Below are 72089 nucleotides of genomic sequence, written 5' to 3'. Positions count from 1 at the left end.
AACTGTTGCACCACTGTGTTGTATACTTGAAACCAACATAAGATTGTTGTTGTATACCAACTATACTTCCCCTGCAAAAAAAGGTAACAGGGATTGTCTATGGCCCAATGTAACTAAAGAGGACCTTAAGCAACCAATGGGGACATTTTGTCTCTCTCAACAGACTAAACCTTTGTCTTCCTTTGTAACCTTGCCTCATTTCTTAAGGATTACTTATTCCAGTGCTTCTCAACGCTGTCTATACATTAGGATCATCTGAAGAATTTAATGGTCAGTCTCTATGCTCAGTCTCTAGCCCTACTATTTCTGGGAGTCTCTAGCCCTACTATTTCTGCTGCTATTCCAGGTATCAGTATGGAAACTCCCCAAATGATATGAATATGCATTCAGAGTTGAGAACTATGTTCTCTGTCCTTTTTACTTCTTTCCTTCCTCTATTTTTGGTTTGAACCTACCATTTTCAAACCTCTTTTAATAGCAGAACTATTTCTATGGAATCCTAATAAATAATACAAATTAAAGGAATAAATAGTGTACTGGTTAATTTTGCATCAACTTGAGTGGGCCAAAAGTACCCAGATAAAACATTTTTTTTTAGTGTGTCTGTGAGGATGTTTCTGGATGAGATAAGCATTTGAATTGATGGACTCAGTAGATTGCCATCCCCAGTTGGTTGGGCATCATCCCATTACATTAATGGCCCAAATAGAAGGAACAGTGAAAGAAGGAAGAATTTGTCCCTTTTTCCCTCTGCCTTACTGATTGAACTAGGGCTTCTTATTTTCTTCTGCTTTGGGAGTGGGATTAACATAATTGGACCCCCTGGTTCTCAGGTCTTTAAACTCAGATTGAATTAAACTGCTGATTTTTCTCAGTCTCCAGTTTACAGAGGGCATATTGTGGGAATTGTTAGCCTCCATAATCACATAAGTCATTCCTTAAAATAAGTCTATAAGTATATAGATAAGACAGATAATTGACAGATAATCTATTGGTCCTGTTTCTCTGTAGACTTACTGAATTTCTTTAGGCAAATTTAAGTCTCCATTGTTTGCAAAATCCTAGTATCAACTCCTTGGAGCTCTAGGAATGCAGAGTAGAATTTAAAAACTACTTTCTCTGGCCTTGGAGTATCATCCAGAAGCATTTAAGCATTTACCAAAAATAGTAGAACAATAGTGACCGCCCATGCACTCATTATACATTCACCTATGGGTCAGGCTCTGAGCTAAGTGCGAATAAAAAAAAATAAGAAAAAGTTCTAGTCTCAAAGTAGCTCCTGGTATAATGTAGAAGATAGGAAAATAGATAATCACAATTCAGTGTCCATTCTTTTAACACTTATTTGGTGAGTGCCTAAAGTTTTGGCCCTTTCTAGGTGCTGGGGATGTAGCAGTAAACAAAGCAGACAAAAGCCCTGTCCTCCCTGATTTTACATTCTAACCAGGGAAAACAGATATTACCAAAATAAATAAGTAAAAATTATACTATGTTAGAGGGGATAGGAAGTATTAAAGAAGTTATCATTTTAAGGATATCCTATAATTTTAGGGTATGATGGGAAAACACAGGAGGGGCAATTTGAAAATAATTTTATTTGACTTAATAAAAGCAATTTTGTGGAGTCATGGAGTCAGGAAGAAAACTGCACAAGGTTAAGGAATAAAGGGAAAATAGGAGAACATTGAGGTATAGTCCAAACTTTCAATTAATTTGATTATAAAACAGGAAAGAAGAGATGCTCACAAGAAGGATTTTTTTTTTTAAGTGGGAGATTCTTGATCATGATCATAATTACAAGAAAAGGGTCAATAGAGAGAATGATGTTCAAAATGCTGTGGGAAAAACGAGATCATCTATAAAAAGACCACTATGTGGAAGGAGGTGGGATATATTTGGTAGGAAGTTACTAGCCTTGGGTGAAATAACACAGTCAAGATCTGCTAATATTTATTAAAACTTAACCATCTATCAGGGTGTTCTAAGTACTTTATATGTAATAATTCATTTAATATTCTCAGGAAACTTATACTATTATTATCCCCATTTTATAAATGAGGAAGCTGGGGCAAAGGAAGTTAAATAAATTGCCCAAGTTACACAATGAAATGCAAAGTAAAGCTTCACACCCAGACATCTGGCCTCAGTGTCTTCAGTCTCAATCCCTATCTTATACTGGTGTGAAAGGAGAGGAGAAGTGGGAGTCAAAGAATTTGAGTGATAACTTGAAGTTTTACAGAGATGGAGGTGTCAAATCTGACCACTTCTATTCAACATTGTACAGAAAGTTATGGCCAATTCAACAAGGCAAGAAAAGAAGTCAAGTACATCCAAATTCAAAAGAAATCTAATTGTATTTATTCACTGAAAATATAATATCTATGTTAAAAATCCTATGTAATCTACAAAGAAGTTATTAGCATTAATAAGTGAGTTCAGCAAAGTAGTAGGATGCAAGATCAATATGCAAAAATCATTTGTGTTTCTATATTCTAGAAACAAATAATCCAAAACTGAAATAAAAATGTCACTTACAATAGCATCAAAAACATGAAGTACCTAGAAATACATAGGATTCTGGGGAAAACATGGTGGAGTGGCAAGGCAGAAAGCTCCTTCCAAAAACACATTAAAGAAGAAAATCAAGCAAACATAACTAAACCTGAAAATTACCTGAAAACTGCAGAACTGACTATATCTGGGGAAGAAGAGAACACCTCACAGGAAAAGGGAAAGTGGCAAAGCTGAGTCCAGCAGGACCCAAGACTTCCCCACACACAAGCACACAAATAGGAGGAAGAAAAACAGAGCAGGGAGGGAATAGAAGCCCAGGATTGCTGAACACCTGGCCCTGGAGATCTGCTCCAGGAGCATGAACCAACACTACATGGTGCTCTGGTGATTAGTGGGGCTGGACAACAGAGACAGGTGGAATATGTCGGGAAGCTGAGATTCCAGCTGCTTGTGAAAAACAGGCACAATCTACTGGCACCCCTGAGACAAAAGCAAAGCAGGCAGTTTGAAAGACTTCCCAGCAGTGGGAAGGGCACCAGAGGGGCAAGGGATACACAGAGCTCTCTGCTCAGGAGAAAGGGCAGAGGACAATACCTCCCCAGACCACACTTGGCCCAACAGGTTGGGAAATCTTGGGAGCCCTAAATGCTCCATCTCCATCACTGGCAATGCAGCCCAAGACTCTGCCTGTGGTGTGTGGCCTCCAGAGAGCCCACTTGGCCTGGCAGTAGTGTCAGACTTTGCTGCTGGATAGGCAGAGGGAGACCCTCCCAGATTTCTCCACCCTGTTTTGGCCCAGCCAGAGAACTGCCTGTGGAAGCCAGGCCCAGGAGCTCCTTACTCCTGGCAGTCACCAGTCCTGCCTACCTGCAGACAATGCCATTACTGCAGACCAGGCAGAGGGCAGCTCTGCCCACAGCAACTCCAGTGGTGGAGCACTGAGATTTCTCCCTGAATATGTGACCAGTTGACAGTCCATTTGGCCTGGAAGTTGTGTCCAACTTTGCTGTCAGGTAGGCAGAGGGAGACCCTCCCAGCTTTCTCAGCCCCAGCTAGGGAACTGCATGCAGGAGCCAGCCCTGAGAGCTCCCTCTTCCTTGCAGGGGCCAGTCCCTCCCTCCTGTGGCCCCCACACTGCTGCAAAACAGGAGAGGGTGGCCACCCCACAGCAACTCCAGCAGACACTTCTGCACTGAACACAAAGGTATGGCCAAAGCAAACAACCTGCCTGAAATCAGATCACTACAAGCCAGACAAAAAGGCGCCTCACACACCACATGTCAACAGCTGGGGCTCCTGCACTGGAAAGTGAATTGTCTTGAGCTTCTGGGCACTAGGGAGCCCCTCACCCATAAATCTATTACTCCATAGGAAACACTGAAAAAAATGAGAAGGCAGAGGAATTTGTTCCAAACAAAACTACAAAACAAAACACCACAAAGAGGGCTGAATGAAACTGAAATCACTTATCTTCTTGATAAAGACTGCAAAGTAAAAGTCATGCACATGCTTATGGATCTACAGAAAAGTATTCAAGCTCTCAAGGAGGACCTCAACAAAAGACAGAAGACCTGCAAAAGAGTCACTCAGAGCTAAAGAATACAGTATCTGAAATGACGTTATCAATGGAGGGATTTAATAGCAGACTTTCACAGATTGAAGAAGTTGTAAATGAGTTGGAAATTAGGGGGAAAGAAAACAATGAAGCCAAAAAACAGAGAAAAAAGGATCTCTAGGGATGAAAGAATAATAAGAGTTGTGTGGCCAATCCAAGCAGAACAATATTCACATAAAGAGGTACCAGAAGGAGAAGAGGGAGACAAAGGGATAGAAAACCTCTTTGAGGAAATAATTGTTGAAAACTTCCCCATCTGGGAAAGGAAATAGATACTCAGGTCATGGAAGCACAGAGAGCCCCTAACAAAAGGAACCCCAGGAAGACAACACCAAGACATAATAATTAAAATGGCAAAGATCAAGGATTTGGAGGCAGTGTTGAAAGTCAAGAGAGAAAAAAGATTACTTATAAAGGAAATCCCATCTGGCTATCAGCAGACTTCTCAGCAGAAACATTACAGGTCAGAAGGGAGAGGCATCATATAGTTAATTAATGTAATGAAGCAGAAGGAATTCCAACCAAGACTACTCTACCCAGCAAGATTAACATTTAAATTTGAAGCAGGGATTAAACAATTTTCAGATAAACAAAATGTCAAGGAATTCACCACCACTAAGCTACCCTACAGGATATGTTAAAGGGACTGCCATAGATGGAAATTCTCCTAAGACTAAACAGTTGTCACCAGTGAAAATAAATCCACAGTAAAGCTAGCAGACCAATTCATTACCAAGCAAGTATGAAAACAAATTAACTACTCACAAAATCACTCAGGGATACACAAAAAGTGCAGAATATAACACCTAATACATAAAGTGTGGAGGAGGAAAAGAAGAGGGGGGAAAAGTACTTCTAGAATGTGTTTGAAATACAGTAATCAGTAACTTAAGAAAGACTGTAGTATAGTAAGGAAGCTATACTTGAACCTCTGGTAACCACAAATCTAAAGCCTACAATAGACACAAAGAAAGAAAGAAAGGGAGGGAGGGAGGAAGAAAGGAAGATCTAATTACAACACTAAAGAAATACATCAAATAATAAGAGTACAAGAGAGGGAAAAAAAGAGAGATAAAAACAATCAGAAGACAATAAAATGGCAGTAAGTACATATCTATCAATAATCACTCAAATGTAAATAGACTGAATGCTCTAAACAAAAGATACAGAATGGCAAATGTATAAAAAACAAGACTCATCTATATGCTGCCTACAAGAGACTCATTTCAGACCCAAACACACACAGACTAAAAGTGAATGATGGAAAAAAATAGTTCATGCAAACAATAAGGGGGAAAAAGCAGGGGTAGCAGTATTTGTATCAGACAAAACACATTTCAAACCAAAGAAAGTAACAAGAGACAAAGAAGGACATTACATAATTATAAAGGGGACAGTCCAACAAGAGGATATAACCATTATAAATATCTATGCACTCAATATAGATGCTGAAAAAGCATTTGAAAAAATTGAACATCCATTCATGATAAAAACTCACAACAAAATGGGCACAGAGGGCAAGTACCTCAACATAATAAAGGGCACATATGACAAACCCACAGCCAACATCATATTTAATAGCAAAAAGCTGAAAGTTTTCCTCTAAGATCAGGAACAAGACAAGGATGCCCACTCTTACCACTTTTATTCAACATAGTACTGGAGGTCCTAGCCATGGCAATCAGACAACACAAAGAGATAAAAGGCATCCAACCAGTTTGCAGATGACGTGATATAATACATAGAAAACCCTGAAGACTCCACCAAAAAACTATTAGAATAACTAAATTCAGCAAAGTTGCAGGATACGAAATTAATACACATAAATCTGTTGAATGCCTATATACTAGCAATGAACTAGCAGAAAGAGAAATCAGGGAAAACAACTCCAGTTAAAACAGCATCAAACAAAAAAAAACACCTAGGAATAAACCTAACGGAGGTGAAAGACCTGTACTCTGAAAACTGTAAGACACTCATGAGAAAAATTAAAGAAGACACCAATAAATGGAAATTTCTCCCATGACCATGGATAGGAAGAATTAATATTGTCAAAATGGGCATCCTGCCCAAAGCAATTACAGATTCAGTGTAATCCTTGTTGGAATACCAACAGCATTCTTCAAGATGCTCCACATCGCTAATCATCAGGGAAATGCAAATCAAAACCACAGTGAGATATTACCTCACACCAGTTAGGATGGTCACTATCCAAAAGACATCAAATAACAAATGCTGGTGAGGATATGGAGAAAAGTGAAACCCCCTACACTGTTGGTGGAATGTAAATTGGTGCTACCGTTGTGGAAAGCAATATGAACTTTCTTCAAAAAACTAAAAATAAAATACCACTTGAGCCAGTAATTCCACTCCTAGGGATTTACCCAAAGAAAACAAGATCCCTGATTCGAAAAGACATAGGCACTCCTATGTTTATTACTGCACTATTTACAATAGCCATGATATGGAAGCAACTAAAGTGCTCATCAGTGGATGAATGGATAAAGAAGATGTGGTACTAATACATGATGGAATATTATTCAGCCATAAAAAGAAAAGAAATCCTCCCACTTGCAACAACATAGGTGGAAATAGAGGATATTACACTCAGTGAAATAAGACTTTCTCAGGTGGAGATAGACAAATGCCAAATGATTTCACTTATTTTGCGGAGTATAAAAACAAAGCAAAACAGAGGGAACAAAATAGCAATAGACACATAGACAACAAGAAGGGACTAGTGGTTACCAAGGTGGAGAGGTTGGAAAGCATTGAGGAGAAGGGGGAAGAGAATTAAGGGGCACAATAATTTGCAATCACAATAAAGGTTGGTCATGGGGATGGTAGTACAACACAGAGAATACAGTTAATGATTCTGTAGCATCTTACTATGTTGATGGACAGTGACTTCACTGGAGGGGGTGAGAACTTGATAAAATGGGTAAATGTGGAATCACTGTGTTGAGTATTTGAAACCAACAAAAGACTATATGTATCAATGATACTTTAATTTTAAAAAAAGATGACAGTTATTCGAAAAAAAACATTTGGCAAAAGATGTGTACACTAACTACAAAACACAGCTGAAGGACAGAAGGCCTAAGTAGAAAGCTAAACTATCTTTATGGATTGAAAGACTCAATTATTGGATGTCAACTCTTTCTAAATTGATATAGATTCAATGTAATCTCAAAACAAGCTCAATATCATTTGTCATTAAGGAAATGCAAATTAAAATCATAATGATATATATTCATCTATTAGAATGGATATACTTGAAAAGACTGACCATATCAGGGCTGGTAAGGATGAGGAGGAACTGAAACTTGTATACTGCTGGTGGAAGTGTAAAATGGTACGACAATTTTGGAAAACACTTTGGAAATTTCTTACAAGTTAAACATTCACCTACCAAATAATTCAGCCATCTCACTCCTAGGAGTTACCCAAGAGAAATGAAAACATCTGTCTTCACAAAGACTTATATTTAAATGTTTACTGAAGCTTTATTTGTTAATAGCCACAAGCAGGAAACAACCCAAATGTCCATCAAGTGAATGAAGGAACAAAAAGTAGTATATCCATTTAAAGGGATATTACTTACCAATAAAATGAAATGAACTATAATAAACACGTTGGATGAGCTTTAACATAATTATGCAGAGTGAAAGAAGCCAGACTCAAAGGTATATACACTGTTTAATTCCATTTATATAAAATTCTAGAATATTCCAAACTACTCTATTGTAAAGGAAAGCAGAGATGGGAGAGGGAGGAGGGGGTACACAGAAGCATAAGGAAACCTTTGGGGGTGATGGATATGTTCATTATCTTGACTGTGATGATGATTTCTTGGGTTAAACTTGTCAAATTGCACACTTTGAGTACTTTATGTCTATTACACTTCAACAAAGCTAATTACATTTTTTTCTTAAAAGAAATATAAAGAGTTCTGCCCCTCGGCTTTTTTAACTTAATTTGCCTTGTTGATTGTTTCTTTTCATACACCAAGTTTTCTCATTCTTTTTATAGCTGACCTAGGATTCTATTAAATACATGCACTACAATTGACTTTTATAATTTCCACTATTGATGTCAATTTACAAACAATGCATTGAAAAACCTTGCACAAACTCAATGTTTTCTTCATATACAAGCATATTTATATGATATACTCCTAGAAGTAAAATTGCTAGGTCAAAAGGAAATACATTTGCAATTCTGATTGCTACTGCCAAAATAACCAGTTTCAAAGCAGGGAACAAACCACTCTAGATATTTTAAACAGGAAGGCACTTTTGTAGGGAATTTGGTGCTTACAAAGTCACTGGAAGGGCTGAAGGAGCAGGGTCTACGAATCCAGGTTGAGCCTTCCAGAGTGAATCCATGATAGAGAACTGATTCACTAGAGGAGCCACTACCTCTGTGGTTGCGGTGGAGCCATTCAGGAAGCCAGGGGCTACCGTCTCGACCTCTCACTCCTGGGAAATTGGAGAAAGATCTCATACCACATCCTAGGGATTAATATGTCAATTTGAGAAGCTGCATCCATCACCACTAGAACTTCTCCATATCCAGGAATTTGGGGGATGGACATTTCATCTCTGCTGTGTGGAAACATATTTCTCTCAACCTCACAACATTCACGAACCATAAGAAGAGGGCCTTTGTCTCACTTCTTTTTTCAAATCATGTGAAGAACATGTAATTAGTTTCCAGAACTGATGCTGCACAAAAAAATCTGGGGAACTCATTTCTTTTCCAACCTCTCCAGCTAGAAAGGCAACCTGGTGGTTGAGAAGGTTAAATCCAAAATACAAAGCACACTGTCTTCAGTGGTTATTCCAGTTTATGCCTCTACCAGCACAAATACTTGTTCTCCAATTCTTACCAATATCTAGGATACAAGAGTGTTCTATAAAGTAAAAAAAAAACTTTCTTGACCAAATAGGTTAAAAAATTTAATATATCAGTATAGTTTTTTTTGTAGTTCTCTTAATAATGAACTTTGAGTAATTTGCATCCTTTTCTGTGAAAACTGTTCATAGCTTTGGATGTTTTTCCTTTTGGACTTTCTTACTGGATTCTAGGAATTCTTTTTATATTAAGCAATGCATTACATGATTTATACATTTTTCCAAATTTTTCATTTTTCTTTACCTTGCTTACACTGGCTCTTGCCATGAAGAATTTACTTTATATAGTGATATAAGGTATCACTGTTATAAATGTATAGTGAAAAATTTTTTGTTTCTGGATTTAATATCAAATTTAGAAAAGCCTTCACCACCCTAAAGTCTTTTAAGATTCTCCAGTGACTTATTCAAGTATTTTAAGCCTTTTAGTTTTTAAATCATTTAAAACTAGATTTATTTTGGTATAATGAGGCATGAATCCAACTTATTTTTTCCTGCAAATAGCTACCCAGGTGTCCTAACACCTTTTCATCAGTAAGCCATATTCTCCCCAATGAACTGTTTTTATCCTGTACTAAATCCCTGTATCTGCATTTATTATTTATTTATTTATTTTTAAATTGTGTATTTACTCTATTACACACCCAACAAAATTAACAACAATCCCTGACCATCATCTGTTACCAGTCCATATTCTTATTTCCAAGAGACTCAAAAATATATTTTACACTTGGTTTTGAAACAGGATAATAAAGGTTAATTTTAAGTGATAACATTTATTTTACCTGCATTTATTTTTGACCTTTCTATTTTGTTCTAATGATCTGTCAAATGCCATACCAAAGTGTTCTAGTTATTGGAGTTTTCTATTTTAGTATTCCTAAGGCTAGTCTACCTCATTGCTTTTTCAGAGCTTTCCCAGATATTCTGCTTGCTTTTCACAGGAACTTTGGCATCAGCTCTCTAGTTTCAGAAAATGCTGGTCTATTTATTGAAGTCGCATTAAGCTTATACATTAACATACAAAGAACTGGCATGTATATGTTGTTTTCCTATCCAAGAATGTGATATGCATTTCCATGTGTTTGAGCTTTCTTTTAAGGAGAAATATAAAGTTTTCTTTTTGTGGTTTTCCCTATTGTTTACCCCTAAGTATTCTTTCCTCCTCTGTTATTTTAAAAGGAGTCTTGTATTCCATTATATCTTCTAACTAGCTGCTGTATATAAAGGAAAGCTTTTAATTTCTGTGACTAATTTTACACCCAGTGACTTGATTTGTTTTAGGATACTTTCAATTCACCCTCTTAAACTTTGCACTATCTTCCACAAATTCTAATTTTACCTTCTCCTCCATTTTTAATGTCTCTAAATTCTCTTACATCTACTAGATAATTCTCCACTAGGTTTTTAAGTTCCTTGAGATCATGAATTACAGTAGTATATTTTGTGTATCTTTCAGAGCACCAAGTAAATGCTCTGCATGACTTACGACTAATCCTTATTATGCAAATGGAAACACTGAATCTGCCTGATTCATTTATTAATGCCACTTTTGTCAGGTCCCACTCACAAATGAAACAAAACTGATTTTCTTTTAAAAAGACATTAATCAGTTCTATCCAGTCATAGCATCTAAATCTTTCTCTCACTATATAAATATATATATATATATATATATATTTTTTTTTTTTTTTTTCCTGGCAACAAAGTGGGCCTTTTAACTTATAAGATTTTTTTCTTGGATTTAAGTATGAAATACAGGTAAAAATTAAGAATTTTAGCCTCAGGTTTGCTTAAACATTTTTGGTGATATACATTGTCCACAGCAGTTTTCCTAAAGCTATGTATACTTTTGTTTAAAATCTACACACATTAGGTATAAAGGGGGTGTGGATGACCATTAAAGCTTAAAATCAAGTATATCCAAACCAAACATGTTTACATGAATGAAACAGATTAGATTCTACAAATAATACAAGAAAACGGTCTTCTTACTTTATAGTTAGGCATCTTATGTTAAAATATCTCCGAATGACACCAGTTACCTATAAGGAAGGATAAATAACTCATGTGCTCATCTTAAAAATACTACATCAAATCAGAAGTTCCACTTGATAAAGCAAATATTTTTAAAGGTGATAAAAAATCTAACTTCTAAATTAAACTTTCATAAGGTAAAGTAAGCTAGGAACAAGTGTGTGATACAGTAAAATAAGATGAAAATTCAGTAAAGACAAAAAGCTCTTAAAACTACCCCCTTCTCTCCCAAATGGATGAATACATGTAGATTTTCCTCACAAGACACTACACCCCAGCCTAATTCTAAAGCTTTTCTCAAAACTCACAAGGAGGTTCTTTCACTACTTCAATAACTAATTCTTCCTTCTACCTATATCCCTTGGATCTTAATATAACGACAGCATACATACCATACTCTCAACTCTCAAAAAATGAGGCGTATATTTTCAAATACGCTATTTTAAGATCACCATCAAAGACCATCAGAGGTAGGTAATGGAGATTGGGAGTTCTAAGCAATGAGTTCATAACACCGGGACATGAATCCTGACCACAATACTCAAGTGAAATAAGTGCAATTACTTATAAATGTCCATCTACAAGGTTAATCAGTGTAAGTGACAACCTGAGATGACTCAAGGTTGTTTTACATTTCGCCTCTTTTTCTTCCCCATTCAATTTAATTCTCAGTTGGGGTATCCCATCTGGCACTTGCAGAGGTTCCTTTTAGAATTTCTTGGTGAGTATGTACATTAAAATGGCATAAAAATTCACTTGAGTTAATACAGTAAGCACAATGATTTGCTTTGAATATCTTCTTAAATGTATGAATTAATTATAAGTAAACTGGCAATGCAATTCTTGACTGCAACCAAAAACCTTAAAAGTGCAAAAATGATCTTGGAAAACTGAAAAAGCTGAAAACTTCATAAACATTAAAAAAAAATTTCTATCAGAGGTTAAAAATTTGGAGACTCTTAACTTCTACCCTGTTTGCAACATTAGGGAAAAAATGGTGAACAGCTCAAGTTCTCTAGTTCAAGTGTTTCCAAAAGGTAAGAGGCAGTACCCTAATCAGCTTCAGAAATAGAGAACAAAGATGGTAAGGGAATTCAAGGACAGCATTAGCAAAAATTGTGGCATATGAAAAATTTAGAATTCATCACACAAATGAAAGCTTCTGTGTTAATTTACTGATCACAGAGAAAGGAAGAATTTGGGAGTGGAGTGGGGTGCTGACTCTGAAACAAAGATATTAGTTAACCTTAGTAACTAATGATCCTTTAAAAAAATTTTTCTATTAAGGTATGATTGATATACACTCTTATGAAGGTTTCACATGAAAAAACAATGTGGTTACTAAATTTACCCATATTATCAAGTCCCCACCCATACCTCAATGCAGTCACTTTCCATCAGTGTAGTAAGATGCCACAGATCCACTATGTGCCTTCTCTGTGCTACACTGTTCTCCCCGTGATCCCCCACACCATGTGTACTAAACATACTACCCCTCAGTCCCCTTCTCCCTCCCTCCCTACCCGCCCTCCCACACCCCTCCCCTTTGGTAACCACTAGTTCATTCGTGGAGTCTCTAAGTCTACTGCCATTTTGTTCCTTCAGTTTTGCTTTAATGATCCTTTTTCAATATATTTTTCAAATGGCTATTTTGGATTCTTTTCTTTTAATATTCTCAATCACAAATCTTGCCAGTTTTTCTCTAATTAAACCTACCCATGTTCCTAGGATTCACTATCAAAAGAAAAGGAACATAATTGAATGAAGCTCTCAATGAACACCACACCCTTAGCTCTTAACTCCTGCATTTAAGGAAATTCCCCTCATTTAGAACATTACATACATTGTGATTACTTTGTAAATAATTCTATATCCAGTTAATGATTTTGATTGGAAGAGACAGCTGTACAGCTTTAGTCCTGGAAGAGCTGTGAAATAAATATTGAGGAATTAGGACTGTCAAATGTCAATGCCAAGGCAACATATTAAAGACAAGTACTCAGTGAATTAACAATGCCATACCTGACCATCTTCAATAAAGTTCACCCAAAATTATGTCAATCATAAATTCTGCCAGAACTCCTGGCCTTAAAATCTTTGAAGAAGAAGAGTAACTACTCATGCCACTTGTTCATTAAAGAATATTTTCAGGTTTAAAAATATCAATTTGGGATTCAATATTAGGGTAGAGGGAGCTTATACTATATAGCTTTTGACAGGTGAATTTTGTCCCCAGGAGATAGCCAAAAGTCCTCAGGGCATTTTGTTCTTGCTATATAACTTTGCCTTTGCAGGGCTTTTACATTTTGAAGAACTGTCAGTATATCACCAAAATTATTCACCTTTTGTGAATTAGTGTAGATAAATTAATGCAGATGAATAGAAGTTACTTCTTGACAACTGACTTATGAAATATTTTTCAAAAACTGATGACTTCATTCTATTTTCTCCTCAAAAAGGCCAAGAAGGGACCTGATAATTTGAGTTAATTCTAACAATATACTGTAATCTAAAAAATATCCTTAAAACTGGAAAGATTATCAGAACATTCAGATATTCTCTGAGCTATCTTTCTGGGCTAGATCTTCAATTTCAGGTAGAAAAAAGATCCATACACCCGAACAGGAAAGTGTATTTAGAAAACACACAAATTATGTTCACTCTCCAAAAAGCATACTATGACTCAGGAATGGATTGTGTCCTGGGTTACTGTCTGGATACAGGCAACATCTGTCAAAAGCAAACAAAACAATTGCTTTTTAAAATGCATTTTCTAGGTTAAAAAAAAAAAAAAGACCAGCTGTCTAAATAACCAAAAAGCATCTGTTTCTTCACTGCTTCCACAAAAAATTTCAAAAGTTAGGCCTAAGGATCACTTAATTGTTCCTTGAAGCTAGAAAACAAGTTTTTCTGTTTTAATCTGTCTTGAAAACATATTATTTGCAAGAATCAAAATAATTCTGTCCAGCTTTACTTCAAATTCACTGTCAATTTCAACTACTATCATTTTATTTATCTTACCCCGTTTGGTATTGGGGTACATTATCAGATCGAATACAGAATGTGAACATGTGTGCTTGGTTGGCCTCTTATCCACAGATAACCTGCTTACATCCTGGACCATGGGTAATGGTCATCAGTTCCCCATCTCCAAGCTCTAATTATTTAAAGGAAGGCTGGTTCCCCTGCTTTACGTCCACTGGGCACCCAGCAAGCAGTCAATAAATGAGTGAAACTGATAGAACATTAATAATGAGCAGAAAGTGTTTCAAATTTTTCAGAAAGACCATCTGGCAACAATTATAAAATCATGTAAACTCATGCTTAAATAACTCTCTGAATTATTTTTATGAGAAGTCAAATATGAATAAGTTATTTGTTCTGGGGCATCCACACTTAACTTTGTGTCATGGCACTCTCATGCTAAGCTATTGGTGCTTGACAGTAAAGAGAAGTACTTCTAAGTAATTCTTGGCAACTTTGTGACACTCTGAGTAGGAAAATATGCCAAAGAATTACAAAGGCATCATGGAGGTTGAACTTGCACTCCTCTTTCCACAGTGTATAGAAACCAGTAATTTTTCTCAGAATGCTTCAGTTAACTTTAAGCTTAATTTATGATAAACATAAAACATCTTACCATGTAATTCTAGTTCAAGAACTATCACCACTAATTTAACTTTATGATTCTGGTTTGTTTTTTGGTAAATAGATCAGTTAATTAAGGAAGGAATTCGACACAGGGTAGAAGTTGCTTTCAGGAACCAAAAATTTATAAAAGCCAAATATAAACATTTATATGTAATACCAAATTCTTAACAAGTGTTACCTAATATGTTGCATAGCTACTCAGAATTGTAAAAGACTTCACCCTGTACTCCTTCCCTATCACCTATATTCCTTTTCCTTCTTCCTTTAAAAATGTATACTGAACAAATAATCTGCTGAAGTTAACTCCCAAATTTTATGCATTAATCAGTCAACAGCAGGCCAAAAGTAATGTACTTTGTAAGTACATTAATTGTATGTGTTTGTAAATGAACTGTATGCCTTTCTAATTTCACAAGCCGACAGGAGACTGTGACTCTAAGATAAGTACTAGCTTGCATTTCAGTTATATGATTCTAATGGAACCCCCAATTGACCAGATTCCTTTTGGGAAGTTTTCATAGAGTCAGAGCTAATTTAAAAAGGCAAACACCCCAAAGAGATGTGGGAGAAAATAGTCAAAGTCTGTGTATAGTGACGTTAAGAGCTCCTAGATGTGTTGGTAAGGGAAAAGCAGCAAATTACAAAACTTATGCATAGTAAGGCACAATTTATGCAAAAATTTAAAGCTCACAAAACTGTATTTCTGTAAGTAAATATATATGGGTATAAATGCATAGCGAAAAGGTAATTGAAGAGTATATACTACAGAGCAATAATCACCATTTGGGAAGAGGTACCCAAGGGGCACTTTCACAGAATCTATACTTTTTATTCTTTGCCCTAGGATATATTCTTAGATAATACAAATTGAAGAACTTTTGTATTTCTAGAAAGTACTACATATGATCATTTCCTTAAAATAGCTTCTACTTATGATAGTTTAGCAAATACACATGGTCTATCTTTCAACATTATCATACTCTATCCTCACCTTTCTCATTGCTCTATAGAGGTTGTTACTTAGAGAAAATCATATTAGCATTTTCTTGAGTGTTTGAGAATGAAGAGATACTAGGAAGTATGGAAATCAAGGTGAGAACTGATACAGTGGGAACAAATTTAAGTAGTAGGCCGATCTTTTGGTTTTAATGTGATGCATTTAAAATATGTGCAGGCTTCTAAAGAGGACAAGTGCTTTAAGAATAAGATTCCTGCTGGGTGTGCCATGTAACTCAAACTAGCCAAGTTCATTTATCTACTACACAGAAAAAAGATGACATAAATTCTAGAGAGCACAAGCAGTGCTAAAGGTCTATCAAATTATAGGATATTTATTAGAAGTGAAGAATTCTTGCTTGAAATTGGAAACTCAGGAGTATATCTAAATGTTTTTCATTACATGTGGTTAATATTAAAATACTTAGAAAATTTGCTCAGAATTGTGATTAATTTGTTTTCTTCAAAAGGGGAAAGCCATCAAAGTCAGGCAAATATGCACAGCATGAATTTTGTTCCACAACACCAAATAGATAACTGTTTTACTTGATTAAAAATTATAGAACAGCAACACAGCAGAATCACAATTATGAAATCAAGTAAATGTACATGTTCAATGAATCCCAGCTCTCAATTGTTAAAATCCAGGTAATGCATTTTGTAATTTAGGAAAGAATACTCAAGGATCTTCTCAGTCTCTCTATATATATTTAGACGTTATTGTAAGGCTCCTGTATGGTCACTACTATGTACATCCTTTTCTAGAAGATCTCAACATCTTAAATGGTCATACATTACATATTCCTTCTTTCTTATACTGTATCTATAAAGAAAATGGTGAGAACTGTAATGGCAAATAGAAATCAAAAGATAAATTTCAAAAGTTAAAGGCACATATCGAACCACCTCTAGATATAATGTAAGTGGTTATTCAAAGGTAAATTATATTACTTGGAGATAACATAAGATCAATGATCTATATTCCTGGGTAGTACTTATAATATAGAAAACAGCAAATTATGTATTAAAATAAATAAATTTTATCAATTCATTTTTTTGAATGTTCTAAGTATTTGGCACAATGCAAAACTTAACGTTTATAGAAACTATTTGATAAAAGTAACATTTTTAAAAAAAGATTTAAAAAATGTCAGGTTGTAGAGTTCCACATCTACCTGACTTCCATTCTACTCCTTACTACCTTCCTCCCTATTTTTCAAACTGTATCTTTTCTTACTGAAAAACTGAAAGAGAAATATTATTCTTCTACCTTACTTGAATGCCAAATAAAAAGCAATCACTAATAAAATACAGTTAATACTTTTTTAAAAAGATTTCATTTTAGCTCTAACAGCCATAATTTTAGGGTATTTTCAGGAGATAGCCCCAGAACAAAACAAATTCAGACTCATATTTCATACAACGTGATGCTTTTTCTTTTGAGATTATTGTTTACCCCAAAATTGCTGCAATGTACATTTTTAAAAACCACAGTCTTCCTCTATGGTCACAAAGCAAAACAATAACAGCCATCACCAGTACAGAAACAATGATTGTATACTTTCAACATAATATTCAGATTTCTTAAATAACTATCTTAAACCAATTTTTAACTATATCTACTAAGTGTATACACTTACTAGTTGAAAAATATATTGGTTCTACCTACCTACCACTTCTAATACACAACACGATAACAAGTGTCTTCTTCCTATTAGCACAATTATAAGGACAGGAACACAAAATGTGAATTAAGGGGATGAAGAAAGTTAGAAAAATTTCCTCAGTCTTGTTTTATCATTCCTTTACCTTTCATTTGTAGACACACTGCAGCTGATTATTCCTCTTTCATTACCCACCCTGTTGCTGCCTAAAGACCTTTTTGGACATGAGAGCAAGGGCAGGTATATCATATTACCTATTGGTTCTTTTGAAATTAGCTTAAATTAATGGTTAAAAAAAGAAGAATGAAATGCTTGAGGTTAAGAGAAATACTCCCATGAGTAATTTTCTGGAAACTCCGAAAAGAGGTTCCTATCTTGACTTTGTATCATGAATACAGGGTCAAAATTCGAGAGTACAACTCTCCAATTATCAGGCTTTATCAGTTTGTTTTTTTGGAATAAAGTTCAATTTAATCTCTAATTAGTTTAAAAGATATTTATCATTCTAGTGGAGAAGAGTCTGTTTCCCATCTACATCCACAGCAGTAAAAATGGTAAGGCTTAATTACCTCTGAAAGACCCAGAAGAGCCAAACAATTTTTCCTGTATCTGTCCTCATGATCTTCCCTGCCTCCCCGCACCTGCTGCATAAACACAAACTTCACAGGAAACCCAGAGACAAGAGTATAGTAGTCCTCTGACAAAGGAAGACAATTTTAGCTTACCTCCAACTTTTCCCACCCCACCCTCCCAAACACACACAACAGAGAGGTCAGTGTGTTCTCTGGCAAGGATAAAAATTGAAGGAGGCTCAAAGAACACTTAACACTGAGTTAAAATTCTAACATTGTAACATCAAGTTGTCAATTCATTCAACTTTAACCCATTTGGGAAAATTTAAGCTATTAACTTAAATATACAGTAGTACTTCTTCAGTAGCTATAACCTCTTTATAACCTCTTAATTGTTCACGCTAACAACTTCTATTGCATACTACTGCTTCCTTTAAGAAGTAAATCCAGGACCATTCCACTTTATCTTAGACTTAACATTTACTAGTTTTCCAAGAATGACAGAAATGAAAAAATATATATATTAGGACAAGAACAATTATGTTAATTTCCACAATTTTTGTTCCATGGGCAGTGCCTGATACCATTTAAATTAACAAATTTAAGTTCAATCCTATGCTTAAGAAAAAAAAACTAATGAGAGACTAATTTACAAAGTATACAAGAATATAATTTTATAATAAATCTTTCCAGTGTTTACATTACACGAAATGTTTCCCTTCATAAAAACTCAGAAGGACAGCTCTTATAAAATGAAACAAACTTTCTATGTTCATCTCTGGTAAGCAATGAACAATTACAATTTGCTCAAAAAGGATCTAAAAGTGCTGCCTTAGGAGCATACACTACCACTAACATGCTGTATGAATGAAGTCTTGGTGAGTGTCAACTGGGACCTTTTCCTCTCCTCACACTAGTGAACCCATCTCACATAAAGCTTAAGAGAAAACTAAAGCCACTGCAAAAGTGAAACTCAATATGCTCCAAATATGTCTAAGGTAACCATTCAAAAGGAAAATTGGCAGAAGTCATCTCTTTAATCAAACAAACAAAAAACCCAAAAAAACAAAACAAAAAATCCAAACCAAAAGGCAAATGCTGTTGTTCAATCATCTGATGGACTTAGAGGCAAAAAATGTGACAACAGCAATAATTCAAGTACAGTGTATATGAAAATTTAAACACACCACTTTCAAGTTAAGACAAAAGTGAAGGAGAACTATGATCTTTATATGAGAGTCAAAAAGCTTAGGCATTATCACCAAATGTTAATTCATTTTAGTCATCAATGAGACTACCGTAGATATTTTTGCACCTTGTGCTTGTAAAAGCAGATAAAATATTTAATATGTCATTTACAATGTATTTTACTAGCTCAGCATACAGGATGTATATAGATTATATCAAAGTAGTAGACAGTTAGGGGCCTGTGCAAACCCTGCAAAAATAGTCCTTCAGGTATCTGCTAATTAAAAGAAAAACACCACTTGCTGTTTAGAAGTGATACAATTCAAACTACCACAAAATACAAAGGGCTGCAAAATGTATACCATTCCAACAACATATATAAGTTATTAAATAAAGATCTGATTTAAAAGAATATAAATGAAGCCTTTAAGTAGGACTTTTCTACATGCATATTATTCCTTATTAAAGAAAAAAAATATGTAAAAAGGCCATTGGTAATTGCTTTGTTAACATTTGTAGAAAATGCCAATTCTCTGGTCACAAATTCCACTAAGTTTAGCACTTAAGGTCTCTGCAGTGTTATAAACATTAATTTAAAATACTGTTAATTCTATAATTCCATTGGTAAAATAATGTGACTTGGAATATGGCAGTCTTCATGTTGAGGGCAATGATCCACAGTCTGATATTTTAAATTTCTTAGAAGTGAACAGTTATCCAGAAGAACAGCACCCTCCGCCACCAGCCTGGGCTTGAGGTTCATCATCAATAATCTGTACGCCTCGCCTTGCAGCTCCTGGTTGACTGGAGCCATTACCTTTTGCCCTTTCATCCACTTGTGCTGTTTCTATCATCCCTAAGAAAGAGAAACAGAGAAACTATTTAGAACAAAAATCTTTTGAGTTTTCTCCTTCTGTAATTTCAGTATGCCAACATGATAGCTATTTCTGACTTTCAACCAACAAGGAAATTAAATATAATAAACATTTTGTCAGCTTACTAAATAGCTTTTGCTGCAAGTATAAAAAATGTAAATAGCATATTAATTATTAACAGCATAGTATAGCAAATAGTGTATTTGTCCTGTTATATAATGGCCACAGTGACATCAATAGAGGGAAAAAAAGGTTTTGGTTTGAACAAAGAACTATTGATGAGCAAAATCCTTAAGATTATCCAAATACACTTAAAAATTTTATCAAAGCCCAGTATTTCCATTCCTAGGAATTTACCTCAAGAAAACAAAATCCCTGATTCAAAAAGACATATGCACCCTTATGTTTATTGTTGCACCATCTGCAGTAGCCAAGATATGGTAGCAACTTAAGTGTCCATCAATAGATGAACGGATAAATAAGAGGTGGTACTATACACAATGGAATATTATTCAACCATAAAAAGAAAAGAAACCCTGCTATTTGCAACAACATGGATGGCTCTAGAGGGCATTATGCTCAGTAAAATAAGCCAGGCAGAGAAAGACAAATACCACATGGCTTCACTTATTTGTGGAGTATAAAAACAAAGCACAACAGAAGGAACAAAATAGCAGTAGATTCACACACACTAAGAAGGGACTAATGGTTACCTAAGGGGGAGGGGGAAGGGATAAAGGGGCACAATAATTCACAAGCACAGTATCTGGTGGTCATGAGGTCAGTAATACAGCACAGAGAATATAGTTAATGATTCTGTAACATCTTACTATGTTGACAGATAGTGACTGCACTAGAGGGGGTGAAGATTTAATAATATGGGTAACTGCTGAACCACTGTATTGTATATTTGAAACCAATATAAGATTATATCAATGATACTTTAATAAAAAATAATTATGTCAAAGTTCAAATTGTTCCAATTAACGTGAAATTTCATGTACAAGATTTATTCTTCAACTAGTAATATACTCTTTTTAAGCAAGTGATATTTGAAAGAATGAAAGAGTCTAAGATGAAAGAGGACTCTACCTGATTTAAAGATAGAGCATAAAGTTACTCTAACGAAGAAAATGAGATACTGATAAAAGGAGAAATACAGAGATCAATGGGAACAGAGTCCAGATACAGAACCCATATTGTCACTTTATTTTTGACACATATGCCAAGATTATACAGTGAGGAAAGAAAAAATTTTCAAGAAACTGAAACTGGACACTTACATGTATCTATACATCAATGTACATGAAAATTAACAAAAAATTAATTATAGACCCAAATGTAAAGCACAAAACATAAAATTTTTAGAAGAAAACAGGAGGAAATCTATGTAGGAGACAATTTTTGTGACTTTGAGTTAGGCAAAGATTTCTCATGTAAAACACAAACATGAACCATAAAGAAAAACTGATAAACTGGACCTAATAAAAATTTAGAATTTCTGCTCTTTGAGAGAGACAGTGAAGAAAAATGAAAATACAAGATACAGATTAGGAGTAATTATTTGCAAAATACATATCTGAAAACAAGAGGAAAGAAAAGATGGAATTCTTTAAAAAAGGATTCTTAAACTTGGATCCAGAGATTTTCTTCAACAATGGTTTTCTCTAGTGAGGTGTGCAGGACAATTCACTGAGATCAAACTAGAAAACATTAGAAATCCTAGTTTCTACTTGTTTTTCCTTCACCTTTCAAAATTTCTATTTTTTATGTTTCATAATGTACAAATTACAATAGTACTTATGTATGTTCTATAATTTTTAAATGACTATATGAGGAATACCCAAACTTTTTTTAATAAAGATGTGAGGTTTGTAACATTTCTAAGCCACTGATCTAGAACCTTGACAAAGTATGGGCAGCATAATCCATACTTGGGAGCCTGTTAGAAATGAGAGGCCCACACCAGACCCACTATGTCAAAATATGCATTTTTAGAAAGATCCCCAGGTGACTTATATGAACAGCAGTAGTTGTCAAATTTTAGGATGCATCAGAAAGACATGGAGCGATTGTTAAAACACAGAATCTGAGCACCACCTCCAGAGACATTCTCAAGTGATACTGATCCTGCTGATCAGGGGACCTAACAGAGAACTACTGCTCTTGAAAAATTATGAGTGAATTTCAGGTGCTTTTCATAAAACTGAAATTTACTCCAAAGTTTGTATATATGTACATTTTTCTAGAAAGAAAAACCATTGTTTGATCAAATTCACAAAAGAGTCTGCAGTTTGACAAAATCTTTTCAATCCATCGTTCTGTAGACTAAGGTTTTCCTAAGTATGATATATATCCTATTGGTGGCTAGAGAACTGACTTTCAGTTTGTATATATAAACAGTCTCCTTTCTTTTAAAAAAACTTTTTTATGTGGAAAATTTCAAACACATATTCAAGTAGAAAGAATTAAGACAATGAAAAATCCCATGTCCATCACACAATTTCATCCATACTAAGCAAACATCCCTACCATATTTTGAATAAAATTCTGGACACATAATTTTACTCATGAATCATTTTAATGATCTCTAAAAGGTAACTTTTAAAAAAAAAATAAGAACTTTGTTTTAAAGTATAACCACAACACTACAGTCACACTTTTAAAAAACCTACATTTTTAAAAATAGAGAATAATTCAATTTTTTTGAAGTAAAAAGAAATAACTTTACCCATTTTTCCCAGCAGCCATGCCCTGCCTCTGGCAACCACCAATTTGCTCTCTGTATCTATAAGGTTACTTTTTCTCTTCTGTTTTAGAGTCCATGTATAAGAGAGACCATACAGTATTTGTCTTTTCTCTGCCTTACTCCACTCGGCATAATGCCCTCAAGGTCTGTCAATGTTGTTGAAAATGGCAAGATTTCATTATTTATTATGGCTGAAAAATATTCCATTGTGTATATGTGGATATTATATAATAATATAATATCCCATTACACACACACACACACACACACACACATCAGTTTATCATTTCATCCTTCAATGGGCTCTTAGGTTGTTTTGGTATCTTGGCCCATAAAATAACACTACAATGAACATGGGGGTGCATGTGCCTTTTCAAGTTAGGGTTTTATTTTCTTTGGATAAGTTCCCAGAATTGGAACTGCTGAATCCTATGGTAGTTCTATTTTTAATTTTTTGAGGAACCTACATACTGGCTTGTAGTAGCTGTAACAACTTACTTTCCTTCCAACAATGCACAAGCACTCCCTTTTTTCCACATCCTCACCAACACTTGTTATTTCTTGTATATTTTTTTAAATTGAAGTATGGGTGATATATAATCATATATTAGTTTCAAGTATACAACACAGTAAGTAGTTCAACAGTTACCCACATTATTCAATCCTCACCCCAACCAGCAGTGCACTTATTATCAGCCAATATAGAAAGATGTTATAAAACGACTGGCTATATTCTCCATGTGGCACTCACTACCCTCCTGTAACCAATTTATACTATGATTGAGAATTTTTCCTCCCCTTTATCACCCTCACCTTCCCCACACTTGTGCTCCAACGCCTCCACCATGGTAACCACCAGTCACTTCTCAGTGTCTTTGTGTCTACTGTTATTTTATTCATTTCACTTTGTTTTGTTTCTAGATTCCACATATAAGTGAAATCATATGGTATTTGTCTTTATCCACCTGGCTTATTTCATTTAGCATCATACCCTCTAGGTTCATCCATGTCATCACAGATGGCACAATTTCTTTTTTATGACTGAATAATATTCCATTGTGTATGTGTACCACCTCTCCTTTATCCATTCACCTACTGATAGACAATTTGGTTGCTTCCATACCTTAGCTACTGTAAATAAACAGGGGTATATATATCTTTTTGAATCAGAGATTGGTTTCTTCAGGTAAATTCCTAGGAGTGGGGTTACTGGGTCATATGGTATTTCTATTTTTAGTCTCCTGAGGAACAACCATACTGCTTTCCACAGTGGCTGTAACCAATTTACATTCCCACCAATAGTGCAGGAGGGTTCCCTTTTCTTCACATCCTCACCAATACTTGTTATTTCTTGTCTTTTGGGTACTGGCCATTCTAATTGGTGTGAGGTGATATCTCATTGTGGTTTTGATTGGCATTTCCCTGATGATTAGCGATGTGATACATCTTTTCATGTGCCTGTTGGCCATCTGTATTTCTTTTTTGGAAAAATCTCTGTTCAGATCCTTTCTGTTCATTTCTTTTTTTACTCTGCCTTTGCAGTTTGATGGCTTTCTTTAGTGAAGCTTCTATTCCTTTCTCTTTTCTGTATATACTGGTAAGGTTTTGTTTTATGATTACCACGAGGCTTACATAAAACAACCTCTATCTATAATGGTCTACTTTAAGCTGTTAACATCTTAAGTTTGATCCCATTATAAAAATCAACATGACTACTCTCCCTGAACCCTATTTTTTAATTTTGATGTCACATTTTACACCTTTTTATATTGTGTATCCCTTAACTAATTATCATGACCATTGTTATTTTTACTACTTCTGTATTTTTTCACATGAGCTTTATAAATGACTAATCCACTACCTTTACTATACATTTACCTTTCTGGTGAGATTTTTCCTTTCATATGTGGAATTATTAATCAGTGCCCTTTCTTTTCAGCTTAAAAAAGTCCCTTTAACATTTCTTGTAAGGCTGGTATAGTAGTGATTTCATTCCCACCAACAGTGTAGGAGGGTTCCCCTTTCTTTGCATCCTCACCAGCATTTGTTGTTCCTTTCTTTTGGATGGTGGCCATCCTGACTGGTGTGAGGTGATAGCTCATTGTGGTTTTAATTTCCATCTCCCTGATAATTAGCAATGTGCAGCATCTTTTCATGTGCCTGTTGGCCATCTGAATTTCTTCTTTGGAGAACTGTCTGTTCATATCCTCAGCCCATTTTTTAATTGGGTTATTTATTTTTTGGGTATAGAAGCATGTGAGTTCTTCATATATTTTGGATGTTAACCCCTTGTCGGATATGTTGTTTATAAATATACTCTTCCATGCTGTAGGATGCCTTCTTGTTCTGCTGATGGTATCCTTTGCTGTATAGTAGCTTTTTAGCTTGATTTGGTTCCATTTGTTCATTTTTGCATTTGTTTCCCTTGCCGGAGGATATGTGATCAGGAAAAAGTTGCTCATGTTTATATTCAAGAGAGTTTTGCCTATGTTTTCTTCTAAGCATTTTATGGTTTCATGACTTACATTCGGGTCTTTGATCCATTTTGAGTTTACTTTTGTAAAGTATGGAGTTAGGCAATAATCCAATTTCAATTCTCTAGCATGTAGCTTTCCAGTTTTGCCAACACCAGTTGTTGAAGAGGCTGTCATTTCCCCCATTGTATATCCACAGCTCCTTTATCATGTACTAATTGACCATATATGCTTGGGTTTCTATCTGGGCTCTCTATTCTGTTCCACTGCTCTATGGGTCTGTTCTTGTGCCAGTACCAAATTGTCTTGATTACTGTAGCTTTATAGTAGAGCTTGAAGTCGGGAGTATAATCTCCCCAGCTTTCTTCTTCTTTCTCAGGTTTGCTTTGGCTCTTCAGGGTCTTTTGTGGTTCGTATGAATTTTAGAACTATTTGCTCTAGTTCGCTGAAGAATGCCGTTGGTGCTTTGATAGGGATTGCATTGAATCTGTAGATTGCTTCAGGCAGGATGGCCATTTTGTCAATATGAATTCTTCCTAACCATGAGCACAGATATATTTACATTTATTGGTGACCTCTTAAATTTCTCTCATGAGAGTATCTTACAGTTTTTAGGGTTTGGGTCTTTCACTTCCTTGGTTAGGTTTATTCTTAGGTATTTTATTCTTTTTGACGCAATTGTAAATGGTATTGTTTTCCTGATTTCTCTTTTTGCTAGTTCATCATTAGTTATTGGGATGCAACAGGTTTCTGTGTATTAATTTTGTATCCTGCAACTTTGCTGAATTCAGTTATTAGTTCTAAAAATTTGGGAGTTGATTCTTTAGGGCTTTTTATGTACAATGGCATGTCAACTGCAAACAGTGACAGTTTAACTTCTTCCTTACCAATCTGGATGCCTTTTATTTCTTTGTGTTGTCTGCTTACTGTGGCTAGGACCTCCAGTACTATGTTGAATAGAAGTGGAGAGTGGGCATCCTTCTCTTGTTCCTCATCTTAGAGGAAAAGCTTTCAGCTTTTCACTGTTGAGTATGATGTTGGCTGTGGGTTTGTCATATATAGCCTTCATTATGTTGAGGTACTTGCCCGCTATACTCATTTTGTTGAGTTTTTATCATGAACGGATGTTGAATTTTGTCAGTTGCTTTTTCAGCACCTATTGAGGTGATCATGTGATTTTTGTCCTTTTTGTTGATGTGGTGTGTGATGTTGATGGATTTTTCAAGTATTGTACCATCCTTGCATCCCTGGAATAAATCCTACTTGATCATGATAGATGATCTTTTTGATGTTTTTTTAATTCAGCTTACTAATATTTTGTTGAGTATTTTTGCATCTATATTCTTTAGGGATATTGGTCTGTAATTTTTTGTGTGTGTGGTGTCTTTGCCTGGTTTTGGTAGTAGAGTGATGCGGGCCTCACAGAATGAGTTTGGAAGTATTGCCTCCTCTTCTACTTTTTGGAAAATTGTTAAGGGGATTGGTATTAGGTCTTCCCTAAATGTTTGATAAAATTCAGCAGTGAAGCCATTTGGTCCAGGGATTTTGTTCTTAGGTAGTTTTCTGATTACCAATTAAATTTCATTGCTGGTGGTCTACTGGTTTCATATCATAATTGGTCTGTTCAGATTTTCTGTTTCTTCCTGGGTCAGTCTTGGAAGGTTATTATTTTTCTAGAAAGTTGTCTGTTTCTTTTAGGTTGTCCAATTTATTGGCATATAATTTTTCATAATATTCTCTAATAATTCTTTGTATTTCTGTGGTGTCCATCGTGACTTTTCTGTTCTCATTTCCGATTCTGTTTATGTGTGTAGACTCTTTTTTTCTTGATAAGTCTGGCTAGGGGTTTATCTATTTTCTCGAAGAACCAGCTCCGACTTTCATTGATTCTTTCTATTGTTTTATTCTTCTCGATTTTATTTATTTCTGCTCTAATCTTTTTTATGTCCTTCCTTCTACTGACTTTGAGCCTCATTTGTTCTTTTTCTAGCTTTGTTAATTGTGAGTTTAGACTGTTCATTTGGGATTATTTTTGTTTCTTGAAGTAAGCTTGTATTGCAATATACTTTACTCTTAGCACGGCCTTCACTCTGTCCCACAGATTTTGGGGTGTTGAGTTGTTGTTTTCATTTTTCTCCATATATTCCTTGATCTCTGTTTTAATTTGGTCTTTGATCCATTGATAATTTAGAAGCATACTATTAGGCCTCCATGTGTTCATTGGCCTTTTTGTTTTCTTTGTATTATTTATTATCTAGTTTCATACCTTTGTGGTCTGAGAAGCTGGTTGGCACAATTTCAATCTTTTGGAATTTACTGAGGCTCTTTTTGTGGCCTAGTATGTGATTTATTCTGGAAAATGTTCCATGTGCCCTTGAGAAGAATGTGTATACTGCTGCCTTTGGGTGGAGTGTTCCATAGATGTCTGTTAGGTCCATCTCTTCTACTGCATTGTTCAGTGCCTGTCTCCTTATTTATTTTCTGTCTGGTTGATTTGTCCTATGGAGTGAGTGGTGTGTTCAGTCTCCTAAAATGTATGTATTGCATTCTATTTCTCCCCTTTAATTCTGTTAGTATTTGTTTCACATATTTACGTTCTCCTATGTGGGGTGCATACATATATATAATGGTTATATCCTCCTGTTGTACTGACTCCTTTATTGTTATATAATGTCCCTCTTTGTCTCTTGTTACTTTCTTTAAAGTTTAGTTTGTCTGATACAAGTATTGCAACTCCTTTTTTCTCCCTATTATTTGCATGAAATATATTTTTTCATCTCTTCACTTTTAGTCTGTGTATGTCTTTGGGCTAGAAGTGAATCTCTTGTAGACAGCATATAGATGGGTCTTGTTTTTTCTATCCATCCTGTAACTCTATGTCTTTGGGCTGGAAGTGAATCTCTTGTAGGCAGCATATAGATGGGTCTTGTTTTTTTTATCCATCATGTAATTCTATGTCCATTTACATTTAGGGTGATTATTGATAGATATGTACTTACTGCCATTGCAGGCTTTAGATTCATGGTTACCAAACACTCAAGGGCAGCTTCTTTACTATCTGACAATCTAACTTCACTCGCTTTTTATGCTATTTCAAACAAAATCTAAGGGTTCTTTCTTTTCTCTCCCTTCCTTTTCTTCCTCCTCCACTCTTCATATATTAGGTGTCATATTCCGTACTCTTTGTGTATCTCTCGACTGATTTTGTCGGTAGTTGATTTAACTTTGCATTTGCTTAGTAATTAATTGGTCTACTTCCTTTACCGTGGTTTTATTTTCTCTGGTGACAGCTATTTAGCTCTAGGAGCACTTCCATCTAGAGCAGTCCATCCAAAATACACTGGAGAGATGATTTGTGGGTGGTAAATTCCCTCAACTTTTGCTTATCTAGAAATTGTTTAATCCCTCCTTCAAATTTAAATGATAATCTTGCTGGGTAGAGTAGTCTTGGTTTGAGGTCCTTTTGGTTCATTGAATTAAATGTATCATGTCCCTCCCCCCTTCTGGCCTGCAAGATTTCTGCTGAGAAGTCTGATGATACCCTGATGCATTTTCCTTTGTACGTGATCTTTATTCTCTCTCTGGCTGCTTTTAGTAATCTGTCTTTGCCATTTTAATTATTATATGTGTTGATGTTGTCCTCCTTGGGTCCTTGTTTTAGGAGATCTGTGCACCTCCTTGGCCTGAGAGACTATTCTCTTCCCCAGATTGGGGCATTTTTCAGCAATTATTTCCTCAAAGACACTTTCTATCCCTTTTTCTCTCTCTCCTTCTTCTGATACCCCTCTAATGGAATATTGCTCCCTTTGGATTTTGGATTGGTCACACAGTTCTCTTAATATTCTTTCATTCCTAGAAATCCTTTTTTCTCTCTGTGCCTCAGGGCTTTTGTATTCCTGTTCTCTAATTTCTATTTCATTTACAGTCTCCTCTATCTCATCTAATCTCTTTTAAAATCCCTCCACTGTATGTTTCATTTCAGACACTTTATTTTTCAAGGTTCCTCTTTCTTGAAGTCCTCAGTGAGATCCTGACAATTTTTCTGCAGCTCCATGAGCATGTTTATGATTTTTATTTTGAAATCTTTACCAAGAAGATTGGTGATTTCAGTTTCAATCAGCCCTCTTTCCAGTGTTTGAGGCATTTTGGTCTGTACCAGGTTGTTTTTCCATTTCATATCTGTAATGATTATTATGTAATAACAACTTTGTGTATGTGGTGCCCTCTAGTGCCCAGATACTCTACTCTCTGGAGGTGCCCAGCACCTGGAGGAATGGCAGAGGTTACAGGTGAGCGGTGCTGGTCTCTGCCAGGAGGAAGGAGCTCTTTCCTGCTTCCCAGCTGCACTGCCTGTCTCCAGTGCCAGGGCCAGTGAGCCGAGATGAGGAAGGAGCCTCTGTATTATGCCCCTGTAGTTTCTGTAGGCGAGGCCACCCTCCAGCCAGCCTGGCATGATAGCTGGGCCAGCAGGTTGGCAAGCTGCTGCCTTTCAGGAGGAAGGAGCGACAGACTGCAAATCATAGTGGGGGACCTTGGTGCTGCATTGCCAGCCAGGGGGTAAGAGCACCTGAAGCCCCTACAAGTTCCCAATCTGCTGGGCTGAGTATGCTGGGAAGGTTTCTCCACCTGCCCTTTCTCCTGAGCAGCAAGCTCTGTGTAATCTTTACTCCTTTGGCACTCCTCTTGCTGTTGGGAAGTCCTTCAAAGTGCCCACCTTTTGCCCCAGGGGAGCCCACTGTGTGTACCTATTCTCCAGAAGTGGCTAGAATCTCAGTCTTTCCATGTATTCTGCCTGTTTTTGCTTTCCAACCCCACTAATCTCCACAGCGCCATGTAATGTGGGTTTATGCTCCCAGAGCAGATTTCCTGAGGTGGGTGTTTAGCAGTTCTGTGCTTCTACTCCCTCCCCACTCCATTTTTCTTCTTCCTGCCAGTGAGCTGGGATGGGAAGAGGGCTTGGGTTCTGATGGCTCATGGCTTTTGCTACTTTACCCTTTTTCAGTGATATCTTCTCTTTTCCCAGATGTAGGCCATGTGTTGCAATCTTCTTTCCAGTTGCTCTTTCAGGATTAGTTGTATTTTCTGTATTTTTGTGTTATATGTGGTTTTGGGAGGAGGTTTCTGCCACACTTACCATGCTGCCATCTTTTTTCACCCACTAGTGTATTTTGTAGTTCAGGTTATTATATTCAACTCCATGATTTCTACTGGTACTTTTTTATGTTTTCCAAGATCTGTGTTCATTCATTGTTCTCCCCACTTTGGTGAGCATCATTATGACCATTACTTTTACCTCTTTATCAGATTAATTACTTCTCATTGTTTCATTAGGGTTTTTTTTTTTCTCCTGCAGTTCTATCTTGTTCTTTCATTTGAAACATATTCCTGTTTCTTCATTTTGCTTAATTCTGTGTTGGTTTCTATATAGTAGATGAAACCAATACTTCTCTCAGTGTTGAAGGATGGCCTCATGTAGGAGATGAACCTTGTCATTACACCCTGCCTCAGATCAATTTTCTCGATTTTCTCTCAAACCTTTGGGCCTGCCCAAGCAGCCTAGTATATTTTTAACAAATCGAAGGAGATGAGGATGTGTCAAGGCCTACCAGAGGAGCTCAGCACCTAGACTCAGGCTGACTAGAAGCCAGATCCTCCGGCATTAGGTTTTTAAAGTATGGAAATATATAAAGCCCTGTGGGACCACAACATAACCCCTCTAGCTAGTAGAACCAAACAATCTCGAAGTGTCTCTTAGGTGGCAGTCACAACAATCCAGGCTACAAACAAGTGTACAAGCTCCTTTCCAGGTAAACCAGAGTATGGCAAAAGGAGGGCATGAAGATGGTGCCCACCAGTCTCTGTCCCTGGATAATATTCCAGCAGGCTCCAAGTTGTATCTGTTAAATTAGATGCCTGCCCCTTAGGATGACACTTTAATAGAAGCAGGTGGGCCTCCTTCACTTTAAGTCCATCATAATTAGCAAACTCTAAGCTGAGCCCTGGGGTAGGTGAGTCCAAGTGCAAAAGCCCTTTAAGAATAGTTTCTTAGATCACTTCAGTCTTGTGGTCTTGGGACCCAAGCCCCATTAGTTTTACAAAGTTAGTTTTGTGGGCTTTTGTCTCAATTACCTATCTTAAAAGTTGGGATACCCAATGTGGGGTTCAAATACATTGCACCACAGGGAGAAGCTAGAGGTTTTGAGTTCCCTCCCAGATGTGCATTGCTGTGCCAGGAATAGGGGTTATGATGAAATGGTGTCCAAGCCTCTCCTACCTGCTTTCTCCTTTGCCCAAGGGTTAGTTCTCACTCAGCCAGATTTTTTTTTTTAAAGAAAAAATTGTTCCATATGTAGCTACAGACTCAATATGTCCATGTGAGGAAATGAGCTTAAGATCTTCCTATGTTACCATCTTGAACTGGAACCTCAATAATTTCTTAACACCATCAAATATCCAGTGTTCATATAGTCCCAATTGTTTCACAAATATTCTTTTTCACAAGTTTGTCAAGTCGGGATTCAAATAAAGTCCACCTACTGCAACACATTGTTAGAGCTCTTAAATCTCTTTTAATCAGTATATTTCCCCTGTTTTTACTTTTAATAGTTATGCATTCATTTTTATATGTATTTAGCACATATCACATGTATGACTTCATAGCCTTACTGCTTAAAATAGGGCTAAAGTAGGTATATATATACTTTAAAAAAATTAGTTAAAGAAAAAATATTAAGCAAATAATAGTTGATACATGTGAAAAATTATCAATATGGTTACTAACAGAGACTATAAAATACCACTTTAGAAATACTATCATTATATTTTAAAAAGCCATTTCTAAACAATAAATCTGAAAATACCTACTTTTACAAAGGTCAAGGAAAAGTTCCTCAATTCCTTTGTTCTGTTTGGCTGAAGTATGATAGTGTTTTGCTCCCACAGAATCTGCATACCTTAAAAAAAAAGTAACACCAGAGATGTATTTAATAGTATATCTGTTATCTGAATATTTTTTATAGTAGCTACTAATCTACCCAGGTTTAGTGAAATTAAGATTATACAGCCATTTAACATCACTATGCATTGAACCAAATTTTAAATAAGAACACAAGTATAACAAGACTTAAAATTTTTATAAGCTAATCTGGAACTCAAACAGTTTAGAAGTTTTAATGACTCACTGACTATTTGATGATACTTTTCTTTTGCATCACTCTTTTATTTTTTACTAAAAAACGAAAAGTGAGAGTAGAGTATCTTTAAATGTTGCCCAAAGTCCAGAAATTACCAATATAAACATGCTTCACTGAATATAGTAGTTCAATCTATACTAAAGTTTGAGAAAACCTAAGTGGTAAAGCAAACTGTGTAATGAGGAAGACTTCTCTACCAGGGAGTGACTGGTGGGAGAAGGGTAGGGAATAACACTTACGATTCTGCTTCTTGAATGGAAACGTGTCTCTCCTTTTCCAAATCTATTTTATTACCTAATTTGAAAAAGTAAAAATGCCAATCTTTAACACTGATTTACTTTTATAATGAAATCAGGCCAATTTTGAATATACAATTGCCATTTTAATCACCTGGAAAAACAATACAAATCCCAGCAGGCTTCTAAATGTCCTACAACTATAAAGTTAACCCCTATGACATAAGGATAACCATGACCATCAAAACGAAGGCCTCAACCTCCCTCAAATAGTTCATTTAATATACCTCCTATAGCTGCATTGTCAGAGAAAAAAACTGTTCCAAAAAGACAGGCACTATCCTTTGATATAGGTATAATGGGGACTAAGATTTGCTAGGGGTTTACTAGGGAACCTAGGGATAAACCTATGGATCTTAGCCAATGGTCTCCAGTCAACTTACAGTCAGTCAATAATTAAGCAAGGCTACTTTACTGTTCACAAAAATATATTAGGCTAAGAAAGGGGGTATTATGATTAGCATGTATAATGTGGGGGGTGGGGGAAAGGGGAGGGCTGTGTAACACAGAGAAGACAAGTAGTGAGTCTACAACATCTTACTACGCTGATGGACAGTGACTGTAATGGGGTGGGGGGGGGGGCACCTGATGAAGGGGAGAGCCTAGTTAACATAATGTTCTTCATGTAATTGTAGATTACAAATTGTAGATTAACAAAATTTTAAAAAATAAAAATAAATAAATAAAAGAGTTTGTTGTAAAGCAGAAAAAATATATATATTTAGGCTAGGCTCTTGTATCCTAAGAGTATTTTGGTTTCCTGGATGATGTGAACTGGTTAAAGATAGCACTAAACTGTATGACTTTTTAAGCACTTTTCAAGCACAGGGGAGGAAACTGTACTGTTTGTTTTAAAAATATGAGAACTTTATACATATCATGCAGATTTAAAATTACTGAAAATAAGTTTAGCTCTCCTTAACAATGGAACCAAATGGAGATTACGCTCAAACGCCCCCAGAACAAAAGTGAAGAAACTTCAAAATACAGAGTCCTTATTAAATGCAGGGTAGAGATTAAGGTGAACTAGCTGGACACTTGTACAAGAGTGCTAAGGGTAATGGAAATATAGGAAAGGCAGATAAATACCCTAAGGAAGGACACTTGAAACAAATATTTTCATTTCTTCTATTCTGACCTATGGGGGGAAAAAAGGACACCTTGTAAATAAGGTCATTTTTTTCTTGGGACCTTAGAGAGTCTAGAAGACAATTTCTAATGAAGCATTGAAGCAAGCAACTAAAAAAAAAATGCAATGCTTAGAACTGAGAAGTATAAGCCCCGAGGTTCTGTATATGGAGGACCTCAAATAATCTGAGCACCTAACTATGAGCAGCTGCAAGCAACTATCTGACAGGCAGCCTAACGGTAAGAGGGAGGGAAGTGGAATATATATACTAAAGCTCTGTAGGTACCAATAAATTCAGTAATGAATTCCTGCTTCTTTGAACAGTTATCTGTCTACCTCAGCAAGGATAACATTAGTTCTGATTTCCTACACTTTACTTTGTCAATAAAATTTCTAATTTGCTAAATATTACAGCCATTATATCAAATAGTCACCAGAGGAAAAACAAGTTGGTTTATGTTACAAAGAATGCAAAAAGCACCATCTAGTGGCCAGTGGCTCCAACAGAGTAACATGATTCTACCTCTAAAAAGGTAAAACAGGAGCCTCCTGTAGTTAGCAAGATTTTTGTTCTAATAACTAAGCACTTATGAGTTGTTTTTCTAAATATTTTATGCTGTTTTTTTCAAATACCACCAGAATTATCAATGTCTATTTTTTTTTAAATGAGGACAGGTAGACAATCACCTTACTGCTTCAAGTGAATACTTAGAAGAAATTATTCAGGCACTGCTTTATTATTTAATATTTTAAACTTAACTTTAATAAATCCAGTTATCATTAAAATAGCTAATAACCTAATTATTATTTTTAAAGTAAATTTTTAATCCCTCTGTTAAATAACTATTTCTTTGAACAATCAGTGTTCATAATAGACAGTGCAGACTAAATTACCTATTCATGACTGAATCTCTCCAAAGCACAAAACTTTTTCAGTTCTCATATTCTTTTAAAGCAAGACACCTAAAGGATTAAGGCTTTGAGGCTCATTAACTGTTTCAATACTACTGTGCATCTACACAGGGAACTTTCAATAGGCTTCAAAGACAACCATCTTCATGGAAGTACCTACTTAAAAGTATACAGGTTAGAAAAAAACTGCCCGATGCTGTTGGAGAAGGAGAGGAAAAGGCACTCTGCTAGTAACTGTAAAAACATTATCTTCTTTAAAAATAATATTTGAATTAAGAACATGGAAGGGATATACTCATTGCTAAGGACAGATGGCCTAATAGCAATAAAGAGCTAGAATCATATTTTACTTAGACTGAATGGTAAGTTATCTAGGGGAAAGAAGCTTTCCAGGATTTTAAATCTGATAAAACTGGTTTTTATGTCCTGGCTAACTTCGTAAGTGTAGATTTGGGGCAAATTACTTAACCTCTCTGTCTCAGTTCATACAAATGTAGCTAACAAACTTCACAGGGTTGATGTCAAAATATGATATATGTCAAAGGCCTAGGATATAGTACCTGCTCAATAAAGATATTACTAATATCAGCCATATTCATCACAGTGAATGATCAAATGGAAAAATCAGTATTGTTAGGAGGGAATTAGAACCCATGACAGGTAACACACTTCTTACCATCATCCTGCTGGCTTCATCTAGCTAATGTTGTTAATCCAACACTCTTGGAAATCTTCCCTGAACCCCCACCCCTTCCAAATACAGTTAGGTTTGCATCTGTGCTATTACAGTACTCTGTACTTTCCCCTTCATAACATTTATTGTAACATAAAATAGCTTGTTTTTCTCTCTCCCCCTGTATATTAAGTTCTGGGAAGACAAGGATCATACCTATTTTGTTTACTTATTCATTACACTATTCCTAAAGTCCGGTACATAGCAAGCAATATATAGCGTTGGTTAAGGATATGGGCTTGAAGTAAAAGACCTGAGTTAAAATCCCAGGTCTGCCTCTAATTAGATACATACTTGAAAAGTATCAAGCTCTTTAAGTCCATTTTCTCATGTGTGAAAAGGAAATGGCAACAATACTTTCTTGCAATGTTGTCAAGGAGGCTTACATGACACTATAAATGTGTAATTTTTGGAACAGTATCTGGCACTCAATAAATGACAACTATTATTATAAACATGTTTAGCAAACATACAAATGTTAAGGACAGACTAGAAACAAAATACTATCAAACAGCAATCACAGCTCTGATCAATGGTGTTACTAAACCCCAGAGGGAAAAGTCTCTGCTAGTGTGTTTAGGCTTTTCTATTACTGGTTAATACACCATCAGTGGCTTACATAAGGACATAGAAGGTTCAAAACTCATTTACACATGAAAAAGCTAGATTATATATCAGACATTTAGACTCAGAAATATATAACAAGTTGAAATTCCTATACTCAGGTCTAAATATATAAGGACAAGATGGGAGAAGTCTGTCAAGAGCAATACTTACAAAAAAAGGAGTTTAGATTTTGTTCACTATATATAAAAGAGATACTAAGTTGACATGCTGCTAAAAAGTATGCAATTTGGGGCAATGCTGGTAAATGGATAGTATGAGGATTTTTAAAAAAGAGAGGCAATCATGTAAATATATACTGGCACACTGGCTCAAAAATGTTTGGATTCTAGTGTTCCTGTGTATGAAACACACTGATACACTGACATAAACCTAGGAAAAAATAATTCAGGATGATGACAATGTCTGGAAGTTAGGCCAAATGAAAAATATTTGAAGACCTAGAGAATATAAAATTTCAGTGAACTGTCAAAGAACAGTTCAGTTGTTTAAAGGGCTGTCTCATGTAAAGGGAAAGGAACAAATATTTGTCAAGTACTTCTTGATGCCAAGTATTTTCCAAATCATTATTTAATCTTCACCACAATCCTGTGAGGTAGCATTATTTTGAAGTTAGTAATAAAACAGAGAGAATAAACGGTGAACTACTATAAAGAGTAGAATAAAAATCAATAGCTGAAAAAAATAATGCAAATTTCCATCAATAGCAAGAGGATAAACTGTGGGAACAGTGACAGAATAAAGTATTATACAGCAAATAGAAGAATATGGCTACAACTATATATAAGGACATGGAGGAATCTTGCAAACAAAATGAAAAGCCAAAAAAACAGACACAAGGAGTTCATACTACATGTATGATTCCCTTTGGATAAAATTCAAAACAAAACTAGTCCATGCATTAAAAAGTCATGATAGTGTTTGGGCTGGGAGGTGGTGAAGGGAGGGCAGTGGGGTTGTGTGGGGATGAGATAGCAGCACAGGTGGGACTTCTAAGGTACTGACTAAACAGACCTATTAACTTTATGAAGTTTTCATTTTGTGATAAATGGCCTCACAAATTCTCCCAATTCTGAATTACACCTAAAATTCTGTGTCATACTTGCCAGTAGAAAAGAGAGCTTTTTATACTTTATATCAATCATTAGCAAACATTATATAACATTAAATGAAGATTGTCTGACCCTACTTGAGGCAGTAAGCTACCAGATCCAATATTCCTAAACCTTCTTATAATATGAACATGAAGAATATAGAGTTTAAATGAATAACTCATAAGCTCATTTCCCAGCTAACTCTTCTTATATAACCCAGTTAATGTTATTTTGTAACCTCTGTCAAGTAACAAGCTCTTGAGGTTTCTTTGACTTTCAGAAAGTCATTTCTTTCTCTCTTCTGAGAGAACCAGCATCCCAATAATTATTATAATCTTCAGTCATTCACCTACTGTGTTAAGTCCACTCCTAGTAAGTCCTACATTCCAGACAAGGCCAGGCCAAACTCCCCAACAATTAGCTGCAGCTTTGGCCCTGAACTCCTATGTGGTCTACCACTTGAGTGTTCTGAGCTGAAAATATTCCCACCACCTAGCCTAACATCTGGCATCTAGTTTAAGCATGCAGATCATCTCCTTGACCTCTTCCCCCAGACTTGCACCCTGATCTGGAACTAATCTAATGGTGACAAAATACAAGAAATGTTAACTCAAGTTTAAAAAAACAAATTCTTAAGGCTAAACACAGAATTTGCCCACACGACCACTACATTCTATGCCCTCCACTAAAATCCCACTTTCTCCAAGGCTGTTTTTACTCTTATCAATCACACAGAAAGGATGAGAGAAAACAGCATGAGACTATTCATCATGAGGCTTAACAGCATAAGCATAGGAATCAGAATGACTTCAATTCAAACCCCATCTCTGATGCTGCCTGATATTGGGCAAGCTACTAAGTATCAGCTACATCTATAAAGCCCTCAATTATGAGGATTACATGAAATACTGTCTACTGAGTACATAGCACAATGTCTGGTATATGCTATTGCTCACTAATTATCTATTACATCACAGAAATAATAATCTAAAAGAAAAGGGAACCAAAGAGAAATTCCACAAGTCCAAGAGTGAGTTCTAGAGTTCCTTTATCTTACCCGTTAAGAATATTCCTCCACCTTAGTATCACCATCTACTTATATCTTTAAGTCAAATTTGTCCTTATTTGAAAAACATGTACAGTTAAATGTTTGGAACAAGAATACTAGTTTAAGTCATTAGTTTTAATTTTATTTTAAAGTAGTTCCTGAACTCTTTTCTTCCAAACAAAATATTACAGTGAAAAACTAAAGGTCAAATTAAAGCAAGGATGGGACTTGACACCTTACATGCTTATTTTATCTTCCCACGTGTTCCCCAAAGCAATCCTTGAATTACAGATGTTTGAATCTCCTGAAAGATCACCTCCAAATCTTATATTATTCTAAAACATTAAATATTAAAGTGCCATCCTTTTTTTCTCATATAACTTTAAAATGAGGATTGTTTATTCTTCTTTAATAAAGTATTAAGGAAATAAAGGACATTTTTGAAAAGTAATGATGCTTACCAACTATACACAAACAGATTTCATTTCCCAACATTTTCCGTAATTCTTTGACCCAGTTTTTTACCTGTATATACAAAAGAGTAAATATTAAAACAAACCTTATTACAGTGACTACCATTAAAACACCCCAAAATCTCAGCATTGTCAAAATATCTCAGAATTTTGTCTAATAGCCGGTGAATGATTCACTATAGGATCATCTGTTGTCAGATTACAGTGCAAACCACATATATACAAACATCCAATGGAAAGATTTCTCTCTATACCTGAATATGGGAATAGACAGAAGCAATGATAATTACAAATTTTCGTAAATCTTCCATAGATCTGAGCAAAGCTACCAATCATGGCAAAAGCATGTCAACTCCAGCCTCTGATCAGAGATGCTTACATAGAGTCACCTTGAACTTAAGTTCATTTTGAACACATGGGCTTAAAAGTCCTTTGTAACCCAACTGGTTCCAAAATAGAGGACATAGGAGCTTCTGCATTACACATGTAAAGGAAAAAAATGCATAAGGCCACACACAAAAAAAAAGAGTTAAAAAACCTGTCATCCTTCAGTATCTGACACGTTTTTTTCAACCTCGGCATTACTAATACTTGGGCTCAGATAATTCTTTGTCATGAGGGACTGTCCTGTGCAAAGCATGATGCTGAACAACATCCCTGGCCTTCTATGCCCTAAATACCAGTACCATCTTCCATGTGTGGCAAGCAGAGATGTCTCCAGACCCTGCCAGCCCCTGGTGGAGAACCAAAGGTGTATGATAACTTTAGTAACAAACAGATTCTTCAGTATGGATGAAGTATAGCAGTAGGCACAGTTGGGAGTAAATTGGAATTAAGTAAATTAGTCTATTAACACAGTTTTAAACATGTTGACTACAATAAAAAAGGATAAAGAACAAACTTGGATACCTCCTTTCATTTTTTGAAATGGAATTTAATCTGTATGGAATTAAACCACACAGAACTTATACACCTTCCTTAAAAAAGTACATACATATCTATAAATTATAAAAATTACATTAGGTATGTAGTAAGCACCTATTGGGTATCTGGTCCTACAGTACAAATGTAATAGTTCCACAGTCCTACTTTCTACAAGAATACAGAGGAACTGCTTTAATAAACCCAAAATCTTTATAAAAGCAAAGGTGATCATATCACCACCTTACCTTCATAATAGAGCTGAACCATAATTTTCTCAGTACAGCCGAAGCATTTTGTTTCATTTACATAAGTGTATATGAAGCTCACAGAGAAGCATTTAACTTCCATCCCTAGTTGATTTCACATAAGAAAACTTTTGACTGTACTGGTATAAAACATACATCCTCATCACTTCAAAGGAAACATGCCAGAATCCAATTATGTATTACTGTACTTCCTGTACATACAGTATCAGAACCTACTAAATCTAACCAATTTTTAAAAGAATTTGTCATTCTACTGCACTCAAATCTCCCTCTGCAGACATCCTATTCATTACCTCATACGTTCTGTGGTTAGTTAAAAATGGTCACAAATTCTTTGCCAATACTCGTAACAAGAGGTAATCTATTTCCCCTCCCTTTGAATCTGGGCAAGCCCTGTAATTTGCTTTGACCAAGAGAATGTGGCAGAAGTAATGTTATGCCACTTTGAGACCTAAGCCTCACAAAGGCCTGGAAGCTTCACTCTTGGGATTCAGTTGTCATGTAAGCAGCTTAGGCTAGAATATGGAATAATGAGAGAGCATGTGGAGAGAGTACAGGAGGATGAGACACTAGATGGAGTGAGAAGCCATACGGAGGAGAACCAGGCCTTCTTGGATGGTCCTGGCCTGGCCAAATTCCCAGTTCAATGTAGCTGCATGAGGTAACTCCACTGACAAAACACAGAGCAGAGGACGAGCCTGGTCAACCCACAGAATCATGAAAAATAATAAATTGGTTTTAAGCCACCAAATTTTGGGGATTTTATTATGCAGCAAGAGATAACAGGTCCCTTTTCAACTTAAAAGACACAATCTTCTCTTCATCAATATAATACTTAAACCATTTTTTTTTTAATGACAAACGATAGGAAGGGAAAACAGCAGTTAGTAGCAAGTGCAAAACACCTTTTCAAAATACCATTAAATCTGCAAGCTACCTATCCTTTCATTTCTCTATTCCTTGGACTAAATTTCTTCAAATGACACTAATAATTCAAGGGCAACCTTGTACATCTGCTTCATCAGTGAAATACTGGGAAATAAATGAAAAGAAAAAAACTAAAAAGGCAAGCAATTTTAGTAAGAACAAACCTGTAATTCAAGACAAGAAAAGTTTCTGCTTTGGAAATTAACCCTTTTAGTTACATACCCCTGACAAACATATTCCAAAACAGGCTTTCAGAGGAAAGTCAAACAAGTGATTAGTCACCATGCTGACTGTGATGAGAATTAAGAAGTAAATTTAATAGTAACTCATTTTTGGTCACAAACAACTTCAAAAATCCTACATATATGGTATAAAAAGAGGGGTAGGGAAAAAATGGAGAAGTTTTAAAATAAACACTACCTAGACTGTCCTTCTAAAATTTATATTATATCCTCCAGGACATGTAGTCATTAATTTTTGTTCCTCCTTTTCCTCTTCACAATTACGGAGTCCACACAGTCATACCTATAAGTTTTCAGGTGCTCAGTGTGTACAGAACCAAAGAAATGGATGTTGACTTTTCCAAAAGCCCCTATATCTTTCTGAAGCTTTACTTCAAATTATTCCCCTTTCCTAATATCTGAGAAAGCCATGTAATAAACTATTAAAAACTCTGATATTCATATTGCTAATATGAATTAAATAGTTCACTAAAAAATGAGTGGTCGGAGGATGCAGCAAGAGGGTGGCCATCTGCAAACCAAAATGAGTGGTCACCATTTATGCACAAACTATACTTCACTTTTAAAACCCACACTCATCACCTTACTAAACAAAGGCATGTTAATGGAGACTTGAAAAATCAGTGTTGTTCTTCTAAATTATCTACCCATAAATAAATACAATACCTTCTGAAAAGAGTCTTCATCTGTTATATCATAAACTAAAATAGCTCCATTTGAATCTCTGTAGTAAATTGGACCCAATGCATGGAATCTCTCTTGGCCTGCTGTATCCTAAATAAGGCAACAAATATTTATTAGATAAGAAGAAAAAAATATATCTGCTATTGCAAATACAGTGAACTTTTGAATAATTGGAAAGTGAGGCATGAAGTTACAGATAATCCCAAAACACTGTTAGAAGAAACAAAACAGGTTACAAAATTTTTTCCAAATCATTATAATCAATACTTAATGTTTTACTGTTATACAAAGGTTTCTTCTCCCCTCCCAGCCCTTCCCCGACCTCAGCAATCTTCCCACCCCTACTAAAAAAGTGGTTTAGTTGCCAGAGGGTCAGAATGGCCAAAATGGATTTATAAGCCAGGTATAGGCTTTGCCCTAAATTTGCATTCCCCACAGAGGAAGTAGACAAGGACACAGCATGCAACAGGCCCATTTGCCAACAGGTGCAGTCCTCTACTGCATTACCCTTGCCTACTCTTTACTAGCCACTCCCTTGGAAGGCTGGAACATGTAGACAAAGGAGAAAAGGCCAAGCAGGCTGAGAAAGGCCTCCCTGAGCTTTCTCTGATGTGGAATCCCTCTAAGTGGACTCTTTACCAGCTGAAAAATAATGATAGCAATATTCATGTATAAAACTGTATAACTAGATTTCCAAAAAAAAAAAACGGTTATTAAAAAAAGTTCTGGTTAACCTTCAGTTAACTTAAAAAAAAAAAAAAATCCAGAAATTCAAATTCCTATTCCTTGAGTCATAGTGTTATTAGAATACCAAGAACAGGTAAAGGTCTTCACTCAGTTGTTGACTTACCCATATAGCAAGGTTTACTCTCTTCCCACCAATATTTAACTTCTTTGTTAAGAATGATGCCTAAGAAAAGAGAGATACACATTAAACAATGTTTCATATAAATAATGTTTCTTATCCTAAAAACTATAGATGAATGAATTGTCTCAATATGAAACTCAAGTTACCTGGGAGAAAAAGCAAGCACTGAATTTTTATTAATGACCAAACATTGTTTTTAGTGAAGATACAGCATTATTTATATTCTAATATAAGATGTTTTGTTTTATGAACACAAATTATGAAAAATACAAAAAAATGGTAATTAGATACTTTTTCTGTTTCTTCCCCATAAAAACTTTTCCTACAGCACTTAATTTGATGCTATCTTACCTACTTATTATAGAAAGAGCCTAAGAGATTTCTAAGATGAAATAAAATAAATATTTCCTGGCATTTACTTAAATGAATATCAATATTATTTGAACTGTTCCTGAAATTACCTTATAATTCAATTATTTAACTTATATCTAACAATGGTCCTAAGTACTACTGTCCTAGAAATGAAATTAAATGGTTGCAGCCTTCAAGGAGCTTATAGTCTATTGTAGAAATAAAAATGTAAGGGAAATTACAGTACTATGTGATTACTCTTAAAATGGAGGATCTTGCCAAGTATACTATGAGGGAAGTGCTGAGAAATTAAATGTAAAGCCTGCCTGGATGAGTCAAAGAAGGCTTCAGAGAGAAGGTAATAAGCTCCCCTTTAGGAGTAGCAGGGGGTGTTTCCTGACAGATGGGTGAAGCCACTGAAGCCTGTAACACATGACCCCCACCCCATGGGCAATTCCAAGTTGGTATGGTAAATACCAGAGATGAGACAACAAAGATAGGCAAAGACTGAGGGGGAAAAAAAGTCCTAGAAATCCATGTCTAGACATATGGACCTGTGGGTCTTAATAAAACCTGTTTTAAGACATTAGACATTTTTTTTAAGTACACTATAGTCAAGTATGTTTGGGAAATGCTGCAAATTGTTCGGTATCCCCTTTGTACATTTGCAATGCACCTTAGCACACTCAGAATCCGCCAAAAGGAAGGCCAACTAATTGCGTTTATCAAGCATTTCCCAAACTCATTTATTTTTCCCTAAAGAAATACCTAGTTAATCCTAGGGAACAAGTGTTAAGAAATAACACTACTGACAATGGGTAATCACTGAAGGGTTGCTAAGTAGGGAAGTATTCAACTTATATTTCAAGAAAATGACTCTGGGATAGGAGAGACTGGACAGGAAAGTACAGACTAGACGAGGAGGAGAAATTGGACTGGAATGTACAGAACTGGACCAGGAGGGTATTATAAAGTTGGAGAGAAAAAGGGGCCTGACCTAAATCCATGAAGACATAAAAGAGAGAACAGAATGAAGAGTAATTAAAGAGGAAATGTAATCAGAATGAGAAGTCAGCTGGCATGTTTAAAAAGGAGAAACGAGCCAAGTTCCAAGCTCTGCAAAGAGTTACATTTAGGCATACCTAAATAGAAAAGAGTGCAGAGAAGGAAGGTAAAACAGGTGAAAGGCAAGGATGAAAGAGAAGTAACCTCAATTTCAGGAAGGACTTTCTGCTATATGCACAAGTATTATTGGAACTAAAAAAGGTCAATAGGTTTAGTGATTAAGGAATGCACAGAGACAAAGCAGAGCTGAGATCATACCCAGGACTGCCTGTCTTCAAGGCCAGAGCTATACAATTCAAGATATTTTACTAAACAAAACAACAATTTTAGGAAAGGGTATAAAATAAATTAAATGGCAAAATAACAAAAGAAGTAACTTGGAAAATCAGAAGACCTAATATATGTTTTGACAATAAATGAGATTATACTACTTCTCCCACTCACAGCATGGAGCTATAAGAATGCAAACTTCGAAGCAAAACTTTGGATCTGAATCTCATTTGCCATTTATGAGTTGTGTAATTCCTTTGAACTCAACCATCTTCCTGGCTTCAATATCAATGCTGTTAAGGAAACTCAAAATAAGAAGCCTATCCAAATATTTAATGGATAGATTACTTTAACTGCCTCTCTTCTTTCAAACATAGGTAAAACTAAACAGATCTTCCCTCTAAAATTTGCTTTCCACTCTAACTTTATATTTTGAACATATTCTCCAAGTCACTGAGGTTTGTAATCTTAGAAATATCATCATTGAATATTCTTCCTCCCCTGTTATTCCACATTCCCAAAAAACCTACCAAGTCTTGTTTTCATATTTCCTCTGAAGTTCTATGACCACCAGTCATATATTCAGTTATAATATAAATACCTTTAGTCTCACCTCATACTCTTGTCTACATGACAAATTATCTTCCCATAGCCTCCATGACTTAAAAAAAATCTTGTAACTCATAGAAAAGTTCTCTAATAAACACCATTTTTAATAAGTATGTTTGAACTACATCCCTGCTGGCAGCTAATGCCATAATAACCTTTCTAACATGAGTTTTGGGTAGATTTCTCAGCAAAGGGGAATAAATTAAAGCTGATAAAACTTCTTTGTTTTTCTATCATCCCCTCTGAAACATCACCACGCTCCCATGGTGAGTTTAAGGGATGGTATTAAGTTTCTCCTAGGGAACCATGGATGTCAAATCAATTTTATGGGAAGTGTGCTCATCACACACTGATTATAAGAAGAAGAAAAAAAAACATAAAATGTCCTAAGTGTCCACCAATAGGCAATTTTTTAAAAATACACATAGTCTATCCAGATAGCGGAACACTACACTTTCATTTTTACTACCATTGCTAATATTTGCTAACAGTTATTGAATGCTTACTTTCCACTAAGTACTGTACAAAGCACTTTTTACAAAATCATTCATAAGCTTCTCCTTTATAAAAGTTAGGGAGCCCTAACCTACAAATAAAAATCTCAAAGTCAGTTTGTGACCAAGGACCTTCACAATTTGTCCATATTTACTTTCCTAAAATAGCTTCCAGTACTTCTCTAACTCCCCAACTTATATGGCCTATATACATATAAGAATGCTTCCAATTCTGGTTGCTTTCACAAAATTTCCCTCTAATTTGAGCCTATTCTTTATGTTCTATCTGAATGACATCTATCCAAGTCCAGCGCATGGCCTATGCTCTCCTTCCATGAATTTTAAGCTTTCATATCACCCATTCTGAATTCCTCCATCCTGAAGAATTTTAGGGAACCTGATTAATAAAATACAGCATATACTGTCTTACATTTATCTTCGCATGGATGTGAATCTTCTGTTAACTAGATTACATATTTTTATTGCACTGTGAAAGTGGCAGTATTTTCATAGGTTTTCAATATTAACTTATTTAATTCTCATAATACTCTGGAAGCTACATATAATTAATATCCAAATATTATAGATGTGGAAACTGAGACACAGGAAGACTAAGTATCTCGCCAAAGCTCATCAAGTAAGTGACAGAGTGGGATTTATATCCAAGCAATCTGGCTCCAGCCACAACTCATAACCACTATGCTATGGCACCTCCCAGACGGGGATCTAAGCTAACACTTCTTCTCTTGTGGAAGGAACGGCAGGGGCCCCGGTGCTGCCCAAAGACAACACGCGCTTGTTTTTGTAGAAAAACACACCTACAATGTGTCTGTGTAAACCAATGCAGGTAAAACTCAATTTATGTAAGAGATGTGCTCCTCAAAATTTCCTTATGAACCAAACTATTTTTTTCTATTTTCTTTTTTATGTGTATTTAAACCAAGTTATTTTAACTCAGTATTTGATGCACAGAAAAGGACCCCCACTAAATCTTTTTTTTCCTCCTTCATAATGAAAAAATTAAGTCTCACTCTATGGAAAGATTCCTTCTGTAATATAAAGCATCTCATATGTACATAAATCCTAAGTTTTTAATATATTATAGATATTTTCTTAAAGAACAAATATCAGCATTTTAAAAAACAATTAACACTGGAAGATTTTATGTAACACTAAGACAGCAGCAAACACTCAAAAGGCTGAAATTTGTATTACTTTTAACCACTCCTATGAGACACACTTAATTTGCCTAGGCTACTGAAACACCACTTCTGGTTACAATACCTAGTCTAGGTCAGTGGTTTAAATTGTTGCATGGCATGGGAGAGGGAAGTGATCATGGACTTTGAGAATTATAATGAAAGCTCTGAACTCACTCACTTCCAAGAAAAATGCTAATATGCACATACCAAAAACAATTTTCCCAAAGTACTTATAAATCCTGGTAAAATCTCAGTGAAGAACTAGCAGTCTAGAAAGGGTAGGGGAAAATGGCATTAAACAATATCAGTTCAAAAGGTTCTAGGAATATAGAAAGAAAAAAATAGTACATTCTTTGCACCAAGCACTGTGCCTGGGCTGTCTCTTGTAAGCTTTGTAACAACCCTGTGAAGCAGGTAAATAGCTCTGTGTTACAGCTATGAACATGAGATTTAAAGAAATACAGTGACTCAGCCAAGGTAAGACAACTCAGACTGGTACTACAGTAGATGGAAGCCTGTCTTAACAGCACAGTGCATTTTCCATCACACAAAGCTGCCTATTCTAGAACACACACTCTTAACTTGGCACTCCTTCACCTGGACACTAAGTGCTCCTGGACACCAACTCATCTCTAAAAATATTCTCAGAGTACACACATAGTAATGAGGATCAAAGTAATTGTACATTCCCGACCTTACTCTTCCAAACCCTGAATTACAGCATCACTACTTTTAATTCCAATTATTTCATCTTCCAAAGATTAGTGCTATCAACAAAATCAACAAATTTATTAGCTCAGGCTGATATTTGTTGTTTGCACCTGATGTTTATTTATGCAACATATTAGACAAAATCAGAGTAATTTTTTAAATCTCTGTAAAAAAAAGGATTATAGGAGAGAAACAATAGTAAACAAATTATGTCTGCAAGTCTTTTCATAACTTGCTTTATTAATTTGGGGGGAGTTTTTTGGTGTTATTAACGAGATCACTTGCTGTGTTGCTAACCACTGACAAAACAACAAAGGAACTGAACTGTGGGCAAATACTATCTTTTAAATCCAAAAGACTTTCATTACTGTGTGTGTGTGTGTGTGTGTGTGTATGTGTGTAAGCAGTGACATTATTTTGCTACAGTCGCTAACATTGTTTCAGGCTTAAGTATTTGAAGTATCTATTACTACTTCCAGACTTACCACATGAAAGAATTCAGGCAGCTAATTTATAAAATAAATTATCTTTAGCATGGCAATAACAAATTAGCTATTAGAAAACCAAGCTGTATTGCTACAATGGCAATCATATTAACATAAACTGTTACATATACAAATGTAAAGGTTAACATGTTATACACCTTAAATTTACTCAATGTTATATGTCAAATATATTTTAACCACACATATACAAAATAAAAAGAAAGAAAGGAAACTAAGCTGTGTGTGTGAATACATCAACATTTCTTGCCCTCAGTTTCTACAAAGAGGGATTATAATCAGTTTAGAAATCAAGTAAATATTTTTGAGAGTCAAAAAGTGCCTTCTAAGGAGTAACTCAAAACACAAAAAGCAGAAAATGCCAAATACAGAATACTCAGAAATTCAAAGCCACAATTCAGAAAAACTCCTTTCTTAAATAAAGCAAAAATCCCCATTCTTCCATAGCCCACATGTATCTAGTAGTATCTGGGGGGTGGGTGAGGGGAAGACTTCAACTATTTTATTTTATAAAGATACTGTATGAAATGGCTGAATGAACACTGATGTGGCTTCCAGAACTACTTACAAGGTATTTAAGGCATTCAAAACATTAATATTATAAATAAGGAAACCAAGATTCCTAGACCAGAGACTATGATGCTAACCATAAAACCGACTGCTAGAACCTGAATGCCAAGTGTTGCTCAGGAGGCTAAGGTTAATGGGGAAAAAAAAAAATTAAAAGGTAGTATCCTTAAGAAAAAATAGTATATCATTATTATTTGTGGGACCTGGGAAATTTAATCCAAGTCTTAATTTAATTCCCTCATCTCCCAAACTGTCAGGATACTATCTGCCCAGACAACCTTCCAGCACTGCTTTGATAATCAAGACAGGCACCTACCCTAGACTTCAGGAGGCAGACAGGTGGAATCCCAGTTAGAATTTTAACAGGGAAGATGACTGATGGCTTTAATTATAAAAATTTTTATAACATGTTTTATAGACAAGATGAAAGTGATGGGGGGGTGGGCGAGCCAAGGTGAAGACTCAATAATGTTGAAACCACAACGTTGTTCATGTGAAATCTCCATAAGATTGTATATCAATGATACTTTAATTTTAAAAAAAGAATAAAGTCAAGAAAGCTCACTGACAGTTACAGTACCTTACTAGACTTTATATTCCCTGGCTAGCACAATATTTGAGATATAACATGTATGAAACAAACAATTCTTGAATTTAATTGCTTAGGCACAGCAATATAGCCTTAATAAATTCCAGAGAAGAGGAATTTAATTGCTTAGTTTCAGCAGTATTGCATTAATAAATTCTAGAGAAAAAACAGTAACTCTCTCTCCCCACCAATTGTCCTTCTTGTCTCTGTCAAGTTTATCAAAGCTCCAAATAAGGCAGAAATCACAAAAGAGACCTTGGGAACTCTGTGTAAGATCAAGTTTCCAGGGTCAGGTAAAGAATCTTTAGTTTTCAGAGAGCTCACCTACAAGATTAGTTCAGAAATAGACCAGTAATGCAAGAGAAGCTCTGCAAAAAAGGAGCAGTACTGAAACACTAAAGCACGGCAATGTCACAATTTTCAAATAAGAAATCAATTTCCAGAAATGTCCATCCCAGCCAAAACTCTAGAATGGGTAATAAACAAATATATATGTATGTTTGTGTGTATGTATTTTTATAGGTTATATATATATACACATATATATAATCTCTAAAATGTGGTGATCCTTCAGAGACAACATGGTTCTCAAAATAACTCATGTTATATTATTCCCATTATCTTTCTGACTGGGTTACCATGAAAAAAAACAAATTAAGCACCAATCTACCTTTCAACAGCAAACGTTTATTAAACAAATATGTGCCTGGCACTGTGCTAGGAGGTTTACATATAATGGCTCTCTAACCACAATAAAATCCAATGAATAAGAATAATTTTATAGATAAAGAGCCAGCTTACAAACATTTGAATAACCTACCAAGATCATGATGGCTACGAGACAGGAGCCAAATTCAAACCCAAGTCTAATTTCAAAGTTGTGTTACCTTTTTACCATACCATATGGCCTCCTAATGCAGAAACACAGTGCTGCAAGCAGGTGATAAAGTATCTCACGATATTCCCTGTGGGCAAGATTGATGTAGCTAGGACAAAAAAGCCAGGAGGCCTGTAATGCTGAAGTAACTATTTTCATTAAAGGCTTTGTGTCTACTAGGTAGTACCCCATAGCGGTCAGTGTTAAGCTGTTTTTTGCTCCATTATCATAAATATGCACAACACTCCATTAATAACTGTTTGTCACTCAAGGGGAAGGTGGACTGTGGCCCATACACAGTCTAAAAACATCTCCACCCTAAGGTTCTGCACATCTAAAGAAAAATATATCTCTGGTCATGCATCACTGGACTATAGTCAGACTTGGGACTATCTTGGCCCCATCTCTCAATGTCCTTCAAAGTCTTTAACAGCCTGTCGAGAACATTGAAGACATTCTTACCAAATCTTCAGGGACAAAATTAAAATAAGCAACTAATTCAGAAAATAAAGACCGATTCTTATTCTTCCATGCATGCCCAGGACCCAACCAAATGCCTGACCCATAAGAGCCCAATCAGTGTTCTTGAATTACAAAATCAAATTTTAAGAGGTCATTAACAGGCTTTAATCCCTGGAGCAAGCCTATCAAAGCCAATTTAATGGGTCAAATACATTAAAGAAAAAAAACAAAATCAAAGAAAAAAGAACCTGAGGCATGTAACAACTTTTTTTTTTTAAGCAAGTAAGATTAAGATAGCAAGCCTAATATTAATCAATATGACAGCTGCCCCAAAGGCTCACAGAATCTTTTCTACTTCAGTGTTAGAAAAGGATTCTCAATATAGGAGGGGATAGTCTGCACTTCTTTGCTCAGTTAAAACCACACCTGGAATCATTTCTACAGCTCAAGGCATCACACTTTAAGCAAGGAGGACAATGACTAAATGCTGACTATCTAAAAGAGATGTCAAAATAGTAAAACTATTTACAATAATGTCATAGGAGATTTAGTTAAAGTAACTAGATCTGTTTACCCAAGAAATGATAAGACTCAAGGTGATGTGATAGCCATCTTCAACTACCAGAAAGGATGTCATGTGTGACCAAGATTCAGAGAACAGAACTAGAACTGGGAACTGTAAGAAACAGATCTTAGAAACTACTGGAAAAACACACAAAAATGCATTGGAAACTAGACCTGTCCAAAAATGAAACAGGCCACCTCACAACACTGAGTTTTCCAGTTTCTGTATCAGTCCATCTTACCTCCTTACTTACGTTCAAACAAAAGTGGACAATCACTTGACTGAACTATTAAACAAAGGATTGAAACAGTAAATCATAAACTATTTTAGAGTCCCCTCAGTCTTGCAATTCTTTGAAGTACAAATACAAGAGAATATACTTTGCAAAACATATTTTACAAAGATAGGTAGTGGGTAGTTTTGTGGACGAGAAAAAAGAGGAACTCTTCCTCCAGTGTTTTCTGATACTACTGCATGATCTCCTCTGGATCTTAAAAGGATACAAGGTTGTGTTTTATGGGTCCTAAAGAAGTCGAATTTCTCTGAAAAAAATTTAAATGAGATGAAATTACATCTAAGAGATCAGATATGGTGTTTCCAACGGTATGCAGCAAAATTCTCAATTCTGTAATAGAATTCAGATACTCTGTGATGATTTAATAAATATTAAAATCAGGACTGCTATGCTTTTGATACTGAAGATCTATAGTAACTTCATCCTCCCCTGCACACACTGCAGTGATTTCTCTCAGATATTTAAAAATCTTTAGCCGGCTCTTAGCTTCAAGAATATTTTTGAAATGTATAATGAAAGTATAGTTTTTTACATTAAAGGGCTAAATTATCTTTTTAAAAAATTAAGAGCTCAATTACAATGGTCTCCCTTTATTCCTAGATCTGGGGCACAAAGGAAACCACTAAAAGGGTAGTTTACCAAAATCCAGAGGCAGTGTGACTTAACTGCTCAAAATCAGAAGTGAGATCAGGGTTCATATCTCAGCTTAGGCACCATGACCTGTGTCAGTATGACAGCCAGCAAATTACTCAACATAACCAAGCTGGTTTCCTTACCTATAAAAGGGGGCTAATAAAACTATCCACATCACAGGCTATTAGAATTAAATGACAGAATTAAAATAGTAAGAACTCACTGAATGTTGGCCATTGTTACTACTTTACCTAAATGAATTTCTAAATTCCAAATGATCATAGGTATTTACTCTGCCAATTTTCTTGATCTTAGCAACACTCAATAACAAATTACCAAAATTATGTATGTGTAAGTGCTCTTGTACAAGAGTGTTAAAAAAAAAAAGATTCCTGACATTTACTTTTTCAGATATTATGTTTTACATAGGAGTAAAAATAAAACATGGAATCAGAGCATCTTTGTTAATTCTAGACTCAATAGTTTAATAATAGCATCAAATATCAAATGACACAGTAATTAGAAGACTGCATTCTAGTTAGGTGTCCATGTTCTTAGACACGACACAAGTACTAATTAAAATGTATTGTGCAATTTGGAGCAGTAATAAAAAAGATGGACACCTTACACCAGCCAGGTCCTTAGTAGGCACTACTACTAAGAAACTAGGTACTATTATTATGATGCCCACTTTAACAGATGAAGAAACTTAGGCAGAGACAGGTTAATTAACCTGCCAAAGACCACAGTTAATTAAATGGATGGAGGTGGGATATGAATCTAGACAATCAGGCTCAAAAGTCCACTAAACCACAGACTCTTGACTAAACTCATCAAGTCAGACTAGTTGGATATTTTTCTAGTATGGACAGATTTCTTTGGGAGAGGAGGCAGACTACAACTGTTATCAAAGCTGGTTTCACTCTCAGTGAGTACATTTTAACACTTTACCAACTAATCACAATGTAACTGCCGAAGAAAGTCGGCCCTATGTAACAGGAAAAGAAAATAAATAGCTGAGGCAGCTAAGCTGTTAGTTTGGGAACCAACTGTTAGCCAGTATTCACATGACGTTTTCATGCGAACATGGGTCGACCAAACTCGAATAATCTGACTGACCCGCCAGTCAGTTCCACGCAGGCAGCAATGAAACTGCGTGGCCCACACCACACAGGGTCATTTCAAAAACCCTCCAGAGATGCCTGTTTTGCCAATCATCACGTTACTCCAAGACAGGACAAAATGGAACTTGCATAAACACTTAGTCATCAGTAAGCGCTTAAGTTACAAATCACCTAGTTCGCAAAATCAAATCCGGAGCTAAATTCCCAATTCCAAAAGAAAGAAAAGGGCTGACATTTGGTAACCATTGGGTGAAGGCACCTAGGGCCCAAGCGTTAGCGAATCGAACGGGGAAAACTAGCCAACTGACGGGGACGCCACGACCTGCGCAGCCAGCCACACGGGGGGAACACTGGGGACTTTTCAGGGCCCTTCCACTCGCCTTCCCACAGCCTGTTCTCACGTTACAGGCTGCCCCGACCCTACGAGTCTCCAGAGCGGATTCGGAAAGGCAATCCGAAGGCGGAGGTGACAGGCCTGAGATTGGAGCCCAGATCCAGGGGACCTGGCAGCGAAGTCCTCGCAGCCCCGCAGGGGGGAGGGAACCCGCGGCGCCGCCTTCCGCTCCCCGGGCCCGCACCTGCAGAGTGGTGATGTGCTTGTCGTTAAACTTGTTCTCGCAGTAGCGCAGCACGAGCGACGTCTTTCCCACGCAGCCTTCCCCCAGCAGCACCACCTTGAACGAGTACGCTCGGCCCGCTGCCGCCCCGCCGCCGCCGGTCGCAGCCATCCCGCTCGCCGGTCGCCCAAGCCCGGAGCCGCGTAAAGCTCCCCAAACGCCGCCGCAGAGCCTTCACAGCCGCGGCCGACGCAGGCCTCTCGGCACCGGCCCGCCCACCCTGGGCGCCGTCTCCACTCCCGCCTCGGGGTGAGACCTGGAGGGGCCAAGGGGAAGTCCGAGAACGAAGGGGCCCAGCCACCACGTCAGGCACCCGAGGTAAGGTGGAGAGACCTCCTTCTCCGCCTTCCTCTAATGGCGTCTCCTTCCTCCTACGTCACGTTCGGGTCACGTGAGCGCCGCGGCGTGGGCGGCCCCTGGGACGCGGCCCGGAGCGCCTGCCTGGGCGTGGGCGGGGCTTCACGGGCCTCTTCCCGGGCGGCGCCGGACAGGGCTGGAGCTCCTGCGGACAGAGCCGGGTTGCCAGCGGGCCACCACCACTCAGTAGTTGGTGGGAACCTGCGGCCAGAAGGAATGAGTAATTGAGGCCAGGCCAGCGTAGTGGAATGCCGAAATGCGGAACGTTGTGGTTTGCGCCCCAAAGAATGCTTGCAAAGCTAATTAATAACCTCTCAGACCCTGGGTCGCTGTAAGCCAAATCTGCCAAAATGCCCTTCAATCTCTTGACAGTATTTCCTGTGGGATCCCAAATCATAGCTATTGAACTTCTTTCAGTTTCTCATGACTGCCAGGTCTCCTCATCTTTAAAGTCTCAGCTTACACGGGAAAGGCTTCCCTGACCACCCACCCTTCTTCCTCTGTCCATCTGTCCTTTCCTGCCCAACTCCCCAAGTTAAGTATTTCATAACACCGCATACCCTCTTTCGCAGTGCTTATCACACTTAATGGAATTTACTTTGCTGAGTATTTGTCTCTCATTAGGCTGTAGATTTGTTAATGATGAGAACTGTGTAAGACCCACCTTTGAATTTCCAACTCCAAGTGCCACTTAATTGACATTCGACAAATATTTGGGGATGAATGCACGATACATCTTAAGCTATTTTGCCTTGGCTTCCAGTTTTACTGTCTTCCATGAAGATTCTGATATTCCATGTTGACCCCACTTTGATAGATCTGGCTTGTTTGATGATTGCTTATTTTTCCACATCTGGCTCCCCTTTCTTCCATGAAATACAGTTTTACAAGAAAGCATACTCATGTTTCTGAAATTTTGCAACTAGAAATCTGGCGTCAGTCAGGATATTCTTTCTCATCAAACACCTTTTGTAACTCTCCAAACTAGACTCATTTATTCATTCAACAAATATTTAAAGGTGTTCACCATATGCAAGGTACTGTGCTGAACAAGATACAATGTCTCTGTCATCAAGAGTTTACATTTTAGGAAAGACAGATACAGTCAATTATATAATGAATGCTTTCATCTTGATTGTAGCAGTTTAGGGTATTTTGCAATGGCCTGTGGGGACCCAACTGGTTTAGCATGCTAGAACCTTCCGGGAGAATGTTACCTTTGGGTAGGGGGTAAGCTAGGCAAAACGGGAGGAAAGCTTTGCGAGCAGAGAGAACTACATGTTCTATAGCCCTGAGGTAGGAAGGAGCATCTCAAGTTGGGCAACTGAAAGTGTGATAAGAATACAGAGGGGAAAAGAGCCCCAGATGAGACTGGCAAGGAAGACAAGGGTCAGTAATGAAAGGGCCTTCCAGCAAATAAAGGCTTTAAATCAGCAGGGCTGACAGAAGCAAATTAGACTTTTAAAAAAATCACCTGGCTTTACTTTGAAAAATGGATTGGAGGATAATAATACTTAGATTTATTTAGAACCAGTCTTTAGCGAAGACTTATGTTTTTATAAAATACTCTTCATTATTTCTGAGGATGTATTCTCATCACTCCCCTCTGCCTTAACACATTCACGGATACTTCCAGAATTAGGAAGAGACATCATTTTGAAGGGCCAGATCCACTGTCCATTCTAAATTCTTCAGATTGAGGTGTGCCTGCAGTTGTTCTTGATTCAATTTACATGGCATGTATCAAATCTCTATACTCTGTGAAATATCTTCATACATATGAAGAAAGCCCTATGATCTTACTTTAAGCTTTCTCTTCTTTTCAATATTGCCAATCCTTTCAACCACTGTTCAAATTATATGAATCCCAAATTAGTTAATAGCTTGATTGTCCTAGAACCTATATATATGCAGTACTTAGCATTTATCACTGAAGCAAAACAATTAAAACATTTGTATTGTAAAATACTATAATTTTTAAAGGTAAAAATCATTTTCCAGGTTTAGTTTACACTGGAATTTAAGGAAAGTACTGCAAATGTTCACAGATTGCAATTATTGGGTTTGGCATAGCTCTGAGCACGGAGTGGGTAAATACAGATGTAAATTGTAGTAGATTGATAATGGCCACCCAAAGATATCAGGTCCTAATACCTGGTGCCTGTATTTGGAAAAAGGATCTTTCCAGCGGTAATTAAGGATCTTGAGTTGGAGTGATTATCTTGAATTATCTGGGTGGGCCTTAGATGCAATCACAAATATCCATATAAGACAGAGTCAGAAGGAAATGCAACAGGCACAAAAGAGGAGAAGGCAACATAGCTAGGAACTCAGATATTGAAATGATGCAAGCCACCAAGGAATGCGAATAGCCACTAGAAGTTGGAAGAGAGAGGAAATAGATTTTCCCCTCGTCTTTGGAGAGAGTACACCACTCCCAACACATTACTTTTGACCTAGGAGAACTGATTTTGGACTCCTGACCTCCAGAACTGGAGGAGAGTAAATGTATGTGGTTTTAAGCCACTAAGTTTATGGTAATTTGTTACAGAAGCCATAAGAAACCCATACAACAACATGGATAGATCTAGAGGGTATTATGCTTAGTGAAATAACAGGCCGAGAAAGACAAATGCTAAATGATTTCACTCATTTGTGGAGTATAAAAACAAAGCAAAACAGAAGGAACAAAAAAGCAGTAGACTTATAGACACTGAGAAGGGATTAGTGGTTACCAAAGGGGAAGGGTTGGGAAGGGTGGTGGGGAGGGAGAAGGGGATTAAGGGGCACTATAATTTGCAATCACAGTATAGGTAGGTCACTGAGACAGTAGTACAGCACAGAGAATACAGTTAATGACTCTATAACATCTTACTACACTGATAGTGACTGCAATGGAGGGGGTGAGGACTTGATAATATGGGTGATTATTGAACCACTGTGTTGTGTATGTGAAACCATCATAATCATATATCAATGGTACCTTAATTAAAAAAAAAAACTAATACGTAAGTATATTGGGAGAAAACAAGTAGCCTACATTAGTACAAGCATTGAAAGAAATTCAGGTTAATTCCGGGATAGATTCTGTGCTCTTAAGCACGTAGGTCAGCCTTGGAGTCAGCTATGATTGGTTTGTATAAACTTGATAGAGAATGCAAGGAAAAACTGGAACCCCAGTTCTTCCCTAGATAAGAGATGCAAAAATGTGAGGTCACCTCAGTGAATAGATAACTCAAGATAGATTCCTAATTGGTGAAGGTTGAGGCATGGCAGGGTGCAAATTTCAATGCATATAGCTCCTTTGTACCAAAAACAAATCCCCCTCCCTCCCAAAAAAAACCCACAAAAAAATGAAGCATAATTATACAAGTGAAATCAAGTTAATTATGAATATATAGCACAGTTCAGCAAGTGGAAAAGGTTGCCTCAGAAAGGTTGCCATGGAAAGTTCTAATTAAACTTCTTTAAAAGAAAAATAATCCTACCAGTTTTGCTGTTGTTTTAAGGTTGGGTTTATGGACTACTTTTAGCATATGTAATCCTAATTTTTTTAATGGCCTTTCCTTTCTCTCCCTGTTCTTATAAAATTTTTGTGAATTAAAATGAAACTCAAAGTCTCCATGTTCCCAGTCTCTAAATGTTAGTGGGCTTCCAGACACAGTTGTCTCCAATAAAACTCCCTTAAGGTGATCTCATCCAGTCCTATGGCTTGAAATATCCTCTACATGTTAATGACTCCTAAATTTACATCTTGCACACCTAATCTTTCCCCTGAGCCCCAGATGTATATGCACAACTCCCATTTAACATATTCACTCAAGTGTCAAATAGACATCTCAAACAAAATATGTTTACATGGATCCCTCAGAAACAAAAACAATAAACAAGTGGGACTAAATCAAACTAAAAAGCTTCAACACAGCAAAAGGAAACCATCAACAAAACAAAAGAGCAACCTATTGAATGAGAGAAGATATTTACAAATGATACATCTGATAAAGGGCTAATATTCAAAATATATAAAGAATTCATACAACATCAAAAATATATATCATAATAATAATCTGATTGAAAAGTGGGCAGTGGACCTGAGTAGACATTTTTCCAAAGAAGACATACATATGGCTGACAGACACATGAAAAGATGTTTAACATCACTAATCATCAGAGAAGTGCAAATGAAAACCACAGTGAGATATCACCTCACACCAGACAGAGGGGCTAATGTCAAGGTAAGAAATAACAAGTGTTGGTGAAGATGTAGAACAAAGGGTAGTTTCATACACTGTTGGTGGGAATATACATTGGTGCAGCTGCTATGAAAAGTAGTATGGAGGTTTCTCAAAAAACTAAACATAAAAACATCTTATGACCCAGTAATTCCATCCTGGGAATTTACTCAAAGAAAACAAAATCACTAATTCAAAAATATGTATGGACTCCTATACTTATCAAAGCATTATTACAATAGCCAAGATATGGAAGTAACCTAAGTATCCATTGATAGATAAATGGATAAAAAAGACATGATAGATATATACAACGAAATACTACTCAGCCACAAAAAATAATGAAATCTTGCCATTTGTGAGAACACAGATGGACCTAGAGGGCATTATGCTAAGTGAACAAAACCAGACAAATACCATATGATTTCACTTATATGTGGAATCTGAAAAACAAACCAAAATAGATTCATAAACACAGATGATAGACTGGTTGCTATAGGAGAGGAAGTTGAGGGGATGGGTGAATTAGGCAAAGGGGGAAAATAATTAGAATGTTTGATATCTTGATCTGCATAGTGATCTGGTTTCAAGAGTGTATACAAATGTCAAAATTCATTGAGCTATAAGCTAAGACTTGTGCATTTTATTGTATGTATCTCAATTAAAAAATAATAAAAATTAAAAGTTAAAAAGAAATTGATCCCTCAATTTCTCTCTGAAATCTGTTCCTCCCTGATTTTTCCCATCTTGGTAAGTATTTCTATTATACATCTATTTGCTAAAGCTAAAACCTACCTGGTATTGTTATGAGTTGAGTTTGTCCTCCTCAGTTCTTGTCCCCACCACCCAAAGTGCTGAAAGGCAGAGGCACAGTAGTGAAGCAAGGTGAAAGTTTTATTTGAACACACTCCAAGGGAGGAGCTGGCCAGAGTCAAGGTGGACAAAGGCCCTGAACTTTTAGGGGAGGGTCTATTTATCACTACCTAGCCGGGATGCCCTTTTGATTGACAGGTTGTAGCCATTTGGTGGACAGCTCTAGTTATACACCTATCTCTCTGGGTGCACATGTCTTTTCCCAAAATGTTCACAAAGAAACCCGTGGAGGGGGCAAAACCACAATTATATTTTAATGAGATTATGAGGAGGTGTGTGGTTTGGGCAGTTCTTAGTTTTGTTTGCCTGTTGGGACCTGCTTGGGACCAGTTTGGCCTAGTCCCAACAGGCAAGAAGTTATCCCTGAGCAAAGCCTTTGCTGTCTTCACATGGGACCCCTCCCTGGGTAGTCTGGGCAGTTTTTCCTTGGACTTTTATCTTCCCCTTCCCCAGCTGCTCATGTCTCTTTCTTCCTAACATTCCCCCCTCAAGCAGTTGGGATCCAATTGTTTGGGCACCGGGGCAATGACTGCTCTTGCTGAGGGAGGGGCAGTGTATACAGACTGGGTCCCAATGCTTGCTCTCTGTCAGTTGGGATTTGAGGTTTGGGATTTATGACTGGTTGGCTAAGTCCTGTGGTCCTGGGATCTGGGATGCTATGCCCAGGTAAAGGTTCTGGTTTAAAACAAATGGAGGGTAAGGGCATCGGAACTGGCCGATAGCCATCTTGAATCATTTGTAGATGTAGAGCCTGAAGCTGGGAAGAAAGAAATTGAATAAAGAGGTTAAGTAAGGGGAGTTCAGCAGCAAGGGAAATGACTAGTAAAATTAGGGAAATGCCAAGGGTGAAGAATTGGCATCAGGGCCAGGCTGTCATGCCAAGGGTGAAGAATGAAATCATTAGCCATGATTTCCAGCTTGAGGCTGCCATGCCCAAAGTTTGAATCTTCTCTGTGGAGTATAGGATCCCCTGGATGTCTTCTGTGCTTGGCCTGACTGACTGATGTAGAAACAGCCTTCCCCCCATAGATATAGGCAGGTGCCTCCCTCACTCGCAGTGAGGAGGTCTAATGTTCTGCAGTTTTGAGGAGCCGCCCAGCAAGTGTGTCTAGTTGCCCTGTCAAGGTAGCAGCCATTTGCTGGAAATTCTCAGCTACTTCCTGGGATAACTGGGATTGAATCCCTAGGGAGGAGCCTCTAGTGGCTGCCTCTGTGGTTCCCAGGGGACCCTTGAGCCCTACTGCTAGTGGGAGAAGGGATCCTGCCCATCTGGTCAACTCTGATTGGTGATCTACTGGATGAGGGAGGAATATACTGGCCATAGCCAAGGACATCTCTGTTACTACAAAACCCAAACAGCAGTGTCCAGCCCACCCAGGAAGGAGCTTAAAATAGGGTCTCTGTCCACATACCCGCTATGGTCCCCAAGAAGGGGACAGGTGGGCAGTGAAAGGGGTGATGAGCAGGGAAGTAAAGGGCAGAGAGGTTGGCTTACTGGTGGTTAAGCCCCAAGACAGCACAGGCCCAAGGATGAGGGGCCTGGAGAAGGAAGTCAGAATAGAGTAGGTAGCCCCAGTATCCAAAAGGAAAGTCATGTCCTACCTGCTACATCCATCAGTACCCTTGGCTGTAGACCACTGTGGTGATCTCCTGAGGCGAGGCCGAACGAGGGGCCCCGTCAGTCCTGGTGGAGCAGTTGCAGGCCTGGGGCTGCCTCAGATCCCTGATCCCTTCCAGGGCCAGACGGCAGCCCAATGCCCTGCCTTCTCACATCCTGGGTATGCAGTGACAGGTGGCCTGTCCCTCTGGGGACATTCTTTGGCCCAGAGTCCCACTTGGTGGCAGATATAGCACCTGGTGGAGCCACCTTTGGGAGTGGTTGGGGCGCTGATGGGCTGCCCTCGGCCCTGGCGGCTGCCATCATTGAGCATGCCTAGCCTCTTTTCTGTTCCTCTTCCTGGTACATTGTCTCCTTCTCCCTTTCCTTCTCTGGGGCCCTGTCCTTCATGACCTGCTCCTGGTTGTAAAGCACCGAGGTTGCTGTGGTAAGCATGTCATCTAGCGTGGCCTCTGAGTCTCAAACTTTTTGGAGTTTCCTCCTAATGTTTGGTGCTGAATGGGTCAGAAATCTATCTTTCAGGATGACCCTGCCCTTGTGTGAGTCCGGGTCCAGATTGGTACGTTTAAGACCTCTTTCAGCCTTTCTAGAAAGGTGGCTGGGTTCTCAGTGGGCTCCTGGGTCACGGCAGAGACTTTCATATAGCTGATGACTATCTATCTGACGGCCTTAAGCCAGTCTTTATACAAATCTAATAATGGTCCTGAAACCGGTGTTGGTCAGACTTATTATAATCCCATCTGGGATCCATGGAGGGGATAGCTGGGTCTCCTATGGGATAATTAGGATCTGTTAGATGTAGACCATTTGCAAATTTCTTTGCCTCATGAGTTACTCTCTCTAGTTCTGTGTCTGTCTGAGTCAGGATGATCCAGATATATCTCTCCAAGTCAAATCACAGGCGACTGTTACATGTTGGAAATTCTCTATATAATCAAGATAGTCAGTGTAGCTTCCCAGGTCTATTTCAAGTTGTTTAAGTTAAGTGAGAGAAAAGGGCTTATGCACAAGCTGGGATCTGAATTCTCCTACTGCCTGCACAGGGGGCAGACCCTCCACAGAGGTAATGGCTGCTGTCCCATAGCAGGGCAGCCCTCCAGATCAGGGGGACATCTGGGGAGCCTAAGGGGGACATGGAGGGGGCTGAACACTGCAGGGGGTTGCAATCTGTTGAAAGGAGCCCAGGGTATGGAGGCAAAGTGGCACAGAGTAAAGGTTTCTGGGGGCATTGGCTTCCTTGGACCTATACCCTCCACAGAAGGCCTAGGTTCTGAGGTGTGTGGGGGAGGCCTGAGGGGAGTAGAGCCAGCATTGTTAGTCTGCATTTGTAGAGGAGATCTCCATTCTCCTGGAGAAGGCTTGGATGTAGGGAACCTTTGGCCATTTATCCTGCCATTTGAAGAATAGGTCTAATTGCAGATGTTGTTGTAACTTAGGCTACCTCTAGGGGCCAAGTTTTCCCACTGGGGAGTTTGTATTGGGACCAGGCTGTCTTGCAGAAGAATTTGAGCCTTGATCTCCTCAGGGTCTGGGGGTCAAAGTGTTCCCAGTGTTGGAGGATGCAACCCAAAGGGCTATCACAGGAAGTCAAGTGTGGGCTCCCCATCTAGAATGAATGGGAAGAAGAACTAGGGTCAGAGCCCAGCATCCGAGTGGCATCACTAATTGTCTAGCATATGTGTAGCACCGAACAGTGCTCTAGACGGACGTCTCTGCCCATTGTGCTTGTGATGGTGAGGGAAAGGTTACTTTTTCACTGCCATCAGTTCACATGTATCTAAATCCAACCTGGGGGGAGCAGAGCTGTAGCACTTGATTAGGGTAAGTCTAGTGATCCAAGATGGAGAGTCCAAGCAGTGGGTAAAGTCCATCCTGGGGAGTGGCCGTGGGTGGGGGGAAGGGCAGTTGTTAAAAGAATCTGGCATACCCTACTCTTTACAATCTGCTGGAGGGACAGCATCCTCAAAGGGCAACACTCCTGGCTCCAGGATTCCCTAGTGACCTCACACATTAAGCAGTAGCATTGCATTGAGAGGTATCTGTGATTGTTTGCCCTTATCAGAAGCGGCAGGGATGGATCTGTACCAATGATATGCAAAGGAAATGGGAGAGTAAGATTCTAGGGAAGTGATCTTCAAGGTAACTTTGGTCTTTGTACCTGCTGGGTCTCTATTGGTCAAGGTTTTTTCAGTAGCTACAAGTGCCAGGGTAAAAAAGGAAGAAGAGGGAGGTGGCTCTCAACTGAGCCCTCAGGGTCAGCAAAAGGTGGCGAGGGAGGGTTCTGGCCAGGCAAGCCTCCTGGAGATCCAAGAGCCTTATCAGGGCACAATAGGAAGAGGCCTGAGTCAAAGTCTGGACCTGGAGAGACCACCAAATTAGTTACAAAAGATTGCCTAATGGGTTAAGGAAGCTGTGAGAAAAATAACTGTTGCGCTAGGTAAGAGGTTTTGGCCCTACGCTATGTTACTCCCATAGATGCCTTCTAGGTAGAAGAGGCGGGTTCCTGTTGGGAGGTCGGAGTTAGGTCAGACCTGCAGATCCCATTGACAGTAAAGTCCCCATTCCCCTCTAAACAGAAAATAGAGCAAATAGAGCATATGCGACAATAGAAAGAACTCTGATCATGAAAGAGACAAAGGGTCATAGAATTGAGGTGAGTGAGAAGGCTCTTAGCTCTTGTGGGGAGCTGTTAGTGAAGAAGACAGTAAAGGGAGAAATCTTGGTCTGCTCTAGTGGCACTCCTGAGGACCCAATCATGACCCACCTCTCTGGGAGGGGTTCCCCACAGGGTGAGCATAAGCAGGTACTGCCTCCTGACGAGGCCGGTGGACATTTTGTGGCCAAGAAGATCATGAGATAAGGGTCTCTGGGGGATCACCCAAAACAGGTCAGAGGGAAGTCTGTCATGGGAGTCTTAAGATCAGTAGCTGTCTTTCAACCAGCTGTCCTGTGTCAGAGCAATAGCAATGTTTAGGATCTGATTAGCCCACCAGCAGATTACACAAAAAGCAAGGACTAAGGGAAGAAAAATAGAGTGAGTAGAATAGGTAGGCAGTGAGTGCCTCCAGCCAGGGGGTGAGGCTCGTGTGGCTTACCAGACAGAGTGATACTAATCACAAGCCAAGTCACAGCACCAAACATATCATGGGTTAGGTTTGCTCTCCTTGGTTCTTGTCCCCTCTGCAACGAAGAATTGAAAGACAGAGACACAGTAGCGAAGTGTATTATTTGAATACACTCCAAGGGACAAGCAGGCCAAGAGTCAAGGTAGACAAAGGCCCTGAACTTTTAGGGGAGGGTCTATTTATCACTACCTAGCCAGGAGACACTTCTTTTGATTGACAAGGTGAGGTCTTTTGATGGACAATTCTAGTTATACACCCATTCCCCTGGGTACGCATGTCTTTTCCAAAAATGCACATAGAAAAGCCCATGGGGTGGGGGGGTGGGGGGTCAAAACTGCAATTTTATTTTAATGAGCTTGGGGAGGTGTGGTGTAGGCAGTTCTTAGTTTTGTTCTAATGCACCCGTTGGGACCTGGTTGGGGCCAGTTTGGCCTAATCCTGGTAAGCAAGAAGTTATCTTCAGTAAAGCCTGTCTTCACGTGGGACCCCTGACCTGGGAAGAGTTTGGGTGGTTTTTCCCTTGAACCTTGTCTTCCCCTCTTCCCCAGCTGCTCATGTCTATCTTTCTACCTAACAGTATATTTTGGTTTTCTCTTACTCTCCACATACAGTTCACTACCATACAGTCCTCCAAATAGATCTTGAATCTATCAACTTTCCATCTCCATCACCCTAGCTCATCCCACCATCAACTTGTTCCTAGGCAACAATGGCCTTCTAAAAATCTCTCTGAATAGCAACCAGTGATTGAAAACCCAACAGACTCACATTGCTTACCATGACCTATCAAGTCCCCACATGATAAGATGTTGCCTGACTTCCCACCTTCATCTCATACCATCTCCTCCCCTTCCATCACTATGCCACAGCCTCACTTGCCTCCATTCTGATGTTCCTATATGCCTAGTCTTTACCTGCCTCTAGGCTCTTGAGTGTGGTTTCTCCTATATAGAATGTTCTACCCTCAGCATTTCCTATGGCCAGCTCAATCTCCTCCTTCAGATACTACTTCAAATATTACCTCCTCAGGGAGGCTACCTCACTATACTTTCAAAAGTAACTTTGGTTTTGTCATATTTTTTAATCGTATTTCTAACATTTATTTTATCTTTTTTATAAGATCAATGAGAGTATAATGATACCCTACACTCTATTGATTCTCCAGGGCCTACCACTGTGTCCTGCAAGCACATAATGGTCATTCAACATATTTTGCATGAATTGAGGTAGAATGTTTTAGTCTTTAGGTATTTTTCTCTAATATTTCCATGGGCCGTGAGGCATCCTATGTGTCAAGGAAGGATAGAGACAGCAGAACATACCATAAGAAAGATGTTAGTTAATGGATTTTGATTTTCAGGGGCCCAAGCCACCAGTATTTAGAGTTGTTTTTTTTTAAGAAAATAGAATACATAAACAGAGTCACTGCTTGGCTAAGTATTAGTCAAGGAGAATTAGAGAAAAAGCAAGAGAGTTAGATTTTGATGAGTATTCCTGTCATGGATACTGTATGTTGCTCAAACATCCCAACTACTACAGAGACAGAGAAACACTTGAATTCATAGTTTTAAGTTACAGTAGTCATCTTTTAACTATGAAGATCAAAATCATGTACTAAGGATGGAAGATCAGGAAGTTAGAAGTAGGCCAGGACCACCCCCTTTGTTAAATCAGAATTTCTAGGACAGGTCCAGGAATCAGTGTTTTAACAAGCCCTCCTGATGATTCTTTTTCATGCTAAAGTTTTTAAGTCACTCATAACTAAGAGATAGATAACAGGACTTGGGGAACAGTGGTTATGCAAAATGAGAGCGATGGGGAGGCATCTGAGTTCTACATTTCTGGCATAGGCAAGTGGTGAGATGCCTTTCATTGAAATAGGAAACACAAAAGAAAAAAAATCTGTTACATTCTTTTGTTTTGGACATTTTGATTTCAAAGTACCTGAGGAATTCCCAAGTATAAGTATCTAGTAGGCAATTGGCTATATGGGCCAATATCCATAGCAGAGAAATCTGGGCTTTCAAGCGAGGACAGTCATCAGTACAGATAGGGAAGTGGGCTCCAGGAGAGTGGATGAGAGAACTCAGGGAGTGTGTGTATAAATGAGAGGGTCCCAGAGTCTAGGACAGACCTGTGAAGAACACTGACTTTTAAGGTGTGAGCAATGGAAGAGGAACTGTGAAGGGACACCCCAAAATTAGAGGGAAAACCAGGAGAACTAAATGCTAAAGAAAGAAAAAGAAGAAAGGAATTCAATGCTTTGGAGAAATCAAATTAAGTAGGGACTGGTGTCTACTGGCTTAGCTAGAGCATAGTAATTAGAGAACTTGGTTAGAAGTTTCAGTAGGATGTGAGGGGTTGAAATAAATTTGTAATGTGCAGGAACTAACTAAAAATGTTTGATTTAGCCCAGTGGTCTCAGTCAGGGGATTATGTTCCCCAGGGGACATTTGGCAACATCTGATAACATTTTGGCTACCCCATTTAGTGGGAAGAGGCTAAATATAGATGGGTATTCTATAATGCACAGGACAGCAAACCCCACCACCACCACCAACAGAGAATTATCTTGCCCCAAATGTTAATAATGCCAAGACTGAGAAACGCTGCTTTAGCCTAATAAATATGCATATTTTGTGGCTCACCATGATTGAAATCTTCTGTATGTATTATAGAGACAAACAGAGAGTACGGCTGAACGAGAAACTCAAGAGCTCAGAATAACTATTTCGAACTTTGCCACTATTAACTGTGTATGTCTTTTAAATAATTATTTATATATTTTTTCAGCTCCATTTCTCCATGTAGAATCATCTTGCATCCCCCAAGGCATTTATAATCCTCTGTTGAACACTGTTTCCTTTGAGCAACTGTTACAAGGAATATTCTTATTCTAATTAGGTTTCTCCTTAGGGACAAAAAACAAATTCGAAAACACCTCTATAACTACTTATAGAAATTCTAGAACAAATGCATTGTTTCTGTATAGCTTTTCTACAAATACAAGAAGTTTGGGTTCAATATCCTGTAATATGCAAACATTTGAAAAAGAATAAATTAAATATTAGGAAATAAAGTGGAGGGAAAAAAATAAGGAATACAATAAGAAAGATAAGGGAACCTGAGCAAAATGAAATAAAACTAATGATATTATTCCTGCAGCTGCCAGAGTGGTGGAAGCTGAAGTTCGAGGCTTAGCAGCAAGACAGATTTTCAGTGTGAGTCTGATGTGCTCTCTTCTGGGGGCTAGAACTGTCTGTCACATTTTTTATCTCCAGATCTTGGAATGTAGTGCTCAATTAATATTTATTAATTAAAACAAGTGAATAAATCAAGCTAAGCCTATAAAATACGAGGTTTGGGAAATGCTCTTGGAAATAAGGGACTTTGTTAAATAAAATTGTCAAAGCATTTTCCATTTTAAGCATCTAAAGAGAGTAATGATAAGAAAAATAGCTGTCATCTACTGTGAACTTGCTGTGAACTAAACCCATTTATTCCTTTATTTGCACAGTATTCAACAACCTTTGTTGGGTGCCAGGTAAGATGCCTTTGCCTTCATGTAGTGTAGATTCTCGTGTGGGAGGCAGTACAGAAACAACAATGACCTTTATGTGTAGTGGCTGTATTTGATGCCAACCTGGCATTCACCTCCTTCTCCTTTCAATGAGCATCTGGTCCTTACACAGGTAGCCACCCAGTTCTAGGTAGCCCATGTAACCCTAGCTTCCAAATGATTCTAATCGCATCTCCCTTTCCAGCTTTCAGAGGCCACTATTCATGAATCTGAAGAACAGTCCAAATGCTTCTCACTGGCAAACAAAATGGAGCTGTAATTTAAGCGTTGACCACAAGAGGGCACAACCAGCTCAATGATACCGACCAGTTTGGACAATACATTCAAGACTGACAAGTTCTTCAACATGGAAAAGAAGGAAACCACTGGAAATTTTCTTCTGAGCGATAAAAAATAAGAATATTCCAGGAACATATGCGCTAGGGAAGGGAGGAATGGAAAGTTCCCAAGCCACTTATCCCTAGGGTGACAATATTAACTAGAAGTGTCTCAAGAAACTTTACATATTCTTGTCAGAGGGAATTAAAGCCAAATTTGAGATTCTCAGCAATTAATATATTCTATTAATAATATAAAATCTCAGGAGTTTAAAAGGGAGGACAGGAAGTCAAACACTCTGTTTAATTGTAATGTATATATTTCTATTTATACATTATATTTTGAAATAACCAAGATATGAGGTTGTCTCAGATGGAAGTGTATGTTTGACATGATTAGCAATAGAATTGTGTACCAGCAATTTCTAAATTACTAAAATCTTTCGTTCAGAATGGTAGCGGTCTCACTGAATCAGTCTAGCATGCTTACTTTTTAGGTGTCAGTTGTTACATGGAGCTGGAAATTCTGAAAAGACTTGTCCACTTAAACTAGACCTGAATGACTACTTTTCCATCTTCTTGAGAAATAAGTCAGTGTAGAAATGGAAAAGCCCCTTAAGAGAGAAACTGTTTTGCCCTGGTGAAACAATTTGGTTGAGGGTTCTTATGGGAGATTTGTGATTTTGAGATTGGAGAGCTTTGCAATAGCTGTGGATGGTCTAAAGGGAATTTTGTGAGTACACATATATTCTGAGGATTAGAGCATTCAGTACCATTTGCTTGAGTGTTTTCTCCTGCTGGCTACTCATTCCTGCTTGGTAAGGTCTCATTTAAAATCTTACCATTCCTCTATACTACTTTCTAAGTACTTCCTAGTATGTATTTTTTAAATTAAGCTATCATTGATATACAATCTTATGAAGGTTTCACATGAGCAACATTGTGGTGACTACATTCACCCATATTATCAAGTCCCCCCCACACTACATTGCAGTCACTATCCATCAGCATAGTAAAACCTAGCATGTATCATTTAATATTACAGTTACCTATTTATTGGTACTAAAGCTGTATGCTCTACGGTAATAAAGATCTGTCTGCCGTGCTTACTATTATGTCCTGTGTCCAGAATAATGCCTGGAACATGGTAGATACAAAAACAAAATTAAATGACCAAACCTCCTACATACCAGCTCTCTCGAGCCTTCATTTTCAAGGTACCTTTTTTACTTTTGCACAAATCTCCAATTCCTTGAACCTCTATCTGCCGCCAGTTGTCCCACCTCCATGTGCAGATGTTCCTCCTTTGAATCCTTTAGACTAAATTTGACTCTTGCTTGTGAAGGGTGAAACTCCGTGAGGCCAGGCAAAGATCAGCTATTGAGGAAACATCACTTACAGGCCAGCTGCGATGCAGAAGTTCACCCCATACCCCCAGCCCCTCTGCCAGCCCTCTTCAGGTCTCTCCACCGCCCCCCCCACCCCCACCGCTACCTCCTTCATATCCCCACACTCCATCACGGGGTTGGGACTCCAGACTGAGCATCTACGCTCTCTCTTACTAGAGTTCTTAATTCTCTTATATCCCCATATTTCCACTGCATCATCACAGAACAACGCTCAAGTAAACTTCAGGAAAAATTCTTGGAGCCATCCAGTTTTTGTGCATCAACACAAATGCACAGTCATCAACTTCATTCTTGGAGCTATGTTAGGCAGAAAGATAGGTATGAGCGGGATGGAAAGGGGGTGAGACCCACCATAACTCGGGGAGTTAATCAGATTTAGCCAGAAAGCCGGAAAGGACTCATGTACTTTGCAGTGTGGGTTCATTCCACATGCTCCGAATCTGGGCTGACCTGGGGACTTGCTGGAGAGGGGGAGGAGGAGGGGACGGGGCGCCGGGTGGTGCAGAGAGTTGTGCCTTTTATTGTGGCGGATCCTCCGCCTGTTGCCTTGGGGGAGGGTCGAGATGTTTACAGATAAGGTGGGGCAAGCCCCAGGCAAGTCCAGGCATAATTCTCACCCATTTATGTGCTTGGGACCATGGGGTGAATGGAGGATAAATTACTATATTCTTTCTGATTCACGCAGTGACTCATCTTAAGGCAAGGCAAGCAGTCTTAACTGGTGTGTCCCTAATACTTGCGAAAGGCTGCTGTCTTAGAGACGAACAGAAGGTCTGTCCTACAAAATTACCTAGAGTAGTAGCTATAGACAATGACATATTGTCTCTCACGGGAGAGAATCATGAGATGAGACCTCCTGACAGGCCCACGCCCTGACCCTTTAACTTGGTCCCATTCTTGAAAGCCTTTAAAGACAGAATCCCAGCCTTTGGGTGAGACTCCTTACTGCTAAACTTATCACACTGTGTCTCTGCGCTCTTCCAGTAGTGTCTCTGGCACTTTGCTATTCCATCCCATTTTCCAGACTTTAAGCATAAGTCTTCATGACGCTGGGGTTCTTGTTTGTGGAGCCAAAGAATGAGCTTCACAAACAGTCAAGGTAGGAGAACAATGTACGGGATTTTATTTAGAGATAAAAGTGAAAGAACAGAGCTCCCGGCTCACTCCAGGAGGCAACAAGAGAGTCGATAGTGGTGTGTTGTCTAGGGGGTTTTATAGGCAGTTGAGGATTTTTCGAGAACATGAAAAAACTTAGGGGTGGGGACTTGTTAAGTGGTCCCTGAATATTAAAAATTAACTTAATTGTAAAGAATTTACTGCCTTGATTTCTCTCTGGGACACTGGCACCTTGGTCTGGGAGCATATCAAAAGGCTGCCTGCCCAGCCCCCAAGGTAGGCTGAGATATTGTCTACTTGCTAAAGAATCTTGCCTCTTGAACTTCCTGGGTGTTAAAATGCAATTTTATCTTTAAGATGGAATTCTTCCTGCCTTTTACCATGTCGTCTACAGCTGGGTCTGCATGCTTAGTTGCTCAGTTTGCAAAATCACCTTGTCAGATCTGAAGGAGGAAAGACAGCACATAGGCCTGGGCCTTTTAGCATGCTAAAGTGAACCTTACACATGGTTACAAATGATTAGCATAATAAAACATGTGCTACTCTTCTTCATCTTATTTCACTGATTCACATTAACTGATTTCACTGAAGAATGATTCTAGAGCTCAATGTTTAACATAGAGTTTTAGCAGGGGGGTGTTCTTTGCATGTAGTTAGATTGCTCTTGACTGCAAATATCCCTCCCTGCCCCCTCCGGAGGCTCTCACTCTACTCTGACTACATCCATGGTCCCTGTCTCATTCATACTCTCTGTCCTACTCCAGGTGAGCAAGTAAACCTGCCTTTATCTACCTTGACTCCAACTCATTCCTCCCTTAGAGTATATTCAAATAAAACTTTCATTCTGCTTCACTACTGTGTCTCTGCCCTTCAACTCTGCTGTGCACACAGAACTGAGAAGAAACCACCCCGACAGCTACCTGTCAGTTCCTTTACTTTTCTGGCTTCAGCTGCCTCCCATACCTTTATGTCATTATTACAAACTTTCCTCAGTCTCCATCTGGTTCTAATTTTAGTTGTTCATAGTATTCTGTTATTATTCTTTAGTGTCTGTGGGTCTGTAGAGATTGCCCCTTTTATTCCTGATCTTGTTTATTATGTATTCTCTCCTTTTTTTTTCTTGGTCAGTCTGTTTAGAGATTTATCAATTTTATTTATTAATTTTTCTAAGAATCATCTTCAGTTTCCTTGATTATTTCAATTATTCTCCAGTTCTCAATTTCATTGATTTCTACTCTATTATTTCCTGGCCTTTGCTTGCTTGGGTATAATTTGCTCTTGTTTCTCTAGTTTTCTTAAGGTGGAAGCTTGAAATACTGATTTGAAGTCTATTATTTTCTGCTGTTAAGTATTTATAATAGCTATAAGAAAATAGTAATTTATTCTCCATTTGCCCCATGGTCCCAAGCACATAAACAGGTGAGAATTATGCCTGGGCTTGCCCCACCTTACCTCTAAACATCCCGACCCTCCCCCAAGGCAACAGGCGGAGCAGATCCACCACAATGAAAGGCACAAGGCCCTGCAACATGCTACTGCCCTCTCTCTTTATGTCTCTGTCTCTCTGTCCCCCCCCCGCGCTCTCTCTCTCTCTCCCCTTCCCTCTGGGGCAGCCACTTTCTCTTTCAGATAATAAAATCTCTTGCATGGGCCCATGTCTCCTGAGTCGTTCTGGGTTAGGAGGGTCACAGAGATACCCTTTCAATAGCTACATCCACAGATTTTAACATAGTGTTTGTTTTCATTTCATTCTGTTAAAAATATATATATATTATATAGGTATATTTTCATTTTCCTTGAGACTTCCATCCTCACCCCCTTCCCCCATAATGTCTATGTCCTAAATACTGGAACCTGTGAA

General features: G+C 37.7%; 1 protein-coding gene across 1 annotated transcript; it reads right to left on the bottom strand.

The window, feature by feature from the left end:
* Positions 1 to 16257: 16257 nt before the first annotated feature.
* On the bottom strand, positions 16258 to 53985 carry RAB21 (RAB21, member RAS oncogene family). Its single transcript, XM_036930807.2, has 7 exons — positions 53563 to 53985; positions 42647 to 42706; positions 41779 to 41886; positions 38742 to 38805; positions 32684 to 32738; positions 32116 to 32204; positions 16258 to 20009 (listed from the first exon to the last, which is right to left on the bottom strand). Exons 1-7 carry the CDS (start codon positions 53710 to 53712, stop codon positions 19867 to 19869), a joined length of 669 nt encoding a protein of 222 aa, XP_036786702.1. The 5' UTR covers positions 53713 to 53985; the 3' UTR covers positions 16258 to 19866.
* Positions 53986 to 72089: the final 18104 nt, after the last annotated feature.

This window comes from Manis pentadactyla, chromosome 10 (genome assembly GCF_030020395.1).
Source record: "Manis pentadactyla isolate mManPen7 chromosome 10, mManPen7.hap1, whole genome shotgun sequence".
Classification (NCBI taxonomy): Eukaryota; Metazoa; Chordata; class Mammalia; order Pholidota; family Manidae; genus Manis; species Manis pentadactyla.
The sequence above is the reverse complement of the archived record's forward strand: the minus strand, read 5'-3'. Positions and strand labels throughout refer to the sequence as shown.

Bases quoted from the DNA above. Each gene is read 5' to 3' on its own strand.
- RAB21 (XM_036930807.2), bottom strand. From the start codon at position 53,712: ATGGCTGCGACCGGCGGCGGCGGGGCGGCAGCGGGCCGAGCGTACTCG. The intron at 42,707-53,562 runs GTGCGGGCCCGG...CTCTTTTCTTAG, and splicing joins AGCACATCACCACTCTGCAG to GCATCATTCTTAACAAAGAA. The intron at 32,205-32,683 runs GTAAGTGTTATT...TTTTTTTTTAAG, and splicing joins TCCATTCAAGAAGCAGAATC to GTATGCAGATTCTGTGGGAG.